Here is a 66,307-nt window from a genome sequence, read left to right as displayed (position 1 = left end):
CCCCCCCCCCCCCCCCCCCAAGAATATCGCCCGCTTCCCTCTTCCCCGCGGCCCCAGGAGGTTCCCGCCCGCAGGGCCCCCCGGGAACGAGGGGTCTGGGGCCCGCCGGGGCTCCGGCCACGGGGAGCCGGGGCCCTGCCGGGGCAGGGAAGAACGGGGGCAGCCAAGAACGGGGGCAGCCGCTCCCTCGTTCCTCCCGTGCTCCGGGACCCCGAGCAGAGCTGCCCGTCTGTCCCCGTGTCCCTGTGTCTGTCCTCAGGCGGCCCCAGGAGCCGGCGCTGACCGTGCCGCGGGTCGGGCACAGGCTGCTCCCGGCTCTGCCTGCGGAACTTCGGCAATTGCCCCCAGCAGTTCTTTGCCCTGCCATCCAGAAGGTGCGGCTCCTCTGACACCTGCCAGGTGAGACCTGAGGCTCTCCTTCCTCTTCCCCGCTTCCTCGGCAACTCGCACCCTCCTGGGGCGAACCCTCTGCTTTTTAAAAATCCCCCATCTTTATTTGCAGACGGGGAAGGTCCTGCCTGGGAGGGAAACGGCTACAGCAGAGGAAACCAAGAAACGTTCCAACCGGACGCTGCCGCGAGAGTCAAAGGAGGGAAGGACCGCAGGCAAATACAGTCAGGAAATCCGCTTTTATTAAATCTCCGCAGCATTAAATCCCCCCTTCCCAGCCACGGGCCGGAGGGAGCGCGGCCGGCTGGGCTGTGCCCGGCTGGGGACGGGCACCAATTCATCACTGCCCTGCTCAGGGAGGTTTTCCGGCCGTGTCCGGGATTCACCCAACGGCTGCAAAGGTGCTCGTGTGACTTCCGAGCTCATTTCCAGAGATAAAGGAGCCAAACGAGTCCGGAGGGATCCTTCGCTCCGAAGCAAAGGCGTCGGTCGAGTGTCGCCGCCTGGTCCCGCCTGCGGGGGGGCGTCTCCTCCAGGTGAGCCTTCGGAACCCAAAATGCCGGGGTGGGGGCTCAGGTCGGGGCCGCTTTTCGGGCCGAGGACGGAGCCCTCGGCGGCTCCTGCTTTCTATCAGGAACGTTCTCGGGGCTCCCTGGGCAGTCCCAGCTGGGCAGGGAACGCGGGCCGGGAGGAAGCCGGAGCGACAAGAGAGTGACCCAGCCCTGCTTGGGCTTCCTATTGCCGGGGGATGGAGGAGCTGTGCCCTGCACTGCCCTGCCGGGGCTCCCGGCGCTCCGGAGCGTCCGGAGCTCAGGCAATCCCGCCCGCAGCCGCAGGACTCCCAGCACAGCTCCTGGTAGCAGGGATGGAGCAGCCTCCATCGGGCACAAGACGGATTTGTCTCCCGAGCAGGGCTCGTCCGCCAAACGCACATCCGAGGGGGGGGAACCAGCCACGGGCACCGGGGTGGGCACGGGGAAAGGGCTGCCCGCGGCTCCTCAGCCGGGCGCTGCTCTGAACGGGCATCCTGAGATGCCTCACCCTGGACACACCCCAGCGACAGCCCCAAAGGACCCAAAGAATCCAGCCGGCACTCGGCAGGGTCGGCACGGCGGGTCTGCAGAGCAGCGCGGGCAGCCATTCCCAGGGCCCACCTCCCAGAGCTGTCCCGCGCCCCCCACGTGTGTCCCGCCCGCCCCAAATCCTTGCCCTTCGAGCCGGAGGTGCTCTGAAGGCAGGGATGTGCATCCCTTTCCTCGGGGAAAAGAACTCCCCGGGGCCGCTCCCGAGGCTCCCAAGGGACAGCGGCTTCCCGCCCGGAGAGACGTCCTCGCCCGTGCTCAGGGGCTGCCTCGCCCCGGGCCGGGAGCGCGTCCGGCCCCCGCCTTCTCCTGGGCCAACACATCCCCTGGAGCCCGGCCCGGGGCGGAAAACCGGCCGAATTCCAGGGAACTCGCTCGAGTCCCCCCAGGGACACCGGCGGGGTTGGGGGAGGAGGGTTAGAAACAGTAAAGTCTGTGGAATATCAACCTGTCTTTGTCCCGATCCCGCTGAGTAAACCAGGAACCGTGGCTGCTTCCTGGCAAACCTGGCGTTAAAGCAGCAGCTCTGCGGGGGAAGATCCGGGCTCCAGGAGGCACTGTGAGGCTTTTCCAGCAGGAATTCCCCATGGAATTGCAGGCTGTAGGTAGAATTCATCCAAACCAGCAAAGCTGAGACCGGAACCCAAACCTGGGCCCCACGCAGAGAACAATCTTTGTGCTGCCCTGTCGGCCAAAGCCCCTGCACTGAGAGATCTTGGCAGCCTGAGGGAGGGCATTCTCTGCATCCCAGCAACCTCCATCTCCCAAGGGGACAATCCAAGTCCTAACCAATTCCTTTTGCCTTTCCACAGGGACACTGACCCTTCTTTGGTCCTGCTCTCCCACGGTTCATTTTGGGGGATTGGTTTGTGCTGGTTTACATTCCACGACTCCACCCACAGCTGGAGGTTTGGGGTTGTGCTTCTCTACTCCCAGCAGGTTCCCTAAGGAGCCAGTTACTCCAACAATCCCCTCGTTTGACTTTCTAGGTGAATTGTGCACAAGCCAGTCCCCCATTCCCTATCCAGGCTGGGAGTGCTCGTGCCCTTGGCACAGTTGGCTCTGGCTGGGCAGGAACTGAGAGCAGGACACGGGGTAGAGCGGATCAGCTGCCCAGGGAACCTCCAGGAGATGAAGCTACGGGATCCTCATTCCAATCAAGGGAACACGTTCTGTCTCTGGCAGAAGCCGGGAGCCAAAGCAGATCCCGCCTGGCCAGGCTGGGGGGCAGCAGTTGGATCCACTCTGGGGGAAAGCCCCTGTGCCTGCCAGGAGCTCTGACTCTGTTTTGTCCTGCCAGCTCCTGACCAGTGTCAGGGCCCCTGGGAGGCATTCAGAATCCAAAGAAACCCCAAATCCTACTGAGGGACTCAATCAAAGGAAGAAAGCCATTCTTGTCATAAAAAGCTTAAAAAGCTGTTAAAAGTTCTAGGACAGCAATACTGGGATTCCCAGGAAACTTAGGAGTGCTCTTGGTTCCATTTCAATGTATCTTTAGTCCCTCAATGAGCAGCTTGGAGAACTTCCCCCGGGATTTGGAGGCTGAGCAGGGTTTGCTTTGGATTGCCTGGCACCTCTGGCCCCAGCTGGTGCAAACACAACTTGGGCCAATGATCTGTGCCCCGTGTGTCCCTGTGGGCAGTGCCAGGCTGGGGACAGGCACACGCAGCTGGCAGCACTCTCTGCCTCAAACAGCCTTGGGGGGCAGCGCAGCCCCCCCAAGGGGGGGGATCGAGGGGGGCTGGAGGCGGCCCAGGAAAGGACCCCCCGCTCCCCCCGGGGCAGCTCCACAGCCCCCCTGCCCTCTCTGCCACGGGGGCCCCGCTGCTCCCCCGGCTGGCACAGAGCCCCCTGCCCATGGCTGGCAAATCAGGGCCAGGGCTCGGCCTCGCTGCAGCCGCCCCACACGGGAGCAACTCAGGGCTCAGACCAACATTTCCCTGCTTGGCCACTGCAGAGACCCTCAGTTCACCTCAACACCTTCCTTCTCTTCCCAGCAGGTTACCTGAACTTTAACACCCACAACTGTCTGTGTCTCTCACCACTCATCACCTCAGCTTACCTCAGTGTGTTCATTCCCTGCCCTGCAGAGAATGAACCTCCTTTTTAACCCCCAAACTTTCCCCTTCCAGCCCACTCCTGATTACCTCTTTTTGAACACAAAAGAGTCATTCTCTCCCCTAGAGATTACCTCCTTTTTAACCCCCAGAGTCTTCCCTACCTGCACACTCCTGATTACCTCTTTTTGGACCTCCAAATATTCATTCTGTGCCCTGCAGATTTGCTCAAGTTTCACCCTCAGAAATTCCTCTACTTCTCCCCTACTGACTGCCTCACTTTGTTCCAAAATATTCCTTCTCTGCTGCACATTGCCACAGATTTGACCCCCACAATTTTCCCCACCTCTCCACAGCTGATCACCTCATGTATACCTAAATATGTTCCTGCTCTACCCTACAGATCACCTCAAGTTTACTCTAAAACTTTCCCTACCTGCTCACCACTGACTACCTCCTTTTGACCTCCATATTTTCATTCTCCACCCTGGAGAGTTTCTCAAGGCTTACCTGTCCACTGATGACTGCCTTAGTTTATCCCAAAATGTTCATTCTCTCTGCCAGACACTGTCACACATTTTACCCCCAGAACCTTCCCTGGCCTGCTGTGGTGTCCACTCCTGATTGCCTCCTCTGCACCTCTCAGGATTCATTCTGGACCCTGGAGATTGCCTCAAAGATTTCTTCCCTACTGCACACTCCTGATTACCTCTTTTGGACCTCCAAATATTCATTCTCTGCTCTGCAGTTTTGCTCAAGGTTCACACTCAGAAATTTCCCTACCTCTCCCCTACTGACTGCCTCACTTTATTCCAAAATGTTCCTTCTCTCTGCTGCACATTGCCACAGATTTGACCCCCACAGTTTTCCCTACAAGTCCACCACTGAGTACCTCATGTTCATCTCTCAATATTCATTCTCTACCATGCAGATTACCTCAGATATTTCCCCCCCAATTTTCCCTACGAGTCCACAAATGATTACCCCAGTTTACCTCAGGATGTACATTCTCTGCTCCACGTGACCTCAAATTTGACAAACACAAATTTTCCCTACCTGCCCAACACTGACTGCCTCACTTTACCCCGAGGTATTCATTCTCTCTGCTACAGATTGCCCAGATTTTACTCCCAAAATTCTCCTTACCTACCCACATGTAGTCAGCTCCTCTGTACAAATACATGTTCATTCTCTACTCTGTGGGCTACCCCAAGTTTACCCTAAAACACTCCCCAGCTGTCCACCACTGAGTACCTCATTCATCCTTCAAAATATTCACTCTCTGCCCTGAACGTTCCCTCAAGTTTTACCCCCAAAGGTTTCCCCTCCTGCCCACTGTTGACTGCCTCAGTGTCCATCATGATGTACATCCTCTCTGCTCCACATCATCTCTGATTTTACAAACACAAATTTTCCCTACCTGCCCACCACTGACTGCCTCACTTTATCTCTAAATGGTCATTCTGTCCTCTACAGATGAGATCAACTCTTACACCCAACATTTCCCTTCATCTACATCACCCATTTTCTCTTCTTGACTCCCCAAATTTCCATTCCATCCCTACACATTCCCTGAGTGTTTCCCTCCCAAGCAGCCTTCCCTTCTTCCCTGTTTAATAACTCACACTCCAGCCCCAGGCTCTCCACTCCCCCCTCAGTGGGACCCCTCCAAAATGCCACCTCCCTCTCCTCTGCAGCACCTCACCTTTTCCTACACAAACAGTCGCTGGGTCCCTTCGAAATTACCCCAAGTTGGCAGCTACAAATGTCACCTCTGTCCCTGCCATGTTATCCCTGAGCTCCCCGTTGGCCACCCCTGGAGCGCTGGGCAGGCGCCCCGGCGGGGCCGAGGGGAGAGGGCACGGAACAGCTGCACACACCTTGGCTGCCTTGGCCCAGCACACACTCACAGCACCTGCAGCCTTTAGCCAGGGCCCCTGAGCACACACAGCCCTTACCCTGCTCCTCAGGGGCAGCAGCCCCGGGGCTCAATTCGCAGCCAACTTCTCATCCTTTCCTTTGGTCCTTTGAGCCCTGGGCAGGGCAGAGACACGGGACAAGCACCTTCCTGGCATTGATCCCAGAGACAGCAACTCTGTTGTTCATAAAGTCAGTACAATAATTACTGGGATTAGTGGATGGATTAAAGTGTTCCAAAACTTTGTAGCAGGTGGTGAGAATCCTGTAAATATGTCCCACCAGTGGGGAGCAGTGAGCTGTTCTAACCTGATGCCCAAAGGTCACTAATTGACCCCTAGAGTTACTGTTTGCATTTGGTGATCAAGTCAAGTCTTCTTTCAAATTTGCAGGGCAATAATTTGCACTTACATACAAAAATCCCTGGTTTACTTACATTGAAGTGTGTTATTTTTCCAGCACGATATCAGTCGGTGCACTGCAGCAATTCAGGAGACAACAGCCAGTTAATTTTTGCAATCCAGGATGGGAATACGGTCCTCCAGATCAGTTCATTGGTACCCATTAAGTCATTCTGTGCCTTATTTCTTTGTATTACAATATACACACTATGGCATGGACTACTTTTGCCTCCCCCCATCGTGACTCTGGCACGGGTTATCTGCTCCTGCTTTCCAAAAGTGCCTCCCCCTGATAGATTTGGCTGACCCAGCAGTGAGCCATGCATGCTCCCTCTCTTCTCCCAGCACTTGCTTTGGGGCTTTGCCCCATTGCCCCAGTGATTTGTGCTCACTGTCCAGGGGATCTACACCTGTTGCTTAAACCACAGGGCCGTTGGCAACTCCCTCACGAGGCCTCGCTCCTGCCCCGACCCCTGCTCTGGCTCTGGCTTGGATACACCATCTCCATTCCATGGGGCTGCCTTCCTGAGCATGGCCTGGCCTGGGCACCCTGGAGGAGCTTTTGACCCAAGGCCTTAGGGGGATTTCAGGCCCTCTTATCATTTGTTGTTCCCACTAAAGCCCAATAACGTACTCAGAGCCACTTCTCCAACAGGGTCGATCTTGGGCTGGCTTCCAGTAACTTCCTATTCCCAAATCCTAAGGGCACTTCCTTCCTACCTGTAACAGTTCGTTGGGATACATGCCCGGAATAAAGACAAGTGCCACAAACATTCAAACACACAAAATATCTTTATTGCAGTGAGAAGAAGAATACTAATGAACTTAGCAAAGAGAATCAAAAGTTCAAAAAGGATACAAATGAACTACCTTGTCATGTGGCATTAAAACAAATACTAAGAACAGCATTCAATACACTATAATAATAACTAGTAAAAAGGGAGTCAAAGGGATACCAAAAAGGATCTTCACACAATATTATGGGTAACTATTAACACGCTATTTGGTTAGTAAAAGGGAAAATTAAAGGGAAAATATTATGAGTACTAAATAAAGGGTAGTAAAGGAACACTAAAGGATATTTAAAGTCTTCCCTCTCGGTGGCTTCCCCTCACTAAACTCTGCCTACCCACACAGCCAGGCCAGGGCTGTCAGGATCTGCAGCAGCTGGTCGGTGCCCATCCCTTAGCGGGCGTCCCCGCGGAGCAACACAGGCTCGGTGGCAGGATGAGGATCGCTCAGCTCAGCAGTCCTGACAGCCCATTTTATCAGCTCCACATTACACCACGTAGGGCCAGGACGCAGTGTAAGGGGAGGCCTGAATGGCAGCCAAACACCGCCCCATCATTGCCTGATGGCAACAGTCTGGGCCTGCCCTACCTGTAGGGCAAGGGGCCAGCCACCCCTGCCCACATCATCTTCCTCTCACCAGCATCTTTCTCACCCCTATGGATGACCTCTACCCTTGTGTTTCAAGGGCAGAGGTATCTATCTGGCAAGATGGAGCAGAACCAAGGAAGAACTCAGCTCTCAGAACGGGAGATCAGGCTGACTTGCTGAAAAGCACAATGGACCTTACAATTAGCTTGTGCCATCAAGTTCCATTGTACCATACTCCAGCCGGTTTCACGGCCTAATAGGATTTCTTTCTCACACCTCTATGCTCCATTGATCATCTAATTCAACAGTTCCCCCCTTACATTACCCTACTTCTGCCAGAGGCTCCAAGGGGCATCATTAGCACTGGCAGGAACCTTTAGTTCCCCCTCTCTGGCTCGTATTGGCCACAGGTCTGGAGCCTGTTGAATTGCTCCCAGAGTTGCTTCAAACCCTCCTGGCTGCTCATTTCCCACTCAAACTCACACTTCTGTCCTGGGACTTTATGGCACGGGCCAAGGATTGGTCCCAAAGGAGGACCTTCTGGTCACCAAAAGCCAAACAAACCAATAAACTGCCTGGCTTCCACCTTGCTCTGGGGGTGACAAAGCCTGAAGTCACTTGCCTAGTCCTGGGCAACACGTCCTGGGGACCACAACGCCACTGAGTTCCTAAAAATATCACAGGTTGGGCAGGTGCTTGAATTCTGTCTGGATTAACTCCCCCCCTTTCTTTCCACGTGCTGCACTACTCACTCTAATGGTGCTTGTACTCCCTGAACCACTCCCTCACCCACCCAACCATCCCTTGTTCCCTCTCTGACAAGGACAGTGGCTCCAGGTGTTCTGCCACACTCCCAGGGCAGAGGGTGGGACTGTGGAGCCACCCTCGAGGGGGGGAAACGTGCCCAGGGAAAGGGAACTGCCCTCAGTGTTCCCCAGCACAAGGCAGCCCTTGGAAATATCCACTGCAATGGGACACTCAGGGACAGCAACAAGCACCTGCACAAGGCTGCTCTGGCACAGGACCAATTTTAAGCTTAGCTTTTCTCTGGACCACTTCACTTGGTTTCCCACCTCATCCTGCAGTCAAAACTTGCTGCCCTTGCAACTTTTTAGGCTGACCATAAATTAGAGGCCTCTGCTCCAGCACCCACGAGGGCCTGAACCGTCTGACAGGATCCATTTTTCCAGGGAATTCAAAGCTCCACCTGAGGACCACGGTCTTTTCTCACCCATCCTTGTGCTGGAGCTTGGCCTCCATCTCCCTCTGCTTTCAGTTCTTTCCACGGTTACAACATTGGCAGCCCTGGCCCTGGGGGGAGCTCGGCATCCTGATCCCATCCCTCCTGGCCCCGGAACCGCTGGCTCAGCAATGGGGGGCCCTCCATTGCCAAGGGCACGGTCCCGTCGGGGCTCACGGGGGGAGCAGGAGGTCGAAGGCTCCAGCCCTCCTGCTACAACCTTCCACCACTACAGCCAACAGAGGAGCCTCTCCAGCCCTGCCTCCCAAGGCATCCTCAACAAACCCAGCCCAACTCCACAGGACAAACTGCTCCCTGTCTGCCCAGTCCAGTCTAATCCCAGAGGCTCCCAGATCATGCAGAACAACTACTCAGGAGATCAGAGACTCCAGTCCATCTCTTCCTAGCACAGGTTTGCCTGAGTTTGGCAAATAGGGAAACTGAGGAATTCCCCAATGTTTTCCCAATTTAACCCCTGTCACACCAGTCACCTTGGTCGTGAGGAGGGAAGAAAGGGACCCTCAATATGAGAATCAGCAAGCTTCGTTTATTGATCATTGTTAACAGCTTAAGATATGCTTTATAATTAGCTCATACATATTGCAAAGGTTAAGCTCATGATTGGTTCTGCTTAAATGTTGATCTCACCTCTTAATCCCTTCCTTTGTTGACACTTAGATGTTAATTCTGTCTCTCACTCCCTTCCTTTGTTGACACAGGTGGCTTTCAGTTGCTTTTTGTTTTGCTAATCACAACGACCTGTTTACCAGCCAACTAGCAGGCACAAAGACACTGTAGCTCTAGCAGGCACAAAGACACTGTAGCTCTAGCAGGCACAAAGACACTGTAGCTCTGCTATCTCAGATTTTCTCACAGCCTAGGCAAGCCGTGTTCTATAGCCAATTCCCTACACACCTTAACACTGCCAGTCCTTAGTTCTCCCTCTACTGGGTTAAGGACTGAGGAAAGTTGGACCTGTGTCTGAGCAGGACATGTGCAAAACAAATGCTGGGGACTGGAACACACACCTTGCACTCCTGCAGCTCTTACCATTACATTCAAGAGAAAACAGCCAATTGGACCATCACTGCTCATTTCTTAATCCCAATCCCACACTTCCTTTGCACTTGGAGCACCACTTTTAGAACCCAATTACAGTCCATTAGAGAGCTCCATGTCTAGCATGGACAGCTACACCTGGGGTACTCTCAGCAATGCCTGAATCCAGTGCAGGGACCTTGCTTTGAACTCCCCAGGGCTGGGCACCCCGAGGATCTCCCCGAATAATCCTTTCGGTGCGCGCTGGAGTCCTCGGGGTGCCCCAACCCGGGGGGCACCAACAGCACTGTCCCTCCAGGGGGGCCCAATTTGGTCCCAAAATGCAGGGGGATCTTGCCTGTGTCCCAGACTGGTCCGGGGATCTGAGGCCCTTCCCGAGAAAATCTCGGTGCCGGCGTGAAGGCCCAGAGATCCCTTGGAGCCACGGGAGAGCAGGCACAGAGTCCCTCCTGCAGGGCCAATTCTGCTGCCTGAAAACAGCTCTTCAAAGAAGCCTCTAAGATTCAGCTGGTGAGTTTTAGAAGCCAGGCATTCCTTGCTTACAACACCCTGCCATGATCCCAGCCCACAGGGTGTCCTGGCAATCAGCTCCCAAAGGGCACACACAGCTATCTCCACTGCAGCTGATGGGAGGGGTCAGCATTACATGAGGGTTCATTTTCCTTCCCTGCATTCCTAATCCCTACTCAAGACATTTTCCAACACTCACTACCATACACACCTACCCTTAGAAGGTTTCCAAGGGGCTTCACCGAGGGCCTTCGCAGGTCTGCTCTGTCTGGAGCCCTCAAAGTCCTCAGTGCCTGCCTTAGGAATTTCAAGAGAACTCACCTGCTGACACAGGAACTTGGTGCTGCTTGGCTGCTGCCTCACTTCCCTTCTTTCTTCACCTCCCTTGGTTGGTCCCTTTAAATCCCTTGGCTCAGCTCTGTGCAGTTTCCAGGCTACATCCCACTGCAAAAAGGATTACCTCTTGTTACATCTCAACACTCAGGTATCATTCCCACTTTTTTCTTGACACTTAGCCATTAGGCCAGTGTCTCATGATTTAAAGCAGAGTTTGACTCCTCAGTGACAACAACAGCTACAGCCCTGAATCATAACACAGGCTGAGACACAAACACGGATGGGAACTCTGAAGGATCCACTTTGTCCTGCTCACCAACCAAAAGGAGCTTTCCTAACTCAAGAATAACAGACCCCAGGTCCTTTTTCTGCAACTTTGGCTGCTATAGATGTGACTCACAAGACCTGGAAAGGCCCTTCCCACTTCACCTGCAGGGGCTGGCAGTGCCAGCACTTGACACGGACCCAGGGGCTGGGCAGGAACGGAGGGGCTGGGGCGTCCAATCCATCGGCCCAGGCGGCACCAGGAGTTCCTGCAGTTCCTCAGGGGAGAGCCTCAAGCCAACAAAGGATTATGGACATCATTTTCAACTTCAATATGCATATCTCCTGGAATATGGGGACTTTGACAAGGCCTACTGGTGCAACAAGGACACACTCAAGGCTATCTATTAAAAGCATCTACCAGCACTCAAAAGCTGTCACTATCCTTCTTGCAGGGGCAACTCAGGAAACTCTCTTTGCCAAGAGCCTCCAGGAGGATTTCCAGCTTTTGGGGCTCCCTTTTAACTATTTTTCCCATCACTCTAGCTGGGACTATCACCTGCCCTACAGGGGGAACAGCCCACAAAGTTCACTTGCAGGGATGCCATTAATTGAAAGTCCCTTGTTGGGGGGTCACTGCACACCTTGTCCTTTGTTTGCCCTCCCCACCAAAGATGCTTCCAACAGTTCTGAGAGATCTGGCAGACCCAGAACTCTCCTCAGGGAATGCTTTAGCTGCTTAAAGGCTGCCTTGCACCATCTAGCCAAGGCAGCAAATGCTTACAGGCTCTTCTTAAAAGCTGGTATAACAGTCTTACCACACATCCAGAGGGAGCAATCCAGAGTCCACCCTGTCCTACCATTCCCAGGAAGGCAGTTCAGGGGCTGTCTGGGGCTCAGGAGGAGTCAGGTGGCTTCTCCTTTTCCTTTCCCCTTTCCAGATTATCTCCTTCAAAAGCAAAGGTTTCTTGGCTTTCCTTGCTCAAGGAGATGCAGCAAGGGGCGTCTTTTAAATCCAATACTGGAAACTCCTTGAGATTGTCATTCAAGGTGGTTCTCTCAGGTCCTGCACTCATCAATCATCTTGGCCATTGCTTTTCTTGGCAGGTTCTTGCATTCACGTCCTACAAGTAAACCAGGATGAGCCAATTTAGCTGTTACTGCAACCAAACCAAGCTGGCATTCTGATTTTAAAGGATACTGGCTTTGCCTTACCCATATAGATCCCACAGCAGGGGTAATACCTACAGGTTCTGCCCTCTTCCACTCTCCTGGAACTCCACTGGCCCACACCACAGGAACAACTGCAGCTGCCACTTCAGTTGGGACCTTGCTGCTGACAGGAGTTATTCCCTGCATAACAAGAGCTGCTGCTTTGACACATTTAGTTCCAGCAATTACAGTTTCAACATCCCCAGTTTTCCATTTCATTTCTGCCTCAACTTTTCTACTCAATCTCTTCAGTTTGGCTGAGTTTGGCAAATAGGGAAACTGAGAAATTCCCCAATGTTTTCCCAATTTAACCCCTGTCACACCAGTCACCTTAACACTGCCAGCCCTTAATTCTCCCTCGATTGGGTTAAGGACTGAGGAAGTTGGACCTGGGTCTGACCAGGACATGTGCCAACCAAATGCTGGGGACTGGAACACACACCTTGCACTCCTGCAGCTCTTACCATTGCATTCAAGAGAAAACAGCCAATTGGACCATCACTGCTCATTTCTTAATCCCAATCCCACACTTCCTTTGCACTTGGAGCACCACTTTTAGAACCCAATTACAGTCCAGTAGAGAGCTCCATGTCTAGCACGGACAGCTACACCTGGAATACTCTCAGCAATGCCTGAATCCAGTGCAGGGACCTTGCTTTGAACTCCCCAGGGCCGGGCACCCCGAGGATCTCCCCGAATAATCCTTTCGGTGCGCGCTGGAGTCCTCGGGGTGCCCCAACCCGGGGGGCACCAACAGCACTGTCCCTCCAGGGGGGCCCAAATTGGTCCCAAGGCTTCAATGGACAGCCCAAAAGGCATTTCAAGAGCCCTTCTTTGGAACCCACCAACGGGTACAGGTAGGAAGCCACAAGAAGGCCTCATTTATAAATGCAGGGGGATCTTGCCTGTGTCCCAGACTGGTCCGGGGATCTGAGGCCCTTCCCGAGAAAATCTCGGTGCCGGCGTGAAGGGCCAGAGATCCCTTGGAGCCACGGGAGAGCAGGCCCAGAGTCCCTCCTGCAGGGCCAATTCTGCTGCCTGAAAACAGCTCTTCAAAGAAGCCTCTAAGACTCAGCTGGAGAGGTTTAGAAGCCAGGCAATCTTTTATTCCTATGCTCTTGAATCATTCCAGCCCACCAGGTGTCCTGGCAATCAGCTCCCAAAGGGCACACAGAGCTATCTCCACTGCAGCTGATATGGCAGCATTACAGGAGGGTTCATTTTCCTTCCCTGCATTCCTAATCCCTACTCAGGACATTTTCCAACACTCATTACCATACACACCTACCCTTAGAAGGTTTCCAAGGGGCTTCACCGAGGGCCTTCCCAGGTCTGCTCTGTCTGGAGCCCTCAAAGTCCTCAGTGCCTGCCTTAGGAACCTCAAGACAACTCACCTGCTTACACAGGCACTTGGTGCTGCTTGGCTGCTGCTTCACTTCCCTTCTTCCTTCTTTCTTCACCTCCCTTGGTTGGTCCCTTTAAATCCCTTGGCTCAGCTCTGTGCAGTTTCCAGGCTACATCCCACTGCAAAAAGGATTAGCTCTTGTTACATCACAACACTCAGGTATCATTCCCACTTTTTTCCTGACACTTGGCCATTAGGCCAGTGTCTCATTATTTAAAGCAGAGTTTGACTCCTCAGTGACAACAACAGCTACAGCCCTGAATCATAACACAGGCTGAGACACAAACACGGATGGGAACTCTGAAGGATCCACTTTGTTCTGCTCACCAACCAAAAGGACCTTTCCTAACCCAGGAATAATAGACCCCAGGTCCTTTTTCTGCAACTTTGGCTGCTATACATGTGACCCACAAGACCTGGAAAGGCCCTTCCCACTTCACCTGCAGGGCTGGCAGTGCCACCACTCGACACGGACCCAGGGGCTGGGCAGGAACGGAGGGGCTGGGGCGTCCAATCCATCGGCCCAGGCGGCACCAGGAGTTCCTGCAGTTCCTCAGGGGAGAGCCTCAAGACAACAAAGGATTATGGACATCATTTTCAACTTCAATATGCATATCTCCTGGAATATGGGGACTTTGACAAGGCCTACTGGTGCAACAAGGACACACTCAAGGCTATCTATTAAAAGCATCTACCAGCACTCAAAAGCTGTCACTATCCTTCTTGCAGGGGCAACTCAGCAAACTCTCTTTGCCAAGAGCCTCCAGGAGGATTTCCAGCTTTTGGGGCTCTCTTTTACCCATTTTTCTCATCACTCTAGCTGGGACTATCACCTGCCCTACAGGGGGAACAGCCCACAACATTCACTTGTAGGGATGCCATTAACTCAAAGTCCCTTGTTGGGGGGTCACTGCACACCTTGTCCTTTGTTTGCCCTCCCCAGCAAAGATGCTTCCAACAGTTCTGAGAGATCTGGCAGACCCAGAGCTCTCCTCAGGGAATGCTTCAGCTGCTTAAAGGCTGCCCTTGCACCATCTAGCCAAGGCAGCAAATGCTTACAGGCTGTTCTTAAAACCTGGTATAAAAGTCTTACCACACATCCAGAGGGAGCAATCCAGAGTCCACCCTGTCCTACCATTCCCAAGAAGGCAGTTCAGGGGCTGTCTGGGGCTCAGGGAGGAGTCAGGTGGCTTCTCTTCTTCCTTTCCCCTTTCCAGATTTTCTCCTTCAAAGGCAAAGGTTTCTTGGCGTTCCTTCCTCAAGGAGATGCAGCAAAGGCCATCTTTTAAATCCAATACTGGAAACTCCTGGAGATTGTCATTCAAGGTGGTTCTCTCAGGTCCTGCACTCATCAATCATCTTGGCCATTGGTTCCTTGGCAGGTTCTTGCATTCACGTCCTACAAGCAAACCAGGATGAGCCAATTTAGCTGTTACTGCAACCAATCCAAGCTGCCATTCTGATTTTAAAGGATACTGGCTTTGCCTTACCCATACAGATCCCACATCAGGGGTAATACCTACAGGTTCTGCCCTCTTCCACCCTCCTGCAACTCCACTGGCCCACACCACAGGAACAATTGCAGCTGCCACTTCAGTCAGGACCTTGCTGCTGACAGGAGTTATTCCCTGCACAACAAGAGCTGCTGCTTTGACACATTTAGTTCCAGCAATTACAGTTTCAACATCCCCAGTTTTTAATTTCATTTCTGCCTCAACTTTTCCACTCAATCTCTTCCTAGCACAGGTTTGGCTGAGTTTGGCAAATAGGGAAACTGAGGAATTCCCCAATGTTTTCCCAGTTTAACCCCTGTCACACCAGTCACCTTAACACTGCCAGCCCTTAATTCTCCCTCGATTGGGTTAAGGACTGAGGAAGTTGGACCTGGGTCTGACCAGGACATGTGCAAACCAAATGCTGGGGACTGGAACACACACCTTGCACTCCTGCAGCTCTTACCATTACATTCAAGAGAAAACAGCCAATTGTACCATCACTGCTCATTTCTTAACCCCAATCCCACACTTCCTTTGCACTTGGAGCACCACTTTTAGAACCCAATTACAGTCCAGGAGAGAGCTCCATGTCTAGCATGGACAGCTACACCTGGGATACTCTCAGCAATGCCTGAATCCAGTGCAGGGACCTTGCTTTGAACTCCCCAGGGCCGGGCACCCCGAGGATCTCCCCGAATAATCCTTTCGGTGCGCGCTGGAGTCCTCGGGGTGCCCCAACCCGGGGGGCACCAACAGCACTGTCCCTCCAGGGGGCCCAATTTGGTCCCAAGGCTTCAATGGACAGCCCAAAAGGCATTTCAAGAGTCCTTCTTTGGAACCCACCAACGGATAAGGGTAGGAAGCCACAAGAAGGCCTCATTTATAAATGCAGGGGGATCTTGCCTGTGTCCCAGACTGGTCCGGGGATCTGAGGACCTTCCCGAGAAAATCTCGGTGCCGGCGTGAAGGGCCAGAGATCCCTTGGAGCCACGGGAGAGCAGGCACAGAGTCCCTCCTGCAGGGCCAATTCTGCTGCCTGAAAACAGCTCTTCAAAGAAACTTCTAAGACTCAATTGGTGAGTTTTAGAAGCCAGGTATTGCTACACACTATGAGATATTTTAAAGCTTACTGAGTGAAAAAACATCAAGCTTTTATCAGTGACATCTGATCTCAAACAGACAGCTCCTTTCTCCTTTCAGTACAAAATTATTTTCATGGAATCATTTAAGAGGAAGTGCCCAGGAACCCCAGACTGTGCTTTCCAGAACAGAAAATAAACAGAGGCAAGGAGCTTTGCACGAGTGTAACATACTCCAGAACACACCTGACTGTAGTTTTACTCTTGATGTTCAAATATAGCAGAAGACAAAAACTCCAGCAGGAGAGCTGGTACATTACCCATGGTACCCTGAAAGTCCACCTTAAGAGAGCTGGAGAAAAATCGCAGTTGTGCCAGTCCCTTTTGCCTGCAGATGCCTGGGGATCCTCTCCATCCACCTCATGCTCTCCCAGCAGCAGAAAGGGTGACCTCGGGGACATGGTGGCACTCCACATCCTGCTGAGAGAGCAAGGAAACCTTTAGCAGAAAGGGGAGTTGGAATCTAAAACTTCCTTTCCTGGGACCTTTGTGAAGCCTGCAACCAAGAGGGGGAAAATTTGCATCTCCTTTGGTGCAGGTGTCAACAGAGGCCAACACAGCTTTCACCTTGTTCAGACAACTGGGCCCCTTTGGGCTCCCTGGCAGCTCCAATGGCACCAGGACCCCCTTCCAGCACACACACGGCTGTCACACACAGCCACCCACACACCTTTGCTCCAGCCCACACGTGGCCAACATTTCCTCACCCTGCACATCCCAAGGGCAGTAGTTTTGCTAGAGAGCACAGCAACCACCCCATCCTTGCAAACTGCCTCCCTGCAAAAAAAGGAATCATTTCTCCTGGACACTTCGCCCACAGTCAAGGGCTTTTCAAATGTGCTCAGGGTCCCTCCCGGCTTCTGCCTGTCCTTGCATTTCAAGGCATGGGCATGTTTCAGCAGCAGAACCCAGCTCCTCACCGGCACTATAAGCCCTGCTCTTACCTGGACAGACTCCCGGGCTCGGCACAGCTGTGGCTCATGGAGCAGCTTCCCAAGGCCCTTCTCTCTCCCAGCAGGAAGCACAACTCGCCTCCACTCCCCAGCACCAGGGGAAACCACGAGCCAGGCTGCAAATTGACACAGAACGAGCAAAAAGCATTAATGCAGCACCAAAAAAAACAAGCTAAAGCAGTCTTTGCCTCGGAACCCGGCACAGGGAAAGGGTTTGGAATTCCAAAGCAAAACTCGATCCACCCAGAGAGCACCTGCCCCCCAGTCCTGCCACGGCTCCCCCAGGGTCACCCGGCAGGGAAGGGGTTTACCCGGCCCCCGCTGCCCAGCACAACGCGCCCCTACACGCCCCCCGGCTCCCCCGGCCCACAAACCCAGCGGCCAAGGCGCTCTCCCCTCCGCAGCCCGGGCAGCAGCGGGGCCGCGCCCTCAGCCCTCACACACACAACCGGCCCCACCCGCCCCGCCGGCCCTTTATACCGCGGGCCGGCAGCGCTGCCCAATCAGCGCTCGAGCGCCGCCGCCCAAACCCAGCCCGCCGGTCCCCGCGGCCCCGCCCCGCCCGCTCCGCTCAGGGAGATCGGGAACTGGGGACAGGAACCTGCTGCTGGGGGAGACACCCTGGACATGGAATTGCACACGGGCACCTGAAGCCCAGGCGATTTGCTTGCCTTGGCAAGGCCCTGCCTTGCTCCCAGGCACAGGAAATCTCTGTTTCCCTGCCCAGCCCTGGAGACAGGTGGCCCCTAAAATCCCCGGCAATCAGCAGGGGACGGCTCCTTCGTGGGAACAGATGCTCAAATTTGGCATTGAAGGTCTCAGCACCATCAGAAAATCCTCTCGACTTCACCAACAGGAACTTTGGTTTCACAAGGACCAAGCGGCAGCACATGCCCTTCCTCTGAAGTGGGGTTGTCTCCATCAGGGAATTCACCTGGACAGCTCGGGGATTCTTTCTTCCTATTATAATTTTTGGACGAAGCTTTTAGTGTGTTCCCTCATGTCCTGGTGAAACCCAGTTTCCCAAAGGCTTGTTTAGATGCACACACCAGTATAAACACACTACAGAGAGAAAATCCTCCCCTGAGGTGATTGCTCACTTGGTGCCACCCCAAAATCCTGGGATGCCCGTGCCTGGCCTGCTTGGTCCTGCTGCATTGCCGGGTCTGGGGCTGAGAAGCTGAGTAGCCAAGATTTCGGGTAAATTCCACAGATGATGGTGTGGGATGCAGGAGGATGCGGATCACATCCCGTCTCCTTCACAGCAAAGATTACTCATAAAAAATAAAACCCATAAAACCAACACAACCCTAAAACAGCCAGATGCTTCGGAGCAGAAGGTGTTAATGGAACCGATCCAGCCCTGCGCCACGTCCTGGAGATTGTGGTGTGGTGGCTTTGTTTTTTTGTAAAAATCACATTATATATGGTACAATACATTTTTTACAGAAAGCCTGGCATCTAGAAATAAGAGGTAGAACTTTTAGATACTTCTGTATCTAAAACCCACAGAGCAATACTCCGGTTGCCCAAGGCCTCTCTATGCCACCAAAAGGAAAGGGACTTGGGTCCCAGCTCTTAAACCCTAAGGATAATTTAAGGATTTATCATCTAGGGGTTTAGGTCCTACTCCCAGGAATTACCAGTCTGGCAGCAGCACTAATTTATTACTCTGATTTGTATTTCTCCCCTCCCAACTCACAACAAAACAGTATAGGACACCCTTAGTATATTAAAAAGTCAGCCCAAAGGCAAAAAAGCCAAGGTCAGCTGTGATTCCTCACTTAAAAGAGGAAAATGTAAAGTGGGAATGACTGAAAATAAAGATTACAATCAGCATTTACGGATCTTAACATGAGAAATTAAAACCAAGAGAAGAGCACAAAAGCAAATCATCGAAGAAGGGAAATAAGTTAATGACCAACTGATCCCTGCCTGGGCAGCTTAATGACACAAATAATTAATTACTCTGTTAAGTGCTGATTTTTTTTGCAACTGCTTGGCACATAAGGAAACAAACAGTGACAGGACAGCGCTGCAAATCCAGAACAACAGACTCAGAGGAAAAAAATAAATCCCACCATCAGCAGGTTAACACCAAGGGGGAGGGGAGGGGAGGGGAGAGGAGAGGTTCGGAGAGGTTCGGAGAGGAGAGGTTCGGAGAGGTTCGGAGAGGAGAGGAGAAGAGAGGAGAGGAGAGGAGAGCAGAGCAGAGCAGAGGAGAGCAGAGGAGAGCAGAGAGTGGGTGGCCAGGAGACCTGTCAGGAGCTGGAGGAAAGCACTTAAGCTGGAGGCACCAGAAGGAACAACATTGATTTTGTAACCAGCAAAGGAAAAAAAACCCAAAACAAAAAGCTCACAAAAGCAAAATCTGTCATAAAGCAGAGGCCTGGAAATTAAAAAAGAGAGGAAAAAAAAGAGAACAAGAAAAAGTACTTCTCAAGTAAAAGGAAAGATTAAAAACTAAAAAAAAAATCACTCTAAATATATAGATATATATTTGTAGTGCAAGTCAGAGTCAAGCAGGCATGCGAGAGGTTAGTTCTACTCACTGTCGGCAGGTTTGCTATCACTTAGGAAAGGCTCCATGATGTCCATTGGTATTTTAATCCTTGGGACTTTTTCTGAGTAGGGGCACTCAGACTGTGAAAGAAACGTGTAAAAGCTCTTAGAACATTCCCACTGCTCTCTCTCTTATCATCTTCCACACATTAAAATTATCCTTCACATAGTTTCTGTAGGAACGGGGAAAAGAAAAGAAGGAAAAAGAGAAAAGCATTGTCCAGCTTAGTTTTAGTTGCCTGGTGGATTCCACTGGTTCCCCACTGCACCCCACTTCCCCTTGTTCTTCACACTCCAAAAGTAAAACAGACTGAAAGGATAATCTTGTGGAATTGTAAACTAACACAGATCTTCCCCTTTCCCACCCCACCAGCTTTTAAGACACCATCCCATTCTGCTTGGAGTCGGCTGCAGGAAATACAGACAGAAAACAGATCTGTAGGCAGACATAGCAGGGCACTGGCTGCTGGGAAAGCTCATCCAAACCCTTTATCCTGCCGGCATTTCTGTAAAAGCCCTTAGTTGTTCCCAGTTGCTCTATGAGGGCAGAGGTTCCGTATGCTGGGCTGGTTCAGCAACTCCTCTTTAATTGGGGTAAAACCCAGCCTCCGTTACACCTCTAGTTCATCAATTCCAGGACCCTTGGAGGGATTCAGGATCCCTGGCCTGGCAGGACAAACAGCAACCAGGTCAGGAAGAGGCAAAGGGAAAAGCTGGGGTACCAGCAGGGCTTACACCCCACTGCCTTCTGTCACCCACCTGCTTATGCTTAGCAGACGGTACTTGGAATTATTCTGCTTTGTTAAAAATAAAGGAAACTTCTCATAGCCAAGGAAAGGCTGATATTGCTTAACTTGGTAAAGGCAGGAAGGTGGGATTTGCAAGAAACATTGGGACAGCAGCCCTGTGCCCCAGGACAGAAAGCTTGTGAGGTTTGGCTTTCAGGTGCAGTGTGTGGCGCAGCCTGGGCACTCGGTGGGCAGCCAGGGCTTTCTGTGCTGGCACCTTTTCCCTGCGAGGAATCCTCATTTGGGTCGGGTTTGGGGGGGGCGGGGAGGTAATGGCGGGGCAGGGCTGACCAAAGGGGGGGACAGCAGCCCTGTTTCCCAGGACAGAAAGCCTGTGAGCTTTGGGCGTGGGACGGTCCCGGTGGGGTGGGGCCGGTGGGATGGGGTTGGTCCCGGTGGGGTGGGGCCGGTGGGATGGGGATGGTCCCGGTGGGATGGTCCCGGTGGGGTGGGGCCGGTGGGATGGGGATGGTCCCGGTGGGATGGTCCCGGTGGGGTGGGGCCGGTGGGATGGGGTTGGTCCCGGTGGGACGCGGCCGCTGCCGGTGGGATGGGGCCCTGTGCTGAATATGCGGAAGAACTTCACCGTGCCGAGTGACTGCGCACTGGAACAGATTGCCCAGAGAGGGTGTGGAATCTCCCTCACTGGGGATATTCCAGAACCCTCTGGACGCAATCCCCTGCTACGTACTCTGGGACGACCCTGCTTGAGCAAAGGAGGTTGGACCAGACGACCCACTGTGATCCCTTCCAACCTGACATATTCTGGGATTCTGTGCTGCCGGTGGGATGCGGCTGGTGGGATAGGGCCGGTCCCAAAGGGATGGGGCCGGTGCCGGTGTAATGGTTCCGGTGGGATAGGGCTGGTGCCGGTAGGCTGTTCGCAGGGGGCCGATCCCAGTGGGACGGTCCTGGTGGGATGTTCCGGGGGAGCCGATCCCGGTGGGATGTGGCCGGTCCCGGTGGGTTGTTCGCGGTGGGTTGTTCCCGCGGGGCCGGTCCCAGTGGGATGTTCCGGGGCGGCCGGTCCCGGTGGGCTAAGGCCAGTCCCAGTGGGCTTTTCCCGGTGGGTTGTTTCCCGTGGGTTGCTCCCGGTGGGCTGTTCCCGGTGCGTTATTCCCGGTGGGATGTTCCACGGGGGCCGGTCCCAGTGGGATGTGGCTGTTCCCGGTGGGCCGGTCCCGCCCCGCGCGCTCCCGGTCCCGCCCCTCCTGACGCCGCCACCGCCCCGGCGCGGTGCGCGCGCAGCGCCCGGCCCCGCCCCCTGGCCCGGCGGTAGCCAATAGGGGGGCGCGGCGGGGGCGCGCGGTGCTGTGGGCGGGGCCGCGGCGGCGGGCGGTGAGTGCGGGACCGAGCGGGACCGAGCGGCCGGGCCGGGCGGTGAGTGCGGGCGGCGGGGCCGCACCGGGGCCGCACCGGGGCAGCGGGGCCGCACCGGGGTCGCGCCGGCCTCCCCGTGTGCTGGAAACCCAGCGGGAGCGCCCGAGCGGCAACTCGGGCCGGGCCGCAGCGCCGCGGCCCACGGCTGGGCCCGAAGCGCTCCCCGGGCGTGCGGGGGGGCCGCCCCGCCCTCCATGGGCCCCCGCAGCGGGGCTCGCTGGGCAGCACCGGCCTCCTTCGGGACAGCTCCGGCCGGGCCGCGCCGGCGGGAGGGGGCGGTGGTTTATGGGGGGTCTGGACAACCTCGTGGGAGCCGTCGGGGCATGGGGAGTCCTGCTGGGGACGCCCTCAGAGCTCCCCCAGTCTGGGTGGTGGGGAGGCTTGTTTGGAAAGGTTTATTCCACGTGGGAAGTCTTGTTTGGGTTCAGCGGTGGTTAAAGTCACATCAAAAAGGGTGGGTAGTGTCCAGGGAAGGGAACGGAGCTGGGAAAGGGGCTGGAGCAGCAGGAACAGCTGAGGGAGCTGGGGGGGGGCTCAGCCTGGAGAAAAGGAGGCTCAGGGGGGACCTTCTTGCTCTGCAACTCCCTGACTGGAGAGGGGAGACGGGGGAGGGTCAGGTTCTTGCGCCATGTGTTTCCTCAAGATGAGAGAAAAAGGCCTCAAGTTGTGCCAGGGCAGGTTCGTATTAGGTATTAGAAGTAATTATTTCACTGTTGGAGTGGTCAGGCCTTGGAATGAGTTGTCCAGGGAGGCGGTGGAGTCACCGTCTCTGGGAGTGTTCAGGAGGTGTCTGATGTGGCACTTGGGGATGTGGTTTAACGGTGATTGTTTTGGTGCTGGGGTGATGGTGGGACTGGGTGATCTCGAAGGTCTCTTCCAACCTTGGTGATCCCGTGAAAGTGACACAAGGTAGGGAGAAATTAGTTGCATTTAAGGAAGTTATTGTGATGCCCCAAGAGCAGGTGGTTTGCAAAAGGCAGGGGATGAAGGTGGCAGCAGCCTCACACCAGGCTGTGCTCTCTCTTTCCTAAGCTTCCGAGGCTCAGCTGTGCCCACACGTGTAGCTGGGCTGTGCTGGATCCGTGGTGCCGCAGCAGACGGTCCGTGGGCAGCACGGTGAGGTTTGGGGACACTCATGCCAGTACCCACAGCTGCCGTGGGCTGCAGCTCTCCCACAGCCCTGCTCCGTAAAGATCCCTTGACTGTAACTCATCTCTACGTGTATTTGGTTCCTTAAGCGTTTATGTCAAGCTTCTTTATCTTTATGTGCTTCTTACTGTCTTATTTTCCTCATATTTTGGTCCTGTGTGTGAGGTCTGGCTGTTACCAGCAGTGTATATCCAGGTCATGCTGCATACAGATGTTTTTCTTCTTTAGTGCCACGTGTTCGTTACACAAACGTTAATCCTTGGGTAAGCTCCTCATTAGTCTGCACAATTCCTACCTCCTCTGTAGCAACAGTAATTAGCCATTGCATATTTCCGTATTTTCCTGCAGAACATTGCAGCAGAGCTGTGAGATGGTGGGGAAAGCGCTGGGGCAACCTGGGATGGGGGTTTGTCCCTCCGACTTGTGTTCCTTCTCACTCCAGCCTGACTCTTCCCTGCGCTGGGAGCCGAGGGGTTGGTTTCTCTTGTTTCTTCAAGGTTTGTTTGAGGGATTTTGTGCCACGTAATTAAAAGGCCCCTGGAGCTGAGTTGTTGAAAGCTGTGTGGGAGCCGGGGTAAGGTCAGGTTTCTGCATTGAAGGTCATGTTTTTGGTGCGGGCGACTTGAGCTCGTAGCAGGGACGAGGTTCAATCGCCGAGTCACTGCAGAGATCAGGTGTTGCTAGCGAGGTATTCCCTGCACCTTCCAAAGATGGCGTGAGATTTCTCCCCTAATCCCCAGTTTTTCTGCTGACATTATTCCAGATCCATCGCGTCTGTCCCGTCCAGCTGCTCCGCTCTCGGCCAGCGGCTCCTCGCGCTGGTGCTGCCCCTCTGTGAGGTCCTCTCGCCCCTCAGTCCAGGTTTTTGCACTGGCATTTTCTGATGATCCCGATTGCTGGCTCTGCTGGAGTTTTCTTTGTGTCTTCCCTCTCTTTTTCTCCCTCTTTTTTTCTTCCCCCAGTAGTGCAGTTAGTCCTTTGCCCGACAGTTTTCTTCTCCTAACCTCTCAAAAAGATAGTTCTGAAAATATGAGCTGTTGAGCCTTGTTCTGAGGTGGCAGGTGTTGGTTATTGCTCTCCAGGGGTGCTGAGGGGAGGCTGGCAGGGTGGGGAGGGATGGGATGGACAAGCTGCCTGTCCCCTCTGAGCCTGGAACATCCTGCTCTGAACCTCATGGAACACAAGCTGCTCACCCCCTGAAAAATCCCAGTATTAGAAATCCTAGACATGTGTGCAGAGGGAAGGTGGCTTGGCAGAGCCATCCTGAAAACATTCCATGGGATATTTAATAATGTTGGGTGATGGGGCTGGCAGAGGTCCCACTGTTGGGTAGCACCGAGGGCTGTGCTGGTGACGCACACGTGTGCACACACACACTGATAAGGAATTTTTTCCTTTGTTTGGGGTTACAGTGCTGAGTAAACAGCACAGCTCAGACAGGACTTGATCAAATCTCCCTGGTTTTGCTGCTGTGGACGTGTTTTTGTGAAAACCCTGCAGGTTGGTGTTGCTGACTGGTGTCACTGACCACGGCATTCTCACGGGCAAAGGAGAAAGGGGCTCTTTGTGCCTTTTTTTTTTTTCCTTTAATAGTTTCCTGCTAGAATAATTAGCTCGTCTGAAGCTAATATATTTCTTCTAAACACAAGCTTCCAGAACCGAGGAAAGCGAGCAGTGTGCCTCTTACTGTCAAGGATTACCAGGAATTAATCTTTCAGTGCAAAGGCCACTAATCTCGGGCATGCAAACAGGGTTTATTTAGCTGCGTGCCAGCGCTTAGAGCAGTGAGGTATGAAATCCCTGGCAAATTCAGATGCTCTTGCTGCTAATCACCTGCCCACCTGCTCATCCAGCTCTGTCCCCTGCATCCCGGAATCTGCCCATGGGTGTCAGTCACTGGAGACGGATGGTGACACGTGGAGCTGCTGGTTGCCAGCCTGGGCTCTCCTGTGCTGCCCGGCCCGCCCTGGGGCAGCTTTGCTGCCAGTAAGTCCCAGCTTTCCCGTTGTGCTGGGAGCTGCCTTGGGAGCTCAGCCTGGCACTCGGATTTTTAAGCAAATAACCAAGCTGGGAACAGTGGGAGAACTGGCTGAACTACTGACATATGATGAGCATCTTGCCATGTTCCTGGTGCAGTACACAGGTAACACCTGGGGGGTTGTGGGATTCTCCGAGTGTGCTACTGTGTCGGATTTTCTGGAGTTGCCAGAAGTAACTGTCGGAATTCTGCTGCTCTCATCAGTGTGCCTGGCCAGCCCCTGGGTCAGATTGGTGATTGTGAAGCTCTAACAATGGTATCTAATCCAGGAGTGCAATAGAGAAACATGCACGAGCCCAGCAGTAGTTTTTGAATGTGGGAACCAGTCTCTGAAAGGAAACGGTTGGGGTTAAAATGGAACTTCAAAGCCTTGCTGTCTCTCTCCCTTCCCTGCTGGTCTCTTTTCTCTGTGTTCTAATCGATTGCTGCAGGTGTACTTTGGTGTCTGCTAAAGTGCATTGCTTGAGGACTTAAAACTAGCATGTGTAATCACGTGGCACAGTGTATCCCAGAATCCAGTTTATTCCTAAAAGCACAGGGACCCTGCTAAGGCTGAGCACTGCTTATTTCATATGTTTGCCAATGTTGGCAAAAGGTAAATCCGTATTTATAGTAAAGCCTGTGTCAGCCCATTTCTGGAGTTCCCCTGATGCTGGGTAAGAGAAGTTTGGTAAGTGTTCAGAGGAGTCTGGGGGACCCCAAAATGTCACCTGAGGGGTTCAGGGGGACCTGGGGTACCCCAGAAAGTGAGTTGAGGAGGTCAGAGGAACCCAGGGGTGCCCAAAACGGAACCCAAAGGAGTTCAGAGGTTTTCATGGCATCCCAAAAGTGACCTGAGGAGGTTGGAGGACTCCAGGGGACCTGAGGGGTTCAGAGGAGCCCAGGGTACCCTAAAATGTCACCTGAGGGGTTCAGCGGAACCTGGGGCACCCCAAAACATGACCCAAAGTGGTTCATAAGGTTCCAGGACACCCCAAAATATGACCATACAAGCACCAGCCTGCATGGACTTTTTAAGTGTTATCACTGAAATGCTTTTAGGTGTGTGACAGTGTCAGAGTACCTGTTAACAGTTTTAATTTGAGTTTTGGGGCAGAGGTTTTATGTTCCTGCTGCTTCTTAACTAGTTGGATGTCAGGAAAATGGTTCCAGTGCCTGATCAGGGTGAGGCTGCTGCTGGAGTGTGTGGTTCCAGAGCAGTGCCAGGCTTGTGGCAGAGCTGCTGTCGTCACTTAACTGAATGTTCCTGAACCCAGCAGGGGAGATTTTGCCCAAATCCCGAGGTGGCAGCCCCAGTGGTTGCTGTGTTCCTGTGCAGGCACAGTAGGTCTGCGTGGGAGCAGCACAATCCCTTGTTTGGGTTGAGATTTCCAGTCTGTTTGGCTCTTGATAATGGGAGTGATCTTAAACCAGGCTTTTCAGTTCACCTCAGGGATTGTTTTGTGTTTCTTCTTCCCCTGGTAATTAAGGCAAATAGCCAAGCTCTGTTTGCAGGGTTGGAAAACCAAGTCCTGTCCCGGGTCTGGCATGGGACCCAGTGAAGATGGATACTTCCCTTGATTTATGCCTGGAACATTGAGATCTTCCCTGTCTCTCCAGCCCCTTTCTGAGCGTGTGCTGTGAAAGCTGCAGCCATATATAGCCCCAGCATGGACCTGGATTGATCCCGATGGAATGGGGGCCGTGCATTGTTAGTGCTGTTTAGGCCAGCAGGAAGCTGCAGCCTCTCTTCCCATAAAACACACCTCAGCACCTACTTCCAGAGAAGGAAGACCACCCACAGCAACCTGCTGTGCTGTGGGAGAGGCCTTGCTCAGAGTCACCTTCTGCTCATCTTTAAGCATCTCTCCTTTTTTTTTTTTTTCCCCTCCCTGGTCTGTTTTTTCTAGTGAGGAGTCTTCTAGCCCAAGTTTTTTATTTTTAAAGGTTTAGTCACTGCATTATGGCAGTGCCTGATGGCTCACTCCTGAAAACTGACTCTTCTGAAAATCCCTGGAGATACGTAAGGGAAGTGCTTGGAGGTGAAGGGCACGCTGGCACCTGTGCCACGTATGGCTCTGGAAATGCTGACACTGGTCTGACACTCGCTGGAAACCCAGATTTTCTCCTTACCCCTTACCTGCTGCATAGCAAATACAGAAGTCTGCTGATTTTGGCCTTTCCAGGCTGGCTTGCTACAGGAAAACTGGGCAAACCCCCGTGGCTTGCTCCAGTGCTGGTCCCTTCCCTCCTGAGCAGAGCAACTTGGAATGGCCAAGGACACTTTGTTCTGGTTGCACAAAAGACAGAGAGGTGCTTGTGTTTGTGCCTCACGGTTGCAGTGGCTGAGCCTGTCAGCTTTTACTCTGCTCTGTGCCCAGGAGAGAGGATTTTCTGCAGCTTCAGCTTCCTTCTGAGCACATTGTCTGTATCCAGCATTTGGAGCTCCGGTTCTTGGCTGAGCATTAACCTGACACCCCAAATTCGTACCAGCACAAAAAATGTTGCTGCATTCACGTCTGGGGATCATGTGCTGCCTCTGTGAGCGAACATATCCGATTGCATCTGATGGAGAGCCCATCAGTTATAGATTTTTTGGAAGAGGGATGTTCATGAAGTGGCTGGAGTAAACCTTTGGTCTGTTCTCCCAGGAGTGTCTTGAGTTGTCTTTGTGATGCTTTGGCTGGGGGCCTGGCTTTGGAGGGGCCTGGCTTTGGAGGGGCCTGGTTTTGGGGGGGCCTGGTTTTGGGGGGGCCTGGTTTTGGGGGGGCCTGGTTTTGGGGGGGCCTGGTTTTGGGGGGGCCTGTTTTGGAGGTGGGTTCCAAGGGGCCTGTTTTGGGGGGGCACACGCTGAGTTCCCGTGCCAGCCCTGCAACCTCATCTGGCTGCAGGGCAGGTCTGACAAGTTCTGGGGCACTGGGGAAGCTGGAGGTGAGGATCAGCTGAGGGGCTGATTTGGGATCTCCTTGCTCAGTCTCTTCCTAGTGACATACAATGCTTGGAGGAACTGTGCTGCAGGCTTAGCCTGCTGCTGCTCATCACCCCAAACTGAGCACGACTCTGGGAGCTTTGGGACAGGTCTGTCCAGTCACAAAGCCAGCAGTGGTGTTCCTTTGGGACAGGTCTGTCCAGTCACAAAGCCAGCAGTGGTGTTCCTTTGGGACAGGTCTGTCCAGTCACAGAGCCAGCAGTGGTGTTCTCCTGCCTCTTCAAGAGCGTTTTACTCACAGTTGCACCAGCCTCCCCTTCCCCTTTGCTCCTCACCAGCTGCTTAAACAAGTTGTGACTAGGCTGATCTTTTGGTGCAGGAGATAACCTGGAGGAGAATTCCTCAGGAGTGCTTTTGATTACTGGCTGCCTTCCTGGGCTTTTCAGAGGGCTTGATGAATTCTGGGAATGTCCCTTTCTTTTATTTTTAAATTGTTCTTCTGGTTCCTGCTTTTGAGGCTGAGTGTTTACAGGTAGAAATGACTTAAGAGGAGAAACAAGTACTTATTAATTACTGCTCAGTTCTCCATCACCGTGGTCTCCTCTCTTCATTTTAATGATCTCCTCTTGTGAAGCCATATGCTGAAGGCAGGAGACGTGCTGGCTCACAGCATGGGGAGGGAGTGGGCAGTCAGAGCTGCTGCTGAAGACTCACGAGCATTTGTAGGGCTGCTTCTGCTCCTTCCTATATGTCAGGTTGGAATTGGAGCCTTCTGTGAGCAGTTGGGACACACTAATCCAGCAGAACATTATCCATTTCCCAGGAGCTGCATTAATTTCTGCCCTGGGCTTGAGCTGAGTCTGATCATGGAAGGTCTCTGGGGTTGGCATGGGTGCATGGGGCGTGTGGGCCTCCTGCTCTGGCATGAGCTGGGCACTGAGTTCAGGCACTTTCTTAGGCTTGACTCATGCCCTGACTGGCAGGGTGAGTGCTGACTGTGCAGCGTGAGAGCTTCCTCAGTGTTTGTCCTGTTCCAAAGGAATCTGGCTGGGTTTTTTTTTCCAAAAAACAACAATAAAAATCCTTTTGCCAAGAACACAAGGAGTTTTTCACTCCTTGTTACCTGCTGGAACCAGCTGCCTCCCTCCCAGCACAGCCATTGGAGCCCGTGCAGCATCCAAGTGGTCCTCCTGCACCACAGGGCGTAATCAAGCATCCCAGCTCAAACTGGGGATGGAAATCGTAGGGATAAGTGGCTGCCTGTGCTTCCCAGTGGGTTGGGAAGCAGTGGGTGAGCAGTGTCCATTGGCATTCGGGTGCTGGTCAGTGCCAGGTGTCTCCTGTCAGAGCAGGGTGTCTGTCCATCCTGGTGACACCAGTGTCCAGCTGTATCACTGCTTGTCCACGTCGTTCCCTACTCCCAAGTGTGGGAAAACTCTTGTTCAGGTTTAACGTTGCCTTTTCCATCACCTGGATAATAACGGAGGCAAACCTCACAATTACTCCTTTTCCTTTCTCCTTCTGTCTTCCCTGCGTACGGCCTCTCTATTTTTAACCTGGGGCCTCCAGATTTGTTTTCCTGAGCCCTCATGACCTCTGTGATATTTGGACTTTGGAATATTTAAGACACAGCATTGTAGGCATCCTGCATAGCCAGGCGTGACTATTGTTGTTGCCAGCTGAATAGTCGTTATTTTTTTGGCCGCTTCTGGCGTTCTCACCTTTCAGTGGCTCGGGGAGGAGCCCTCCAGGCTCCCTGTGTCCACTTGGCTATTTACAGCCGCTCCCAGCAGCCACGTTTATTAAGTTCTTGGAAGTGGAATCCTCTGGAATAGAAATCACAACACTGCAGAGTGTCTAGAGGAAGGTTTGGTACAAATGTCTGTGTTGGGACGGGATAATTGTCATCTTCGGTGCTCTGGTAGCTCTGCTGATTCCCCTTGGAATTGTGGTTATTTTTCTTACTTTATATGGATCTAGATTTTCTTGCTTTATATGGGTCTGGATTTGTTAGGTTTTTGTATTTTTTTTTTTTTTATTTTTTTTCCGTTGTCTGTTCAGAGTGAGTTTGCTGAGAAAAAAGTAAATCAAACCGAATATTTTAATGCTCCTTCGGTCTTGCATCCCTGCAAGTGCTGATTGTGACAGAAGGTGGAGTGAGGAACTGGGTGCTCAGTTCAGAGCACTGGACCCCTCTCTTGAGCCTGGAGAAAAGGAGGCTCAGGGGTGGCCTTCTCACTCTCTACATCTCCCTGACAGGAGGGTGGAGCCAGATGGGGATCAGGCTCTGCTCCCAGGGAACAAGGGACAAGAGGAAACAGCCTGAAGCTGTGCTAGAGGAGGTATAGATTGGATATTAGGGAAAATTTCTTTACAGAAAGACTTGTCAAGCCCTGGCACAGGCTGCCCAGGACAGTGGTGGAGTCACCATCCCTGGAAGTGTTCAAAAAACATGTGGATGTGGACTTGAGGACGTGGTTTAGTGCTGAATATGGTGGTGGTGCTGGTTGGTGGTTGGACTTGGTGATCTTAAAGATCTTGTCCAACCATAGCAGTTCTGTGATTCTCAAACTCTCTGTGATTAACTGCACACTGGAAGCTTTAAGTTTGGAGACTCCATTAATTTGGACTTGTTTACAAAGCACTTGTGTCTTGTTACCTGTAGTTTAAGAAACAGAGCATTTTAGAGAGGTGGGAATGTGTTCTGCTGGCACATAAATGCCATTAATTGTCCATCACCTGCAGTCTGCCCACCACACATCTGTGGGTGGATCATCCAATAGCTGCTTCAGACTCACTCTGAAGTGGGTGTAATTCCTTGCATTAGGGAATACACTGGAAGCTGCAAACCATATTTTTCTTCAGTCCTCTTTAGTTCAATTCTGCATAATTTGCTTAGATCTTTACCTTCGATTTACTTTAATTTATAAGACTTGATCTGCATTTATTCTTGAGTAAACATTACTGTTGTTAGATCTTCTTTATCAATAGCAAAGCCTGAGCAGCAGGACTCAAGGCCCTCTGTCTTTGAGCACTGAGGTCCTTAAAATGAGCATGAGGAGGAGTGTGGTCCTGTGGGCTGGGTCTGGAGCTTCCCTTTTCAGGGATGTGCATCCTATAACCCCTTCCATGACCATGAAGGGGAGCAGCTGCCTGCTGGACTCCTTGAATAAAAATTCCAGTAGCACTTTCTGGTTTTGAAGATCTTCTAAGTCATGCCTTGTTTTTTTGGTAGTAAATAAGTTCAAGTGAATTCATGACTGATGACACTTAGGTAACTATTAAAAATGTATTTCTGTACTGGAAGAAATAGGAAAAAAATCCTGTCCTCTGAGTTTCCAGGCATGAAAAGCAGCTTAACAGAGGGGAGATGCACCCCTGTCTGACACTGCCAGGCAGTTTGATTTGTGTGGGTGTTGGGATTGATGTTGGTGAGTAATATTTTATGGTAGTATCATTCAGATGAAGTGTGGCTGGGCCCTGTAAGCAGGAGGCACAATTCCCCCAGGGCCTGGAGTGCTGCTTGTGCCTGGAACTGGGCGTTTCTCTCATTCCTGTGATTCTGAAGCATCACAAACCAGTCTAAAGAAAGTCTCTGAGTGTGTTTGTTTGTTTGTTTTTTTTCTTTTAGGCTTAAACCAGCTGCCCTTTGACCCTGCCAGCAGCACTGAGTCCCTGCAGCTGGGCAGCGCCGCTGGGCCCCAGGTGTCGGAGAGCCCGGCCGAGGATGGGAGTGATCCGGGAAAGAGGAAGAGAGCAATTCCTCCAGGTGAGCTGAGGGGCAGCTCCACTGCTGGCAGCAGGGAAGGGATCCACGTAGCATAGCCTAAATCCAGCTGCTGTGCTGGGTGTTGGTGTGGAAGGTGGACAGGTAGAGCTGTGCTCTGGTCCGGTGTGCCCGGAGCCATGCTTGGATTGTGGGATCTCTACAAGGAGAGACAGAACAAGGGGGAATGGCTTCACAGGAACAGGGCAGGGTTAGGTGGGATATTGGGAAGAAATTCTTACCTGTGAGGGTGGTGAGGCCCTGGCACAGGTTGCCCAGAGAAGCTGTGGCTGCCCCATCCCTGGAAGTGTTCCAGGCCAGGTTGGAGCAACCTGGGCTAGTGGGAGGTGTCCCTGCCCATGGCAGGGGGGTGGAATGGGATGGTCTTTAAGGTCCTTCCCACCCAAACCATTCTATAGCTGTCCCAATAGTTTTATTTTTCTAATTGAATGGTATCTCAAAATTAAAATCATGACCATAATTAGAAGCATGATAAGGCAGATGAGCCCAAATGACTGGAGACATTCATGTTTAAGAAAATGTCATAAAAGCAAACTGTTAGATGAATCATATGATGTTGTAATATCAGATCAAGGAGTCTTACAAAAATATTTCTTCAATGCCATCTTACAATTTCTTACAAAGAAAATTTCTTCCATGCCATCTTCAGGATTTCTCTGAGTGATTGGGGAAAAACCCCCACACAGAATAACATCTTTGCAGATTATATCGTGTGTGTACAGCACAGTCTCTCTGTACTCCCTCTATAATCCCTCCCTTAGTAATTTTTCTGTAGGGAGGTGCCAGGTGCAGAGGGGTGAGGCTGGACCTGAGGCAGAAGGAAGGTGATGTGCAGAAACAGGGTGAAATGTGATTGGGTAGAGAACAGGTCTGACTGTGTTTCCCTGGAGAGAAAAATCATTTGAAGGAAATTTGAAGGAAAATCTGTGTCTTTACAGTTTACAGCAGTTTAAGGATGGTTTTGAGGTGCTGAGAGAGCACAGGAGAGCTCCACTGGGAGCATGGAGCTGAGCCTCTTGTCCTTCTCATGTCTCCTCCTCCCTCCCCATCCTTCCCCTTCCCATCTATGTTTGAACAAACTCAGGCATTTCTGCATTTGGGCCCCTCTCACTAAAACCTGCACAGACAAAAAGAACAAGTGTCTGTCAGGTGGGAGCCAGGGAAAGATGTGTCTGACCCAGCCAAATCACTGAAGAGAATTTGAATGCTTAGTCAGGCCCTGTGTTTGTGTAGTGTCAGTGACTCCACCCGGATTACCTGGTAGTTCTGCTCTGCTGGTCCTGCTGCTGACAACAGCACGTTGTTCTTTGCTTCCTTTCCCCTTTGAGTGTGGAAGAGAAGTGACTTCCAGTGGCAGTGGGAGGATTCTGCTGGGTCAGCCTGGCCAGCTCTGTTCAGTTGAGTGCAGTTTCACAGTTTATACCTGCTGGATGTGTGTCCTTTGTTCATAAATCTCTTGGGAGGAATCAGTGTCCCGTTACCTTTCCATCACCGTTTCATCAAGGCCCCTTAGAGCTGTTAATTGCAGTGGATAAACCATAACTGAGGTGCTTTGAGGTGTTTTCCTAGACCTGGCTGCTGTAAATGTTGGCTGCTCCAGAGGGACAGCACCGGTTGTTTTTTTTCCCATCTGGTTCTTCCCCGAGCGTTGGGCTCAGCTGTGGTTTTGGGTGCTGACACTGCAGAGCCTTGCTGGGCAGCCTGTGCCCTGCAGCAGAGCTGGGAGCTGCTCTAAGCTCTTAATCACTTTTATTTTCCTCTCAGCAGATGGTGGCAGAAATCTGAGCCTGGACTCCGTTCCGATGGGATTGCCAATGTCCGACCCGACCGCCTGGGCCACCGCCATGAACAACCTGGGGATGGCTCCCATGGGCATGACAGGACAGCCCCTCCTGCCTGGTGAGCTGAGCCAGGCCCTGCCCACCTTTCCTTTTGGGCAGGTCTTTGGAAATAACCTGTTTCAGTGCAGTTGGGTAAACACCCACCACACACACAACCACGTGGACAAGCTGTGCTTGAAGTACATTAAATCTGCAAGTGATTTATTTAGAGACCTGGTTTGAGAGGATACCTATTTTTAAATGCAAATAGTTATTCTGGGGTGCCTCTAGATATTCTGCAGTGGATGAGGAGGAAGAGGATGCCACGCAGAGCTCAGGAAACCAGTGATATCCAGGAACACGTTACTCTAAGCTGAACTGGAATGGCTTAAAAGGAAGGGTGGGAGGGAGATGAAGAGAAAAACAACAGGGCAGCAAATTGGATATGGCAGAAATTAATGAAGGATTCTGTTCCAGGAATGACCACCTTGTCTGGAATACCTGTGCATGGCTCAGTCATCCTGTCCAGGGTGAAAGAGCTCCTGTGAGAACAGAGCTGGGCTGTGCCTGGTTTCCCAGCAGTGCAGGATTTTGGACATCAGAGTCCTGAACTGACCTGACCGTTCCAATGCTTTGCTGCACTAAGGAGGATGCTCTCTCCTGCCTGAACACTTGCCTGCTCACCTGGGGAGGGAATGTCTGTGTTGGCAGCACTCTGCAATCCCATTTCTGCAGGTTGTTTTAACAGCCCTAAGTTTTGCCTGCAGTCTGTGCTCTTGGAATAATAGAATCATGGAATGGTTTGGGTTGGGAAGGACCTTAAAGCTCATCTTGGTCTACCCCCTGCCATGGGCAGGGACGCCTTCCATTGCTTGGAAAGTTGCTCCAGGTTGCTCCAAGCCCATGTGTCACAGGTGTCTTTCTGTGGACAAACCTCACTGGGAAGTGCTTGACACTAGATGGGAGCTGGTGTCTACAGAGGGGAGAAGGAAGTAGTTTATTTTAACAGAGAAAAATTATTTGACTGAGGCAATCAACAATGAAATAGTTTTAAAAAGTTGTTTTAAGGGCACAAACCTGAAGTTTGATGTTGCCATGTTCCCTCTCTGGTGTTTATTTGCACTGGCACGTGTGGGAGTGTACCTCATTTGCTGTCCAAGTTCACAGTCACTCTATGACTCCAAACCCCCCTGACTCCCTTATTCTTTCCCCCTTTTAGACTTTGATCCTGCTCTTGGGATGATGACTGGAATCCCTCCGATCAACCCCATGATGCCGGGCTTGGGGATCGTCCCACCTCCCATCCCTCCAGACATGCCTGCTGTGAAGGAGATCATTCACTGCAAGAGCTGCACTCTCTTCCCTCCTAACCCACGTAACTGTGCTTTGTCCTATCTCTGTAGCAATATCTGTGTGTTTATATTTCTGTAAAACCTGGGGGTGTGTGAGAGAAGGGCCATTCCTGTACCTGGGCACAGCAGGTCTGGACTGAGTCACTGTGACTCACTGCTGGCAGGAAGGTGACAGGGGCAACAGGAAAAGCCTGTTCTTGTCACTGAGTGTTTGCCATTTCCAGAAATAGCCTCTTCAGTTGTTAGGTTGATAAGGATGGGGAAGAAAACATTCCAGCCCCTGGATATTTGAAGCCTTTATCTAAGGCTTGGAGGTGAGGGGCATGGTCCATGCTGAGCCATGGGAGTGCTCAGGGGTTTGCAGAATGCAGTGGAAGGAGAGCAGGGGCAGTTGGAAATAAGAGAGAAAATTGAAGAAACACAGGGCTCACCAGGCTGTAGCAGGAAACAGGGATCCCCTTCACACTGGCTGATGACCCTTTCTCCTCGCTTCTGTGATAAGAACCAGTGGGGTGAAAACCAAAACAGACATGATACAGGGACATGTCTGTCATTGATAGTGTGGATCTGTGTGGGAGGGTGTAGCTCAGGCAGGAAAGTCTGGAGTGTGTGCAGTTGCAGCACAGAGAATCCTCTGTATACATTTGCCATGTATTATTTACACTAGGACAATTTTTTAAACTGTGATTTTATAGCACCTCCTACCATGAAGTTTTGAGCCCCTGGTGCTGCCTGTGTTCTGTGACAGCAGCTCAGTGAGCCTGTGCTTGCACTTGAGAGGGTGTTTGAAGGGCTCCAGGCTCCTGAGATCTTTTGTTTGGAAACAGGCAGGTAAACATGTCCTTGAAGGACGCCAGCAAGGTGTGGTCCTCTCTCTGGAGAGGTGGACAGATTGCAGCGGGGAAGGATGCTGAAACTGAAACCATACACCATTGAAAGCTCAACAAAAACAATATTTATTACAAAGAAGTGGCCAACAAAATGAGAAACTGAGAGACAGGAAAGAGGAGAGAGGGAAATAAGCCCTCAGTAAACCCCCCACTCACGCAGGTGTTACTTAGGAGGCGTCCCCACAAAAGGCGACATTGTCCTCCATGTGAGGCTTGAGTCTAACCCCAGCACCAGCTTTTTATCCAACTTCCTGGTGATGTCTACCTGGGCAGGTGTGGCCAGCACCGCCCAGCTAGAGGCCTTCAGTCCCTCCCCCCATTATGTGAGTGGTGCCCCATCTGCACATGCGGGGGGACTTTGGAACTGCCCCGCGCTCGAGCGCTGCACCTCAGGGGGTCTTTCCTAATTGAGTCTGGGGGCGTCCTTCATCACCCTCCTCTTCACTTTCTCCTTCAAATGCCCTTGGAAGGCCACCAGCCAGCAGTAAGACCCCAATTAATTGTAGTTTGTACAAAACGCTTCCTTCAAGGGCAGAGTTCCCGTTTGTCAGTGATTGTTTTCTCATAACTTGGCAGGAAAAGGAGAGACTCTCACAGGTGGCTGGGCCAAACACAGGCCAAAAGTATCAACATCTAATTAAACCCGGATACACAGATGGAAGGCACACGTGCTGACGACCCAAAAACTGACCTGCTCTGATTTCTCTCTTCAGATCTTCCCCCTCCAGCCACAAGGGAGAGGCCCCCGGGGTGCAAGACGGTGTTTGTCGGAGGGCTGCCGGAAAACGGGACGGAGCAGATCATCATGGAGGTGTTTGAGCAGTGTGGGGAGGTCATCGCTATCCGCAAGAGCAAGAAGAACTTCTGCCACATCCGCTTTGCTGAGGAGTTCATGGTGGACAAGGCACTTTACCTGTCTGGTGGGTGTGTTTGTCTCAGATGGCAGCTTAAAATTCTGGGACAGAGATGTGATCTTGTCACTTATAGGCAGAACAGTAGGATTTGGGGCAGATTTATCTGATGCTGTGTCAGTTTGCCCTTCTACTGCCATTGCATTTCTGCTTAAATACGTGACAGCAGCTCCTGAGAGGAAAGACAGTGTAAGGTAAAACATATGGATTTCCCAAGAACGCCAAGGCAGTGGAAGGATTAACAAAAAGGTTTATTTAAGATGCAAGGACCACTTCTTAACTATGCTGCACACACCGGGCCCCAGGGAAAAAAGGCAGTGCCCCGTCTTCTCCAAGGCTTTTTGTGTCTTCTCTCTCTCCTCACCCACTCTCTCTGGCCTGAGGAGGCCTAGTACATGTCTGCAAGGATGTTATCTCTCTGCATACCAGGGAGAGAGGTAGCTTGCTCACAGCTTCTCCCTGCAACTTTCTCTGAAATGCGGAAGGGAGAACAAAAAACATCTAACCCATTTGAGAAGGCATTTTACAGTCTTCCTAAGCGAAATCGAGTTCTAGCTTTCCGTCACAAATCCTTCTGAAACAGTCCCTACCTCCACAGACAGCAATGCTTTGTCATCTGGAAACCTCCACAAAATATTGGGCTGAGGTAGAGTCCGTGCCCATCTCACCTGGATAAACATCCAGCTGATTCTTTAGACGGTGCTGAAGGGTCCCTGTTGCTCCCAGTTGCTTATGAATTGGCCGGCGTGCTTGACTTCTGTGGGGATTTTGTCCCTTTGAGCCATCAAAGCTGAACCACCCCCCACCCCCCCCGGGCTCCTTTTACCTGGGGAGCCCCACGTAAACCTGACCACTTGTCATGCCCACCAGGCTACCGCATCCGGCTGGGCTCCAGCACGGACAAGAAGGACACGGGGCGCCTGCACGTGGATTTTGCCCAGGCCAGGGATGACCTGTACGAGTGGGAGTGCAAGCAGCGGATGCTGGCGCGGGAGGAGCGGCACCGGCGGCGGCTGGCGGAGGAGCGCTTCCGCCCGCCCTCGCCGCCGCCCGTCGTCCACTACTCCGACCACGAGTGCAGCGTGGTGGCCGAGAAGCTGAAAGGTGAGTGACTCTCTGGGGGCCGTGGCCACCCTTCTGGACAGAACTCTGTGTTCTCCTGGGGTTGTCTTGCTGAGCTGAGGTTGCCCCTGGCAGCTCTCCGGGCCGTCTCCCTCTCAGAATTGTTTTCTTTTTGTCAAAACAAACCTGTACCTGAATTTATATTCGTAGAGTCCCGGGTTGGAAGGGACTTCAAGGCTCACCTGGCCCAACCTTTCTTGGAAAAAGCACGGTCTAGGCCAAATGGCCCAATGTCCTGCCCAGCCCAATCTTGAAAGCATCTGATATCACAGAATCAGCTAGGTTGGAAAAGACCTCTGAGGTCATCGAGTCCAACCGATGACCTAACACCACCTCGTCAATTAGACCGTGGCACTGAGTGCCTCATCCAGTCTTTTCTTAAGTACCTCCAGGGATGGTAACTCTACCACCTCCCTGGGCAGCCCATTCCAGTGCCCCAGTCACTTCTTCCTAATGGCCAACCTAAACCTCCCCTGGTGCAGCTTAAGACTTGTGCCTTCCTGTCCTACTGCTGGTTGCCTGGAAGAAGAGACTGACCCCTACCTTGCTACAACCTCCTGCCAGGGAGCTGTAGAGAGATATTGGGGAATCCAGCACTTCCCATGGCTGATTGTTCCCATTGTGAAAAATTGACCTCTTGTGCCCAATTGGAATCTCCCCAGGAGTACCCATTCCCCCTCATCTTTTCCATGTGACTCCTTGTAAAAAAAAGGGTTTCCATATTTTTTGTAGCCACCCTTTATATCCTGGAACATGGTGACACGGTTTCCTCTAAATCTTATTTTCCCAAGACTGAACAAACCTTTGGAGTGCAACAAACTTGCACAGATCAAAACTGTTCAGTACAAGTTTCTTCCAGAAAATTTTGGTTAAGGTTAAAAGGACTAGTATAAGTCCTAATACCTAGTTTGAAGCCTGAGACCCATGTTTGACCTGATAATTTTGGAGCTGGAGGGTATTTCCTTTCACAAAAGGGTACATCCGAGTAGACATGAAGTTTTGCAGTAGGTTTCTAGCAGTTGGTCCTCCTCTTGTTGCACCTCAGCAGATGATTTGCTCCATCAGTTTGGTTTTAGACTTTGCCTGCCTTTGTACAGCTGTGGGTTCAGATCATTCCATGCTTCCAGGAGTTGTGATGAGCCACCTGAAGGAAGCCGACCATTGAAAGAGCAGTTCAGCGCCAGGGAAGGGACCCGAAAGCTGCCCAGGCAACCTGTGGTGTAAAGCTGTCCTTTCTTGCTACAGATGACACAAAGTTCTCAGAAGCCATCCAGACCTTGCTGACCTGGATAGAGCGTGGGGAAGTGAACAGAAGAACTGCCAACAACTTCTACTCCATGATCCAGTCGGCCAACAGCCACATCCGCCGGCTCGTCAACGAGAAAGCGGCTCACGAGAAGGAGATGGAAGAAGCTAAAGAGAAGTTCAAACTGGCTCTCTCAGGGATCCTGGTGCAGTGTGAGTAGTGTTTTCCACACTGGATGTTGGTTGTCTGGTGTAGGGAAAACTCTCAATTTCTAGTCTGGAGAGGCCACACTAAAAGGGCTCCAGGAAAAGAAGTAGCAATGGCTTCCATGCAGCTGCAGCTCATTTAGAATCAGGTGTCATTCACTTGGCAAAAATTCCTCGTGGCACTTTTTGCTGGGGTAAGAGTCCACATCTGGGGGGGAGGAGAGAATGAATGCTGAATTTGTTTCCTCTTTTAATTATCATCTGTTAGTAGTTCTGTCATCTTTTCAACTCCTCCTGTGCACTGACAAGGTAAGTTCCTGGGAATCTGGTGCCTCAGCGAAGTGTGCAGGATTTATTCACCAAAGGTAGGACACAGCAGAGTGTTTCCAACAGCCTGTTGCAGAACCTGGGTCTTTCAAATCCCAGTGCTTTATTAAATGAGGAAATAAGGAAGAGGCATGGACTGTATTAATTCCAGAATGTGTTTTGTAAGAGTTCCTCAGACCGTTCATTGCCTCTTAAACATCTCTGTTAAAGTAAATCTGAGTATTTTTACTTCTTTATGAATACCTTCTCCACAATTGTACTAATTTTCTTTGATCCTCTTGCCTGGGTTGTGAACATTCTTAACTTTTGATTTTATATCTAATAATTTCAGCTGCTACTTGATTATTTTTTTTTTAATTATTTTTTTCTTTAAATTCTGTTACTGGTAAAAAATATGGGCACACGGTCCAGAGGGACATACATTGAGCACTGCAGAGTAAGTAATAATAGAGACTAGTGTGTAACTCCACTCCCTAAAACACAGCTGAGATCTCAGCCACTCTTAGGTTACTCTGAGAAGCAGGGAGATGCTGTAATTGTTACAAAATAAAAAACTACTGCATCACAAGCATAAAAACCCAGTCAGGTAGATGTCCTTTGTGCTGTGGGTGAGCGCTCAGCCAAGGAGAAGCACTTTGTATATCCAAAATGCTTTGGGAATTTTCTAGAGAAACAGAAGGAATAAATTTCAGGACCAAGAAAAGCTGGTGGAAAGTGCCAGGATCCTTTTCCTGTAGGTCACACAGGCTGTGGCACTGTCCTTTGGGATGTCTCAAGGGCCAGAACTCACGGTTGTACCTCATCATCCCATTGTGGAGGGCGAGTCCTGCCCCCCTGGACTCCTTACACTCCCAGCCAGCCCTGCACAGCAAATTTGGATATTTTTCAGCACACACATGCTGCCTTTTTTTCCCACATGTCCTGCCTATTTCCCAGCTGAGAGCAGAGCCCGTTTCCCTGTTGGTCGTTACCCGGGAGTGTTTGGCCGAGGCCTGGTGAAGCCCACACTTCTCTTTCCAGGCACTGAGCCTCTTCCCTGAGCGTAGCATCAGCACAGTACAGTGTTATAAGAAAAGGGTAGCCAAACCACCTGCCTGATTCCACTTTTTTACTCCTTTACTCCTCTTGTTCGCCCTCTCTGGATGCTATTCGGGCCCGATTTGCTGCTGATTTGACACTCCAGTCGAGCAGATAGTGGCCGTGTACCATTCTGCCTCCAAACAAAAGGCTTGGGACCATTTCACGAAAGCTCAGCGTAAGAACATCAGCGTGTGGTGCAAACAAGCAGAGGTTGGTAATCTTTTCTTGTGTTAGAATCCTCCAGCACGGTCTCTTGCTTGTCAGGGTGTTGATGTTAAGTGTGCACGATGCTCGCGTGGATAACAACACCTTCGTTCACAGCGTGAGGTGGGAATTGCTCACTCGGCTCTCGTGTTACAGGTAATAAATTTCCTCTTGGTATTCGTGTTACTTGTAGCGACACGCGGAGACCTGTCTGCTGATTGAAGCTGTGCACAATGATAGCAGTAATAATAGTGATAATGATAAATATTGATTTTTGTTCTGCCGGTTTTAGTATTAAAGGAAGAGGGATTTCTAGAGGGATGGTAAAAAAAAAAACCAAAACCAACAACAAACCCTAAATGTCATCAGAATCTGTTTTATCACATTTTTATGTGATATTTCAACCTTGAGAGATGGAAATAATTGCAGCTGGACAGCTTGGAAAGCTTGAGGGAGGATGTTTTCAGATAAGGGAGTCAGGCAGAATGTCAGAAAAAAGGAAGCTAAGGTAAAGAAAGGGGGTCCATTGGGCAAGTGATGGTCTGGTTTGTCCTGGGGTCTGTGACCCAGGTGCAAGACCTTGCACTTGGCCTTGTTCAGTTTCATGAGGTTTGATCCCACTCCTCCACGCTGTCCTGGTCCCTTTGGTTGTCATTCCTTACCTCTAGTATAAATCATCCTTCAGTTCTGGGTTTTTCTTGGATATAGAGTTCCTTATTACAAACTTGGAATAGGCACATCTATCCCAGCAAAGCCAGGGGTCGTCTTTCACCTCTAAGATTATTTGACATCAAAAGTGAAATCGGGCAAAGCTGAGAGTCTGGTGGTCTGTGATCACCACAGGCTGGGCATGTCCAGGCCTGGGCTCCCCATGGATTGGGGGTGTCCAGCCCACCTTCCCATGCAGCTGCTGCCTGGGAAGAATCTGTGGCGCTGGATCACACCCAGCCAGGGCCCTTCTGGTAACAAGAAGATGGTCCCTCCTCCACCATGGTGGAACACTCTAAATGGCTGTGTTGTCCTGGGAAGTTTCCAGCTGTGATCTCCCCATGAGTGTGCACTTCTGGGACTTTGAAATTCCCACTGAGTCAAACCTCTGTAGTAGCTAAAGGAGGAGCCAGGGTTTCCTCTCCACCTGAGAAGCCAGGTGCAGTGTGACTCAGACTGTTCCTCCACCCCGAGCCCCAGTGCTCCCATTCTTCCCTACTTTCTGATTGCTCGCTATGGCTGGGGTGGGAGCTCTCTCTCCAGTTGGAGCTGGCTTTTGTTCCAAGGTAAGTTCTCCCGGTGGGAAGAGGCTGTGAGATCACTGGTGAAGCCTCTTCCAAGAGCACTTGCTCCTGGGCTCAGCTTGCTGCTCTTCCCCAGCTTAGGGTCTGCTCTTAAATGAAGGTGGAGCCACAAGATGCAGCTTCTTGGTACAGATTTTGACAGATATATATATATACATGTATAAAAACATTGCTAGCATCTGCAATTGAAAATGTCTCTTACCTCATTGTACATATCACATGCTGGGTAAAGGGTATCTCAGCCTTTTGGGGTCACCTTGAGGAGGTTTCTGCTCAAGGGACACCCCGCTCTGGTGCTGCACAGGTGGGCTCAGGGGGCTGCAGGTATTTGTAGTGCTAAGAGATGGACCTGTAGGCAAACCTCCTTTGCTGTACATGCAGGTGTGCAGCTGTAGCAGTCTTGGTTTGGTCTGTCCCAGCTCAGGCTGGGACTTCCTGGCTCCAGAGTATTTAAGGTTGAGCAGAATTCCCTGTGGTTTGCACAGCAAGTCTGACTTGTCTCGTCACAAGAGCAGAAGGAAGATGGAAGAGTCAATAACTGCAGTAGCACTGGCAGATTGACTCATGCTGGGTATTGCCCTTGATTTAAATCATCTGTGTCAATTTTTAAATCATTTCCCCTTTCTTGTGTCATGGAGTTGTGTTTTGCAGACTTATATTTCAGCAACATTTCATCCAACCAACCTGTTCCTTCTAATCTGTATTGAAATTCCCTCTACTTTCTGAACCCCAGGAAATCCGTAACATCCATAACGATGAGCTGATGGGTATCCGGAGAGAGGAGGAGATGGAAATGTCTGATGAAGAAATAGAAGATCCATCAGAGATGAAAGAAACGGAAGAATCAGGTAAAATCAATTTTTGCAGCTCATAAAGCGCTTGTCTTCAGCGGTTTCTTTCAGGAGGCCCATTCTGAGTGTTTTGCACCCCAAAATGGTCATGGGCAGAGCAGAATCAGTGCAGTTCCCTGGAGTTGTTTCCTCTCAGTGCCTGGGTCTGCAGCCAGTGTTTCACTGCTCCCTGCCATTGTTAGGGGAACCTAAAGCAGCGTCTGAGCTGCTGTCCCTAGTGAAGTGTACTGGGATTAGTGGAGCAGGATGTGGAGGAGCTGGAAGCTTTCTCCAGAGGCGAAAGCAGAGCCCTGCCCTATGGAAGCTAATCCAGAGACAGCAGCTCAGCAGCAGTGTTACACTACAAACCCACAACCTGCCTTCTCCTGGACATCATAGAATCCTAGGGTGGTTTGGGTTGGAAGGGACCTTAAAGATCATCCAGTTCCACCCCCTGCCATGGGCAGGGACACCTTCCACTAGCCCAGGTTGTTCAAGTCCTGTCCAGCCTGGCCTTGGATACTTCCACGAATGGGGCAGCCACAGCTTCTCTGGGCAACCTGTGCCAGAGCTTCACTACCCTCACAGGGAAGAATTTCTTCCCAATATCCCATCTAACCTTGCCCTCTGTCAGTTTGAAGCCATTCCTCTTTGTCTTGTCACTCCAGGCCTTTGTCCAAAGTTCCTTTTCAGCTCTCTTGGAGCCCCTTTAGGCACTGGAAGGGACTCTAAGGTCTCCCTGGAGCCTTCTTTTCTCCTGGCTGAACCCCCCCAGCTCTCCCAGCCTGGCTCCAGAGCAGAGGGGCTCCAGCCCTGTGACATCCCAAACAGTGCTTGGGAGGCATTTCTTTGTGTGCTCAGCACTTTTCACCGGGAGCTGCTGAGCCCCCTGTATGCGGTGTGTGAGGGGAAGAAGCACCCAGGAGCTTCTTGCCCCCGGGGTTGTTTGACTTTTGTTGCGTTCCCAGCGCTGGTGTCGCAGGTGGAGGCGCTGAAGGAGGAGAACGACAGCCTGCGCTGGCAGCTGGACGCCTATCGCAACGAGGTGGAGCTGCTCAAGCAGGAGCAGGGCAAAGCCTCCCGGGATGAGGACACCACCAAGGAGCAGCAGATGAAGCTCCTCCAGCAGGCCCTGCAGGGCATGCAGAAGGTGGGACCGGAATTTTCTGTAGCAAAAGGGGCTGGGATTGGGGGGGGCAAAAACACACGTAAAAACACTCCGGCTTCGGTGGGATCCAAACCGGCAAGTGGGAGCAAATTTGTTGTTACCAGTGTTGTCAGAAAAACCCCAAATGACCAAATAGTTCAACTGGTGGCTGTATGAGCTGGTGAATCCCATGAAAGTGATTCATAGTTCATGGATTCCTTGTGTGGTCTTTGCTTGACCCTACTGTGACTTCCAAAGTACCAAGCCTGTGTGCCCCTATAACTAAGAAAGTGGGAAATCCATCCATTGGTGATGGAATTACTGTCCCATATTTACACAGTATGCTAATAGGCAAAGGCATTTCTAAGGTACATTGTAGATTCTTCTTGGTTTATACTTTACCTTGCAGTAGTTCTGTATATGACCTGTCTGGTCTTCATGGAAAAGCCCTTCTTTGTTTTATAGTCTTTAAATAATAGGAGGTGGAAGGCAGGTTGAGAACTGAGTTTATCTTTTCTCTTCCAGCATCTTTTGAAAGTCCAGGAGGAGTACAAAAAGAGAGAAGCAGAGTTAGAAAAAGTGAAAGAAGACAAATTAAAAGTGGAAACGTTACTAGAAAACCTGAAGGAGCAGGTATGTGTCATCCAGGGCTTCTTTGTGCAGTCCTTGGATTCCATGGTCCATCAGGAGCGTGGTGAAGGACCTCTGTCCTTCTGTAATCTTGTAGAGGATGCCCAGCCCTGGTAGGAGCAGTTGTCTTTGGAAAGTGAGGAAAAATGAGCTGTTAAATTGGAGGATGTCTGTCAGTAATGGACCTGCTGGTGGCTTCATGTACCTGTGAGAACAACTGTATAAATAAATAGTAACTCTCATTGAACACAGCTGGAATGGGGTTTTCTGCAATCTGAGCTTTACAAGATAAGAAAAAAGGTCTCAATTATCAGACATTGGCTTTTAGATTTGTGGTTTAGGGGCATGTTTTGATCTGCCCTCCTTAAACCACTATGGAATTGAAAGTTTTTGTCAGTGGTGTAATATTTTTGTGCTTGCTTTATTCCAAACCCAAATGCATAGTGCTGCTTCTCAGGTGTGATCCACTCTGCTTTCATTGTGGATCCCTGCATGAATCTACACTTGGTTGGTCCTCTCCTCTGTAGCACAGAGACAATTACACAGGAAACATGAGGCAGCACTTTTCCCCATGGCCCATGGAGCCAGATGCTGGGTTTTATCTCAGATTTTCCATCTTTAGCCCCATTTTTTTTGTGCCATGAGCTAGGGAAGACAATGAACGTCTTTCTAGGAACTAAATATGGCTTTGTGTATCCCAGTAACAATCAGAGCAGGAGCCTCAGAAGAGAAATAATAGATTATCATCAGTAATCTTTCCTTTCTTTGTCCATATATAGCAGAGCATGGCAGATGAAGAGGACAAGGAGGGAGATGCAGCTGATTGTCAAGGGAATGTGAGTTCAAGAGCTTCTTTTCTCTTATTTGAGACAGAATCTCTCACTGATGGAGTAACACCACCTTAGTGTTAAATGAGCAGTGGTTTATGGGTTAGTTTGTGTGAGGTGAGCCTGGTACAGACAGATTGGCTTCATGTCCAAGGGAGAGGTTCTTCCCCCAGAGGGTGGTTGGGCACTGAACAGGCTCAGCTTGTCCCTGGATCAGCTTCCACAGGGCAGAGCTTTGCTTTCTCCTCTGGAATGTGGAAGCTCAGGCCATTTGGGCACAGCCTCAGCCCTGTGTAGCTGAGAACTGCACTGATGTATGAATTTGAGCAAACCCAGGGGACAGTTCAGTTCTATGTTTGTCACTGGCCCCCCTCCAGCCCATCTCACTGGTGGCTGGAAGCTGTTCCCAATTATAGCTGTCCACAGCTCTCAGGCCACTGGAATTCCACATAAAACTCAGGAATAAAAGCAAGTCCTGCTTTTGGTGCACCCACCATCTTTGCATCGCTGTCAGACTTGTGTTTATTTCAGAGGTAATAAGTTATGCCAAATTCTCTTTTAATTCAGTACCACAAACTCAAGTCAGGGACAGTCTGATCCTAAACCCTGGGTGGGTGGCCCCTGGGCACTTGGTCCATCACATTTGCCTCGGTTTGGGCATTTGAAAATTAAAGCTCTTCAGCTGAATTAGCCATGGCAAGGCTTCTTGCTCTGGTTTGTATTTTGTTATTTAAAACGTGGCCCTTCCGGAGCAGACATCGTGTCACAGAGCAGGGCTGGTGCACTGAGTGTGGTGGCATCTGGCTGAACTCCACGGGCTTTTCATCTCACTTGGTAGATCACACACAGGACCACGGGCACGGCTGTGCTTTGTTGGAAGCGTTTTGGAACTTAACCAATAGATACCCCAGTGATGGGTGCAGTGACTCAGAGAAACAGGAGAAACCCAGGGCAGGCTCTGAGCCTGCCCCTGCCTCTGCCTGGTGTGCCAGGGTGGCTGCTCTTGCCTGCAGCGGGCCCTGTGGTTTTGTTTTGCAGGAGAGCAGCACATCCAGAGTTTGTGCCTGCAGCCAGGAGAAGGAATGTCCAGTGGAGAAGACGTTGAGCAACAGTCCTGTGAAATCTGAACGAGAAGTTCTCCTAGTTGGTGAGTTCTGAGGGGCTTGGTGGTGATGCTGAGCTGGGGGGACTTGCTTCAAGGTGGCCTCGCACTCCCTCTGGCCTCCTTTGGTTCCTTTGGTTATCCCAGGGGAGGTGGGAGTCCTGGAACCAAGGAAAACCTCGAGCTTTGGCGGGGTCTCAGGGTGTCACTTCGTGTGACACACGCAGGGTGTCACCCTGTGTTCCCAGCTGGTCCTTGTCTCATGACAATGACATTTGTGGTGTTCCTTTCCCCAGGAATAATTTCCACCTTTCTCCACGTGCATCCCTTTGGAGCCAGCATTGAGTACATCTGCTCCTACCTGCAGCGCCTGGACAGCAAGGTGGGTATGGGGACTGGTGGGGGCTGGACAGAGAGGACTGCAGGAATCTGCTCCCTGCAGGAATCTGCTGGAAGGGGTGAACTTTCTTGGAATCACACAATGGTTTGGGCAGGAAGGGATCTTAAAGCCCATGTCATTCCACCCCCCTGCCATGGGCAGGGACAGTTGCTACTAGACCAGGTTGCCCAAAGCAGCTCAGCTTTGGGGTTCTCCACAAACCCATGTCCCCAAGTGCAACATCCCCATAGCTTTTAAATCCCTCCAGGGATGGGGACTGCACCACTGCCTCGGGCAGGGAAAAATCTCCATAGCATAGGTGTTTTTGTTTATTCTGTTGAGTTTGCTGCCTTTGGGCAGTTTCCCTTTATTTTCCTTATGACCTCCAAGGAGAGGAGCAAACAACCACCTTGTGCATCAAACATCTCACACCCTCTGCTGTGGCCCTGTTTGTGTGTGTTCTCCCTAAACTGAGCAGTCAGTCTGTCTCTGAGTGAAGTTCTTGGTTTTTTTTGATCCTGTCACCCTTCCCTGAACCTGTTCTGTCTCTGATCCTGTTGGTGGGCTCCTTTTTGGGGGGTCTGTGGGAAGACAGGGGTCGATCCCTGTTTGTGGGGTGACTGAGGGCAGTAACCAGCCATGCTCATGCTTTTCCCATGGCACAATATGGAGCTGCTGTGTCCTGCAGAATTCCTGTGTCCTGCTGGCTTCACACTCCTTTGTTGGAGTAAATGGGAGCAACTGTGCAAAGGCTTTCAGATGTTCAAGGGAATTTCATCTCGCTCCTCTGCTGTCCTTCAGTTGTCTTCCCAGGAACAGGAGGCTCACCAGCAAGGGAATCATCTCTTGGGATTGGAACTTGCTGCTTGTGTTTCTGACTCAGTGTTTAATTTACCCTGTTCTAAGAAAACAAGACTCCCTGGCGTGACTCACTCCAGCCCTACCAAGACAGAGTTAACAATTTATCTCCTCATTCTAGCTTGGAATTTGTCCGTGAGGCCAACAGCTGCCTTTATTTTGGTTTGGAGCTCTTATAAAAATGCCATCATAGCATTCAGCTGCCTTCTGGCACTTCCTCTTTGGAATCCACAGTGCAGAGCAGGGCTGCTGGAAGTTTCTGCTGCCAGCTTGGGAGAAAAGGCCTGTGCAGAGCCCACTCTGAACCTCTGCTGTGGCATCAGTCTCCTCTTGCTCCCTGACACTCTGGGCTCTTGTGCCTGCTCCCTTGGAAGATGTTCCTGCTTGTCCTTCGGGTTCCTCATGAGCTCTTCTTGTCTCCCTCTTCACTCCTGCAGGAGCTCAAATTAGTTTGGGTGTTATTCTTAATTTCTAGCAGATCTTTGGGCCTGAGATGAGGCAGAAGGAGAGGGAGTACCTGAAAGTACAACCTGGTTTCTTGAAGCTGCCAGCAGGAAAGGACAAGGAATATCTTTCCCCCTGTTCCCTGCCCATCAGTCTCACCAAGAAGGTCAGCAGAGAGCACAGAAATTAGGATCAAAGGTAGTTTGGAGGCATGAAACAGCCCTTCAGAAGCTGTCTGTAGCCCTGAATGGGGCTTGGCAAGGCCTTGGGCTGACAAACTGCCCAAATCACCTGCTCAGGTTCCTTCTCTGCACCGATGCAACCCCACTTGGCTCTGTTGGAGCAGCTCCTGCGCCATCAGACATGTGGGACTTAAAAAAAGGTAAAAGTGCTCCCTGTTCAGTGACTTAAATACCTGGGAGGTTTTAATCCATTATCCACAGGGGAAAAAAATCCAGACAGTCCCTTTACCCTGACTTCCAGTGTTCATCCTTGCAGCCGTCTCACCCCAAAGCGGGACAGCAGCACAACTCACCGTGTCCCAACATTATCCCCACGAATCCAGGGAAAGCCCAGATGAACTTCAGCAGTTAAACCATTTGAGTTTGAGTATCTCCAGTCATCACAGGGCTTCCATCTCCGTTTTTAGTCATGTTTTCCTTATGTTCCTACAGATCTGCACGGCGGAAGTGGAAGTTCTCATGACGCGACTCCAGAACACGTTCCGGCAGGAGCTGAGCGGGGTTGGGGCCAGCTTGGAGAAGAGGTGGAAGTTTTGTGGCTTTGATGGGTTGAAAATGACTTGAGCTTTTGACTTAATGCTGAAAACAGCAGGATGTGGACACCGAGAAAACCCAGGATGCTGTTCCCCCTGTTCCCGATGATTCCCTCGCACGCTCCATGGCCCCGGGGTACAATGTGTAAGTGAAACAAAGTCTGGAGCCACCACTGGAAGAACTCTCAAGTTCTGCAGCTCCTTTGATCAGTTATTTGTTAATGGGCAAGTGCTGTTCAATATATTTGGGGAAAAAAAGCTCCTGCCTGACCCTTTGAAGCCCGGCGTGTCAACTCTGTTCTGCCAATGTTGTATGTGTTTGTGTGCCCAAATTCTTCCCCCTCAAGCTTCCTACCAGCAGGAACTGTCATAGACTACCAGCCATAGACTGTCCTGAAGCAACAACAAAGAGGCATTTTCTGGATCACCAAAAGGGGGAAAAAAAAAAAGGCATTTTTTAGCCATTTCTATGACTAAAACCTGAGGTATGTTTAGATAGAAGATTCAGATGGCTCAGGGCTCTCAGAGCCAAGGAGTTGGTTCTTTTTCGTGCTGTTTTCCCTGTTAGCAGTTAAGTTGAGGTGGGGGCAGAGCCTCTGGGAGCCAGGGGGGGATTCTGGCAGTGCCACTTGTGCTCTGGGTCAGTCCGTAACAAATTTCTTACATGGGAAGGGTGTTTTATTTTCTATGGATGTGGGTGGAGCAAAGAAGCTACATCAGCCTGGGTTTTGGTGATTTTTACCACACGATTCCTCTCCACCTGCTTTGCTTTGGAGACCGAGCTACAAGCAGCACAGACTTCTCTGCTCCTGAACCTTCCCACCACTGTCCCTCATGCTCCCAGTGCCTTCCAGGCTCCTCCCCAGCCCTCTGCAGACGTTGGTGAGGTGCAGGGTAACAGCCTGCCCAGACATCCCTGCGGATTTTCCTGCCCGCCCAGCCTGCTGTCACCTGCAGAGCTCACAGCCATTCCTTGAAGTGTTCCCGTTCTGCAGGGCATCCTGACGTGTTCCTGTGATGGCAAGTGTCACAGTTTTCCAGCTGCACACTTCCAGCCCCTCCTCTGTTCCCCACACGGTGGCCATTGGTGTAGGTGCCCTTCAGTTGGGCTGTTGATCCCACCACGTTTTTGGGGGAGAAGCCCCAGTTCCTACGTGCCTGTTCTCGGGCGCTTCCCTGATTTCTGACCCATCCACAATTCTTGTGTCTTTGCTGCCGGGGGTTGTCCACCCCCTGTCCCCTGCCATGGCTGAGGTGCTGCCCACATGAGCACAGGGACACTTCAGGTGTCTCCAGCACAGAGCAAACACCTGGTGTTGAAACCAACCCCTCACCAAAAACCCAAAAATCTGCTGCTGATGTTGGGCTTGGAGTCAGGTATTGACCTGCTGGCCCTGCCTGTTCCTCCCCTCGTCATTCCCTGCAACTGGAAGGATAGAGGAGGGCAATACCTGTGCTCCTGATCCCTTAGCCCTGAAGTGTCTCTGGATCCCTCAGACTTCTTCCTGCAACTTCACCCTCTAACCCAGTTGAACCGTCATCCTTGTCGTTGCTTCCACTGGCAGAGCCTGGTACCGGTTTTCCCGAGGTGCTGGGGGAGCTGGGATGGTCCTGGGAGAGACACATCTATTGTGCCAGGTGGGAACCTGTCACTGTGTCCCCCTGTCCCTTGGGGTCAGCCAGGTGGAGACAGGACAGGGTGCTGTGTGCTCAGTGAGACTGTCCCTGGGAAAATCAGGGAAGAAACTCCAGAACCAGGACTGTTTCAGAGCCCTGAGTGCCTGGAGCACACCGGAGCTGGGGCAGACATGACACCAGTGGGATGAGTGGGTCCGGGGGCTGGATCTAACCCAGGGTGGGAGCTCACACAGCACAAGGACTTGCTGGGTCCCAGTCTCTGTCAGCTGCAGGGTGGGAGCTGGGATGGGGATGGGCCACCCTGGGAGGCCAGAGCCCCCTCCTGTGGGGCTGGGAGGGCTGGGGCTGTCAGGGGGTTGTTCCTGGGGGCAGCAGGAAGGGGCAGAGCCAGGACCTACAGAGCAATGGCTGGTGCTGTGGAAGCGAGTCAGGGCCAGGGCAGTGCAGGGTCCTGCTGCCTCTCCTCTCCCATCTTTCCCTACCAGGTCCCTTTCAGAGGGACTGAGGTTTCCCCCAGGAGAAATCCACCCTGCAGATGGGCTCCCTGGCCAGCAGGGAGGCAGGTGAGGTGCCACTGCAGGTGCCAAACGCTCTCTATCTTCAGGGGGAGCTCGGAGTGGTCACCCCTGGAACTGGGACAGCAGTGAGAGCCCTGCCCACAGCCTGCTTGGGTGCAGGGGTGGGTGACAGGGACCTTCCCATTGGGACCAGGCTGCTCCCAGGTGGGCTGTTGCTCTCTCTGCTCCTGACACCCAGTGCTTGCCACACAAGGAGCAGATGAAAACCCTTTAAAAGAATGTTCTGGATAGTTGTGTCCTTGCAGACGAATGCTGTATTTTTAAGGAATAAACATTTTTTTAATGGGCAAATCTTGGCCCTGCTGCTTCCCTTGCTTTGTCTAGTGTTTGTTGCCTGCCAGGGAAGAGGAGGGGCTCCATCCCAGGTCCTCTACCATGCTCCATCCCAGGTCCTCTGCCATGCTCCATCCCAAGTCTTCCACCACCATGGGGCTTCACCTTCCTTGTGAGTGTTGAGAGCTCCCTGCTTCCTCTGCAGCCTCTCTGATGATGTCTTCCTCAGGCAGTGGATTTGGGATTCACGACCTCTTTCCTCCCTCAGAGCAGCTGGACTTTGCAGATTGTGGCAGTGTTGGGGTGGATGTGTCTCAGCAGCACCAGTTTATACTGGTGACAAGGACGGGCAGTGCGGTGATGGCAGAGAAAAAAGAACTGGGCAGCCCCCCCCAGGGTGCAGCTGCCTCTGGAGGGGGTTCTGTGCCTTGGCTGTGTGTTTGGGAGGAAGCTACAAGTGGGGCTGTGGCCTCAAAATGGAGCTGCCTTGGGGAAGGGAGCTGGTGGTGACTGGTGGCTGCTGGATCGGGAGAGCCAGAGGTCCCTCAGGCAGCAGGAAGGGCAGAGCGGGGGCCCAAAGAAGCAGGAGGTGTCAAGGGTGAAAGGGAGCCTTCCCTCCTGGGGAATGATGCTCTGGAGATGCAGAGCTGGGCATGTGTTGCCCACAGAAGCTGGGGCTGCCCCATCCCTGGAAGTGTTCCAGACCAGGTTGGACGGGGCTTGGAGCAACCTGGGACAGTGGAAGGTGTCCCTGCCCACGGCAGGGGGTGGGATGAGATGAGCTTCAAGGTCCCTTCCAACCCAAGCCACTCCACGATCATCACCACGTCATGGCTGTGGTCCCCAGGGAGCTCCTGGGTGTGTTAGCAGGCAAGGAGGTGCCAATTTTGGGTGTTAACATGTGTTTTGTGGGTCGCTGTAGGTTTGTGAGGCTCTCCAGGGTCTGTAACCCCCCAGGGACAAACCTGTGAGCTGTAGATCCATCCTGTCTGGCCTGGGAGCTTCTCAGTGCAGGGACTCTGCATCCCGCAGGCCCGTGGTGGGTGTGGAGGGCATTCCTGTGCCCTGCCTGTGCCAGGCTCCGCTGGAGACACGATCACTGGGAAGATGCCGTGATGGAGCAGTGGGAAGGTCTGCATGGAGAGCTGAGGTGGAAACCATCTGCTTGGCCCGCACTGACCAGTCCAGGCAGCACATTCCCAGTTCAGGTTCCACCTGCTGGAACAGCCAGCGCTCCGGTGGGTGTCCTGGTGCAAATGGATGGGAAAGCTCAGGATGGAAGGGACTGAGCAATGGTCGGTCCCGGCCAAGGCACAGTGTCCGGCGTGGGAAGCGCGGCTCCTTCCATCTAACCCTGCCCTCTCTCCACACGCTGCTTCTGGCTCTCGTTTCTTTTGGCAGAAAATTCACATTCTCATCCGCCCTCTCCTCCTCTCGGCTGTGGCAGCTCCTCTCCAGCACTTCCCTGCTTCTCCTCCTGCCTGTGGGCTGGGAAGGGACCCCAGAGCCACAGTGGAGACGCTGCTGTGAAAGGAAGGAAGAGCCAGGAGCTCCAAGAGCTGCTGGTCCTGCTGTGAGAGGACACAGGGAAGGTAAATGTGGGCTCTTTTTTCCAGCTGGGAAGAGAGGAACTTTGCTGCTGAAACTGGCAGAGCAGCCACAAATCCTTGGGAATGGAAGGGGCGGCTTGACTGAGCTTCTCCCCGTGAGATTCCATAAGGAAGCCCTACTGCTCTTTTCGAGTTAGTAAGATTCCTGCTCTGGCATCCCCGTGAAGGAGGATTTGCGGGGCTCTGGCTTTGCCCCTGCTGTGAGCAGCATTTCCCTTCCTGCGGGGAGCCCTGGTGCCTGCCCAGGCTGAGGGAGCCCTCCTGTCCCACAGGGCTCTGCAGGGATCACCCACCCCTGTCCCCAGCAGAGACACCCACAGAGCTGCTGCTCTGCCAGGCTGGGGCTGCTTTTCCCCATTTCACCTGTTCTCAGGGCATAAACCCGCAGCTGGAGCAAGAAGCAGGGGCAGGCATTTGGGGTTAACTCCTGAAGGATGAATTTTGGGAGCACCAGCGGTGGGGGCACATCGCTGGGCTCTTCTCATGGCGCCTGCGGTCGGGCAGATAAGCAGCAGCTTGTCCGGACTTCTCCTTCCTGCCTTCCCTCTGCTGCTCCCTCTCCCAGCCGGGATTCCTTCTCCTCCTCACCCCGCGGCAGCCGCATCCTCCGGGACTCTGCTCAGGCAGGGGCTGTGCCTGCGGGCTCTGCCGGAGCGCGGCGCTTCACCTGCACGAAGGTAATTCCCTTCGGGGGTGTCTCTCCGGGGATTTGTCCGTCCGCCCAGCTGCAGTGGAGCTGCTCTGTCCTGCCAGGAGCTCCCGACTGGCAGCGCTGCTGCTCCTCCTTTGCTCCAGATGTGGCAGAGGCGCAGGAGCTGTCCCTGGCACACGGAGATGCTCTCAGCTGTCACAGACAAGGTGTCAGCTGTGCCCTCCCCAGCCGGGCTGTCCCAGGGGAGCAGGATGGGAGTAAAAAAACCCCCTATATTGCATTTATTTTACTCTGCCAGAGGGCAGGGTTAGATGAGATACTGGGAAGGAATTCTTCCCTGTGGGGGTGGGGAGGCCCTGGCACAGGTTGCTCAGAGAAGCTGTGGCTGCCCCATCCCTGGAAGTGTCCAAGGCCAGGTTGGACAGGGCCTGGAGCAACCTGGGCTAGTGGAAGGTGTCCCTGCCCACGGCAGGGGGTGGGACTGGATGGGCTTTAACATCTCTTCCAACCCAAACCAGCTTGGGATGCTGTGATGTAGCTGAATTTCCTTTTTGCTGTGCCCTTCTGACGAGCTCCAAACAACTGTTTTATATTTATTTCCTTCTTAAATTTATGTAACTTTCTAAATACCTCAGGGAATTGAAATTGAAAACCCGACCAAAAAGAACCAACCCCAGGGGCTGGGGGTGGCCAGCACTGTGCTGGGGCTGACACGGGAGACCTTTCCCATTCCTGGGTGTCTCACCCTCATCCCTGGAGACTTCCAGGCATGTATTTTTCATTCCTGCCTCAAGCCCTCTTTGGGGAGGCTCCATTCACAGCCTGTACTCCGCCCTCGGCCCTGTTTTTCATCTGCTGCTGTCGTTGCTCTTTGGACTGTGCCAGGCTGTGCCGGGTGCCAGGCCTGTGGCACAGGAGGCACCGGGCTGGAGGCACCCAGGTCAGTGTGGGGTGAGGGTCCACGTCCCTGTATGGGCTCTTCTGGAGGCTGCACACAACGGGGAGGGCTCCCCAAAGGTGTGGGAGAGGGGATGGGGTGTTGGTGCAGGGCTGTGGGCTGTGGTCCAGCCTGTGCTGGGGGTAAAAGGGAGATCTGGTGACGTGCAGTTGTGATTTACAAGAGGTGAATCATAGAATCATGGAATTGTTTGTCTTGGGAGGGACCTCAAAGCTCATCTCGTTCCATGCAGGCACACCTTCCACTGTCCCAGGTTGCTCCAAGCCCTGTTCAACCTGGCCTTAGACACTTGCAGGGATGGGGCAGCCAGAGTTTGTGCCTCATATATCTTTCAGGGAAGAATTTCTCCCTAATATCCAGTCTAAATCTCTTCCTTTGATGCCTCCAAGGCCCTTGCTTGGAAAGTCAAAGTGGGATGGTGTGTCCAGGGCACCTGCAGCCCCACTGGCTCTTCAGAGAGGTGATGGAGGGACAAGTGTCTCCTGCAGAGACTCCCTGGGCTGTTTCCAGCAGCTTCTCTCCGAAAGCTGGCATCCCTGCCGTGTGCTCCTGACTCTTTTATTTCACATATGTGTGTTTTCCAGAGGACCTTTGTCTCGGCTGCTGTGCCAGGCCCCTGGGATGCAGCCCGTGGCCCTGCAGAGCCTGTCGGAGCTGGAAAGGGCCAGTCTGCAGGAGCTCGCCCTGTACCGGCTGCAGGAGAAGCTGCTCGTGGGGGATTTCAGCCTGGACAGAGGTACAGGGTGGGAGGGAGTGGAGAGGGTGGGAGAGGACGGAAACTAAGGCCCAAGGAGGGCTGAGGCTGAGCCATTAATGGTGCACGTCCCCACTCCCGTCTGCGGGATGATGGTTACAGAAAGACATTTGTGACACATTTTGGTCCATTTTGTTTTTCATTCCTGCTTTGGTCTGAGCCCCAGGGGCTCAGTCAGCCTTTGGAAGGGGTTTGCATGTCCACAGGAGTGTGAGAATGTGACCCTGCCCGTGTCTGCCTCCAGTCTCCCCCTAACCCAAACCAGATGTGATGGCTTGGCGAGGTCCCCACTGGGATTGCCTGAGTGCCGCTGGGTTGGGACAGGCTTTGCTGTTTGGATCCACATCCAGCACAAATTCCCAGTGCTGGGAAGGAGCTTATGTGAGACTGGAAGACGCGCTGGGAGATTAATGGGTGGATAAATTTAGGAGCTCCACAGGGACTGAGCATAGAGGCCCTGTCGGGGTTCCCAGGGCTGCCTGTGTCCCCCAACGTCCTCACAGCAAACTCAGTGAGCTGGGCTTCCACTGACTCCTTCCCACATTTACCCCCTTGATGTGCCTCCTCTGCCCTGGGCCATATTTTGGCATCCCAGCAGGGCAGGGGGTGCCTCCAGCTCACCACCTCTGGGGTCATGGGGTACCAGCAGAGGGAGCTCAGAGTTTCCAGTCCCCCCATCACTTCAGCAGGGCTGTCACCAGTACCAGGGCAGCTGGGGCTGGGACCTCCCAAGGATGGAGTCCCTGCAGTCTCTGGGGACCTCTCCCAGGGATGGAGCATTTCCCAATGCCCAGCCTCATCCTGGGCAGCAAGTGACCCCCGAGTTTGGTTTCCTGTCTTAATTACTATCGGTAAGGTTTCGCACCATGAAATGAAACTTCATTCATGAAATGGCTTCAAGAAGAGTCCAACAAAGTTCCCCTCTCCCTCCCAGAGCTCCAGTTGCTCCAGGGCTGCAGCAACAGTCCCTGAGGGACTTTGACCACAAACATCCTGGTTCTTTTTATATTTCATTTTATTTTGGGCTGTTGTGATCCCATTTGCAGTGACACCCTGCAGCAGTGGCTTCTCTAGGGAGTAGTGCAGTGCCACCCCCCCCCCCCCAAACCCAGTATTTCCTTCCTGGCTGGTTAATGTGCTGCTGGATAATTTTTTTGGCTTCTACACTCATGTTCCTCATTCCAGCTGTCACAACTTTCCTCTAAATCTTACAAAATAACCCAAACAACTAGATATAATCTGTTCCTATGAAGAGAATTGCTTAGGAATGAGGAGCACGACCCAGAACAGGGTGATGGTGGATGAGGGGAAGGCTGTGGATGGGTCTACCTGGACTTCAGCAAAGCCTTGGACACTGTCTCCCACAGCACACTCCTGAAAAAGCTGCAGCCACGGCTTGGCCAGGGGCACCCTGTGCTGGGTCAGGAACTGGCTGGAGGGCTGGACCCAGAGGGTGGTGGGGAACGGGGCTGCATCCAGTTGGCAGCCGGTCACTGATCCTCCAGGGATCAGTGCTGGGCCCAGTTCTGTTTAATGTCTTTATTGATGATTTAGATGAGGGGATTGAGTCCCCCATCAGCAAATTTGCAGCTGACACCAAGCTGGGGGGGAGTGTTGATCTGCTGGAAGGCAGGAGGGCTCTGCAGAGGGACCAGGACAGGCTGGATCCATGGGCTGATTCCAAGGAGATGAGGTTCAACCAGGCCAAGGGCCGGGTCCTGCCCTTTGGCCACAACAACCCCCGGCAGCTCCAGGCTGGGCCAGAGGGGCTGGAGAGCAGCCAGGCAGGAAGGGAGCTGGGAGTGGGGATGGACAGGGAGCTGAACAGGAGCCAGAGTGTGCCCAGGGGGACAAGAGGGCCAATGGATCCTGGCCTGGCTCAGGAACAGGGTGGCCAACAGGTCCAAGGAAGTGATTGTTGGCCTGGACTCAGCGCTGGTGAGGCCACCCCTGGAGTGCTGTGTCCAGCTCTGGGCCCTCAGCTCAGGAAGGACATGGAGGGGCTGGAGCAGGTCCAGAGAAGAGCAACGAGGCTGGGGAAGGGACTGGAGCACAAGTGCTGTGAGGAGAGGCTGAGGGAGCTGGGGGGGCTCAGCCTGGAGAAGAGGAGGCTCAGGGGAGACCTCCTCACTCTCTGCAACTCCCTGACAGGAGGGGGGAGCCGGGGGGGGGGGTTTGGTCTCTTTTCCCAGGCAACCATCAGCAAGACAAGAGGGCTGGGTCTTCAGCTGTGCCAGGGGAGGTTTAGGTTGGATATTAGGAAGGAATTCTTTCCAGAGAGGGTGCTCAGCCATTGGAATGGGCTGCCCAGGGAAGGGGTGGATTCTCCGTCCCTGGAGGTGTTTAAGGACAGACTGGATGTGGCATCAGTGCCATGGGCTGGGAACCACAGTGGGGTTGGATCAAGGGTTGGACTTGATGATCTCAGAGGTCCCTTCCAACCCAGCTGATTCTGTGATTCTATGTGTTCTTGAAGGATTTAAGGTGTGCAGTGACTGAGTTGTCAGTTCGTTGCTGCTGGATGTGCAACATGGGAGTCCAGGCTGGGATAGGTGATGGTTTTTTGTCCAACTTCATATGTCTGTGCCCTCTAAAACATTCCCAAAAGCCTTTCTGGGCCGCATTCCTCGTGTAGTGCCATGGGGTCCTGGTACCTGAGTGCCAGTCCCTCCATCCCTTCACCTGAGGAGGATGATGCCCATCCCCAGGACTGTTCCCCAGGCATCCCATGGGACTCATGGATCCCTCAGGGCTGTGGCCATCACCACACCCCCACATCCAGAGGCTCCAGAGAGACAGGTGTCTGTGAGGAGAGCCCATGCTGAACCAGCCCCATGATCCTGGTGCCCAACCTTCACCTTCTCTTCTCCTCCTAGATGGACCCAAAGGCAGCAAATCCATCCGGCAGAAGCTGGAGAGCTTCTCAAAGGAGAGGAAAGGTGAGCAGCCTCCCCTTTCCCTGGGGTTTGGTCCCTGCTCTCAAGTGGAATTGGTGATTTTTGGTGGGGTGAGCTGGGAGGTGCCTGAATCCAGCAGGTTGCTTCATCCCAGGTTGTTTTGCTGTTTTTGGAGTGAGGTGGAACAGCACGAACGTGACGGAGCCTGGAAGGATGGAATATGTGCTGTTTATAAATGTTGCATATAAATGTTTCTATCTGCCCATTTTGCCCCAGTCTCGCTGCTTCCAGTTCCATTTTATCATCCCTTGAAGGATTTCAGTGACAGCCCCGGGGAACCCAGAATCCTAGAGCAGAGCCAGGTGGGAATGAGCTTCCCCACACCAGTACAAAGCCAACTCAAGGAAACTATTGAAATTATTGTCTCATATTTTACTAAATGGATTTGTGGCTTGTGCTCCCGGGGTAGTGCAGAGTCTGGGGGTGAGGAGAGCTCTCCTTGTCAGAGGGATGGAGAGGGACAGTTACTTGGGAAGAATACCACTAATACCAAGGCTGTTCTATGTCAGCAGATGTAGCTGAGACAAACCCTGTAGAAAACTGGAAGGTTAGAATTTGGGAAGAATCTTTTGGTTTGGATATTTCTGGTGATTTATGAAGTCTTTGCTTCATAGGTACCATGGCATCTTCATGGGGTTGGAACCAGTAATATGAAAAAAAGCCCAGGAAAAACTGGGACAGGCTCCAACAGGCTCTCTGATGGAGACCAGTTTTCCTTCCCAGCTCCCCTGTGTCTCTTTCCTCTTCCTCCAGCATCCCATTTCCCATGCCATGCCCTCCCTGCTCAGATCTCTGGCACTCAGGGTCCCACCACACAGCGCCCTGGTGCTTTCCAGGGGCAGCGGCCTCCTCCGGGTTTGCCTGGGCCCTTGGGAATGCTCTTCCCACCTGCTCCTGGGGGCAGGAAACCTGGACTGAGTGCAGCTCCCTCCCCGGTGACGCTTTTCCCTTTCTCCCGCGTTGTTCCCCAGACTGCTCTCCTCACGCCTTCGGGATCCCGCTCTCCCAGGTCATTGCCAACGACCGCACCCACCGGCAGCTCCAGGAAGCCGTGGGGAAGAGTCGCCGGCTCTGCCTGGAGGTGGAGGCCACGGTGACCAGGTTTCGGGCTCAGAGGCAGAAGAAATCTGGGATGGGCCCAAGCTGTGTCCGAGCACCTGATGGGGGCTTCCCAGAGGAGCCGCTTTCCCCAACTCTTCCGGACAAGAGCTTCTGGAGCCAGCGAAGGGTGCGGTCCCAAAACGGGCTGTGATGGTGCTGTAGGAGGGGGGGTCTGAATTCAGCAAGAAATGGGGTTTTCCTGGGTCTTTTCTTAACAAATGTAAGTCAGTCGTGCTCCATGCAGGGCTGATCCCAGGTTGCCCTCAGGGAAATGAGAATGGCCCTTCTCCCCCTGGAGAGGGACTGTGAGAGGTGGGAGGATCTTCACCAGCTGAGCTCTTACTGAGCCAGGGTTACCAGGAGGACATTTCAGGGTCAGGAGGGTCGGTTTATATCAGATATGGAGAAGAAATTCTCCCCTGTGAGGGTGGGGAGGCCCTGGCACAGGTTGTTCAGAGAAGCTGTGGCTGCCCCATCCCTGGAAGTGTCCAAGGCCAGGTTGGACGGGGCTTGGAGCAACCTGGGACAGTGGAAGGTGTCCCTGCCCATGGCAGGGGGTGGAATGGGATGCTGCCTTTTCCCACAAACCTCTGAGGTGGCAGTGAGCACTGGGATCTGTGGGGTCATTCCTGCCACCCCTCTGCTCCATCCCAGGGGGCCATGTCCGTGGATTCCATCGCCGACCTGAGTGACAACGTGTCCAAGCTGCTGGAGGCACTGCAGCTCTCACACCCCCACGAACTGGACCCACGGAGAGTCCTGGGCAAGAAGAAGATGCTGAGCCTCAACCCCATCACCTGGCAGGTCCCACGGATCGTGGAGAGGTGCTGCACACACATTGAGACGCACGGTAAGGGCGTGGGTGCCTCCGGTAGGTCCCGTGAGAGGCAGGAAAAACCCACTGTGTGTGGTGGGCTGGGACATTCCAGCCTGGCCATTCCCCAGAGTGGGAGGAGGCTGCTGGTTTAGTGGGCATGGATTCGTTTGAAGGTCGGATCTGATGATCTTGGAGGTCTTTTCCAGCCTTAAATGATTCCACAATTCCGGGGGCAGGCCATGCTCCCAAAGAGCCACCTGTGGAGAGTCCTCTGGGCTGGAAGCTGCATCAGAAGGGAATGTCACTGTGTGTATCAGTGACCATGTCTGGTGCCTTAACTCCCACTGCACATCCAGGCCCTCCCTCAGAGCAACTGTAGGGATGAGCTCTCCTCCCTTGCCTACAGACAATCCCAGAAAATCTCGCAGCTCCACAACCTTTCCTTTTCCCCACGCTGCCTGGAGAGGGAAGGGTGCACACAAGAGCCCCTGCTATGGTGCTGAGGTGCTCCCAGGACCAGCTGGGGTGGCAGGGATCTGTGGGGATGCACAGCACTAACCTGCCTGTCTCCCAGGTCTCCAAACAGTGGGAATCTTCCGTGTTGGGAGCTCCAAGAAAAGAGTTCAGCAGGTAAAGGGAGACTTTTACTGCGTCCTCGTGGCCATACCACATCCAGAGGTCAGAGGCTTGTATGGATGGGGATGAATAGAACAGGCACTGGTGTGGAGAGGTCTAAAACATCCCAGGCACATGCTGGAGCACAGGCAGCCTCGGTCCTGCTGCTGGGTCCTTCTTCCAGCCAGGAGACCAGTCCAGCTCCTTCCCTCCAGCCTGTCTTTGGCAGACGAGCCTCCATCCCCTGGTTGGCACTTCAGAGCCAAGGGCTCCATCTGGTCCCATGGCCCATCCGAAGGGCAGCAGAAGGCTGCTGGGCTCTGACACACCTTTTTGGGGTGCCCTGCTTTGGGGGGACACTGGGAGTAGCCAACCCTCGTATCCTGCCATGGCAGTAGCCCTCCTGACAGGATGACTCCTCCAAAGAGTAAGAACTGACCGTTGCGTTATTCTCTTCATCTCTTCCATCTCTAAGCTGAGGGAGGAGTTTGACCAAGGGCTGGATGTTTTTTTGGATGAGCATCAAAGTGTTCATGATGTGGCTGCTCTGCTCAAAGAGTTTCTTCGGGATATGCCGGATTCCCTGATTCCCAGAGAGCTCTATGGAGCCTTCCTCAGCACAGCCAGTGAGTACCTGCAGAGCGGAGACTGCACAGAGTCATGGGATGGGTTAGGTTGGAAGGGACCTTAAAGCCCATCTCATTCCACCCCCTGCCAGGGGCAGGGACACCTTCCACTAGCCCAGGTTGCTCCAAGCCCCATCCAACCCAGCCTTGGACACTTCCAGGGATGGATCCTTCCTCACCACCCTCCTTTTCCAAAACCACTGGACAATGGTGGGATGGATGGATGGATGGACAATGGGTGCTGCCTGGCACTGCCATGGGCAGTTACTCTCATCTGTGGGTTTGGGGGATTTTTTTAAAAATTGGATTATAATAATCCCTCTGGACCAGGACAGTCTTTGACTGTGGGGCTGTGCAATGCACAACACCATCACATCACAGCCCTTGCTGGGGTCTCTCATCCCATGGGATGAAGGATGGGAACCAGCCTGGCTTCCTCCCGAGCTCTTTCCCGTGGGTGTAGAGGAGGGCTGGAAGTGCCTGGTAGGCTGGAATCCTCACTAACAGCTGCTCTCTGCCCAGCCATGGAGGGGCCAGCACAGCTGGATGCCCTCCAGCTGCTTCTGTTCCTGCTGCCCCCCTGCCACAGTGACACCCTGCACCGGCTCCTGCAGTTCCTTGGAGAGGTGGCCCGGCATGCTGAGCGCTCCTGGGATGCTGATGGCCAGGAGGTGAGGCTGATCCAAAGGGAACCACTGCGTGGGGAAGGGGTGCTCAGGCTGCAGTGGTTAGAACCGAGCAGAGCTGCTGCAGGCCTAGGTGAACCCTCTGGAAAAACCAAATCCATCACAGAATCATTTAGGTTGGAAAAGCCCTCCAGGATCACCGAATCCAACCTGTGACTGATCACCTGGGTGACCTTGTCACCCGGACCAGAGCACTGAGGGCCACATCCAGGTGTTCCTCCAGTCCATCTGCAGGGATGGGGACTCCACCACCTCCCTGGACAGCCCCTTCCAATGCCTGACACCCCTTTCCGTGAAGAAATTCCTCCTGATGTCCAGCCTGAACCTCCCCTGGCACAGCTTGGGGCTATGTCCTCTTGTCCTGTCAAGACAGGATGAATCCCATGTCCACAACAGGCCTGTGTGGCTCAGGCTGGCTCAGAGATTTTCAGGGTGCCAAAAACCCCAGAGAGACCTGGCTGTGTGTCCATAGGCAGCACAAGGGGCATTTTTTGTGGACTAATTCTGGTTTCTCACCTCCCAGTTCCATGAACTCACTTGTGTGACTGTATGTTGAGGTTGATTTTGATTTCTCCAGACAGCTCTGAGTCTCTCCGTGATTCAGGTGCTGGTTTTGTCCCCTAATGGGAGCTGATAGGGAAATATTGATCCTTGGTAGGGGCTGGGAATGTGAGACATGTGGGAATGGAGGCAAGGAGGGGATGAGCGTGTGCTTCAGCACCTTTGTGCTGGTCCTGACACCAGCTCAGAGAGGACCAAACTGGACCCAGACCATCACCCCAGCCCCACCCACCAGCTCATGTTCCTGCCCTGGGGTGGGTGACAATATCCTGGGACATCCCATGCTGGTACTTCCATAATCCTCAGTTTCCCTTTGTGCTTCCTTGCTAGGTTCCTGGGAATAAAATGACAGTTTCAAACCTGGCCACAGTCTTTGGTCCCAACATCCTGCAGAAGGAGAAGCCTGGAGAGAAAGACGCCGGTGCCCTGAACTTTGAGGACAGCGCTGCCATAATCCTGGTGCTCCAGAGGCTGATCGAGCACCACCAGGCCCTGTTCATGGTAGGTGAGGCTCCTCAGGGCAGCTCCTCCAGACCTCCCTTCCCTCTGAACTCTCCCAGTGGCAGCAGAGCAAGGGGGTGTTCACAGCCCTGCCCAGGAGCAGGTGGCTCTAGTTGGCTTTGGGAACACGGCTCATTCCTCACGGTGTAAATACGGATTTAGGGTGGCTTGATTTAGGTGCCAGCTGAGGGCTGTGCCGTGGAGGTCCCCTCTTCTCTGGCACCTCCCACCTTGGTGATGCCTGATCAAGCTCCTCTGGGACAGGGAACATCTGGCCAACAGCAGGGGTGGCATCTGGGGGCTGTTTCTCCCCCAGACTCCCAATGAGGGGGGAAAGAAGTTGAAAAATGGGAGAGCCTAGAATAGGGAAGGAGCTGGAAGAGGATGGCATGGGGTGGAGTGCCAAGGCCTCAGGCAGGTGTGGGCAAGATGTAACAGCAGGGAGAGGTGGTGAGGGTAGTGAGAGACCACTTCAGATCCACTCTTCAGCAGGAGTCAGGCAGTGCTCATCTCATACTGGGGGATGCATCGCCCTGGGATTCCCAAAAGCTTCTTTTAGAGTCATATAAAGGCTCATATGGGAAGAAGAGAGCTCTGGGCCTCCAGACCAGCCAGATCAGGGCTGCAATCCAGCTGGGTTTTACTTCTTTCCGGGGATGGAGAGCTGTGACCTCTCCAGGTCCTGTCCCAGGGCTGGACCATCATCAGGGGAAGGTTTTTGTCCCTGTCAGAGGTGCCCCTGCTGCACCTTGGTTTGTGCCCATCCTCTCTCCACCCTCCCACAGGATACTTGCAGGCAACAAGAGCCCCCACAGGTTTAGGAGAATGGGACATTTCAGTCAAAAAGCTTCATAGCAATTTTGGGGGTCTGCGGGGAGCCAAAAGACCAGGGTTGCTGGGGGAAAAGCGGGGGCTGAGATCCTGGAGAGCCCGGGAGGTGTGTGGGATGTGACACCAACATGGTGTGTCCACGACCACGTATTGTCCTGGAGTCCTTCCACTGTCCTCGGCTGCCCCTGCTCATCCTCCTGCCGAGGGGGACCCCAGGAGCAAGTGTGTCCGTGTGTGCCCCCAGGTGTCTCCAGAGATGCAGTGTGACATCCTGAGGAGGCTGTTCCAGACAGATCCCGATGTCATTGACTACCTGCTGCGCAGGAAGTTCCCTGCCGTGCCGTAAGTCCCCACGAGGCTCCTCCCTGCACGGGGCCAACCCTGCTGATCTTCCTCCAGCCTTCCCCTTCCCTCCACTGCTTCTGCTCATGAGCTCCCCAGCAAAAGCCCTTCACATCCCAGCTTTCCTGTCCCTCAGAGCTCCCTGTTCTCCTTGTTCCCTCCCTCAGGTCCCCTCCGGAGCATCAGAATCCCTTCTTGTCCAGCCCCCTCCTCTGCTCCTGCCTCTCAGGGTTGCACGCTGATACCTGCTCCATGTTCAGGCTTCTCTAAATCTTCTTTGCCCTTGGTGCCCACATTTCCATGCATTTTTTTGCCTTGTCCTGTGTGGCTGTGCATCCACTTTTAGGCTCCAAGATGGGACAGTCCCACTGAGGCTCAGAATTGGAGCTCATGCCCTTCCCTGTGATTAAATACAGTGGGATTAAATATAGATTAAATACCTCGTGTCCCATAAGCTGGCCCCACCATCACAGCACCTAATGCAGGAGGGGGTTTGCTCTCTGGGGTTGGGAGCAGGGGATCTTTGGAAGCAGGGGACACTCAGGAGCCTTTGGTCTCCTGGTAGAGCTGATGACTCTTCAGCAAACAGGGACTGTCCTGTGTGAGGGGTTTTCCTGGACCACAGGCCACATCCAGGCCAGGTTGGACAGGATTGGAAGCAAGCTGGTCTAGTGGAAGGAGTCCCTGTCCATGGCAGGGAGTTGGACTAGATGGTCTTCAAAGTCCCTTCCAACCCAAACGTTGGATTCTATAATCCATGGTACAGTTCCTTGTCTGTCTTCACATTCCCTTTGGGGCTGTCCAGAGATGGCAGTCTTTGGGATCTTTGGGATCACTGCTAGAGGACATTTGGGAGTGGAGTTGGCAATAGAAGCATTTGCAATTAGCATCTCTCTCTTTTTTTTTGCTTCCTTAGGCAGCTGGAGCGTGAGGGTTCCGTGGAGGGCCACTCTCCCTCCGCACTGCCTGGCTGGACACGCAGCCTGGAGAGCAGCTCGGTCTCCTCGGAGCTCTACAGCAACGTCTCATTCCTAAACCTGCACGTTGGCATCTAGTGAGCCCTGGCCAGGCCCTCTGGACGAACTGGGCAGCCTTTCCCAGCAAAAACCAGTCCTCTGCCCCACTTTGGGGGAAAGCCCTGTGCCTGTGCCGTGGGGGTGCGTGTGTGGGGCAGAGCTGTGCTCGGGAGCCACCAGCATGGGCTGCCACCTCCTTGCAGGTCCAAAGCACTGCTGTGCCCCTGGCACAGTCCTGCCTCTGCCATCTGCTTCATCGGAGTTTGGGGAATGAGATTCCCATCCCCAGAGCTGAGGGGACTGGAGCGTCCATCTTTCGAGGGAAGGCTGAGGGAGCTGGGACTGTTCAGCCTGGAGAAGAGACAACTTGTCCCCCAAAGGGACCTTATGGATGTATCTAAGTGCTTTTGTAAGGGCCTGGAGTGACAGGACAAGGGGGAATGGCTTCCCACTGCCAGAGGGCAGGGTTAGATGGGATATTGGGAAGAAATTCTTCTTTGTGAGGATGGTAAGGCCCTGGCACAGGTTGCTCAGAGAAGTTGCCGTGGGCAAAGGCACCTTCCACTGGACCAGGTTGCTTCCAAGACTCCATCTAGCCTGGTCCTGAACACTCCCAGGGATGGGGCAGCCCCGGCAGAGGGATGAAAGAGTACTTTTGCAAACAAAACCAGGCTGGAGTGTCTGGTGGAACAGCAGCACAGGGAGGGATGGGGATGTTTAAAGGACCAAAGCTCCATCAGTGCTTCGCTCCATGAGGGTTCTCCTACATTCACATCCAGAGTTGGTCCATGGATGATGGTCCATGATTCTAGATCATCTTTAAGGTCCCTTCCAACCCAAAACATTCTGTGAGAGGTGGAATGGGGAATCGCAGCCAGGGCCAGCTCTCCAGGAAG

The 66,307-nt window shown here is 52.8% G+C and overlaps 2 protein-coding genes across 3 annotated transcripts; both read left to right on the top strand.

Moving 5' to 3' along the window:
• Nucleotides 1-21,528: 21,528 nt before the first annotated feature.
• On the top strand, nucleotides 21,529-51,402 carry ENOX2 (ecto-NOX disulfide-thiol exchanger 2). 2 transcript variants are annotated; one of them, XM_039387327.1, is made up of 15 exons: nucleotides 21,529-21,571; nucleotides 31,298-31,435; nucleotides 33,218-33,352; nucleotides 34,493-34,648; nucleotides 36,229-36,435; nucleotides 37,297-37,530; nucleotides 38,794-39,006; nucleotides 40,511-40,617; nucleotides 42,637-42,751; nucleotides 43,702-43,883; nucleotides 44,406-44,513; nucleotides 45,290-45,346; nucleotides 46,376-46,484; nucleotides 46,736-46,821; nucleotides 48,795-51,402. In XM_039387327.1, the coding sequence occupies exons 3-15, from the start codon at nucleotides 33,256-33,258 to the stop codon at nucleotides 48,924-48,926; spliced, it is 1,803 nt and encodes a 600-aa protein (XP_039243261.1). In that variant the 5' UTR covers nucleotides 21,529-21,571; nucleotides 31,298-31,435; nucleotides 33,218-33,255; the 3' UTR covers nucleotides 48,927-51,402. The 2 variants fall into 2 exon arrangements, with proteins under 2 accessions (XP_039243261.1, XP_039243262.1); XM_039387328.1 differs by having other exon boundaries at nucleotides 21,530-21,571; nucleotides 33,221-33,352.
• Nucleotides 51,403-52,165: 763 nt separating this feature from the next.
• Nucleotides 52,166-65,892, top strand: LOC114000838 (rho GTPase-activating protein 6-like). The gene is made up of 11 exons (XM_039387323.1): nucleotides 52,166-52,976; nucleotides 55,189-55,340; nucleotides 58,235-58,297; nucleotides 59,287-59,543; nucleotides 60,071-60,266; nucleotides 60,808-60,863; nucleotides 61,324-61,474; nucleotides 61,997-62,145; nucleotides 63,052-63,222; nucleotides 64,298-64,395; nucleotides 65,312-65,892. The coding sequence occupies exons 2-11, from the start codon at nucleotides 55,226-55,228 to the stop codon at nucleotides 65,448-65,450; spliced, it is 1,395 nt and encodes a 464-aa protein (XP_039243257.1). The 5' UTR covers nucleotides 52,166-52,976; nucleotides 55,189-55,225; the 3' UTR covers nucleotides 65,451-65,892.
• Nucleotides 65,893-66,307: the final 415 nt, after the last annotated feature.

Source organism: Pipra filicauda, unplaced genomic scaffold, assembly GCF_003945595.2.
Source record: "Pipra filicauda isolate LSUMZ 115617 unplaced genomic scaffold, ASM394559v2 scaffold554_size360964_pilon, whole genome shotgun sequence".
In the NCBI taxonomy this organism is placed as follows: domain Eukaryota; kingdom Metazoa; phylum Chordata; class Aves; order Passeriformes; family Pipridae; genus Pipra; species Pipra filicauda.
The sequence above is the reverse complement of the archived record's forward strand: the minus strand, read 5'-3'. Positions and strand labels throughout refer to the sequence as shown.

Coding starts and splice junctions, on each gene's coding strand:
- ENOX2 (XM_039387327.1), top strand. CDS start 33,256: ATGGGATTGCCAATGTCCGACCCGACCGCCTGGGCCACCGCCATGAAC. Junction 33,353..34,492: donor AGGACAGCCCCTCCTGCCTG/GTGAGCTGAGCC, acceptor TCCCCCTTTTAG/ACTTTGATCCTGCTCTTGGG. Junction 42,752..43,701: donor GAAAGAAACGGAAGAATCAG/GTAAAATCAATT, acceptor TTGCGTTCCCAG/CGCTGGTGTCGCAGGTGGAG.
- LOC114000838 (XM_039387323.1), top strand. CDS start 55,226: ATGCAGCCCGTGGCCCTGCAGAGCCTGTCGGAGCTGGAAAGGGCCAGT. Junction 58,298..59,286: donor CTTCTCAAAGGAGAGGAAAG/GTGAGCAGCCTC, acceptor GTTGTTCCCCAG/ACTGCTCTCCTCACGCCTTC. Junction 59,544..60,070: donor GCTTCTGGAGCCAGCGAAGG/GTGCGGTCCCAA, acceptor GCTCCATCCCAG/GGGGCCATGTCCGTGGATTC.